General features: G+C 31.1%; 4 protein-coding genes and 1 long non-coding RNA gene across 6 annotated transcripts; 2 read left to right on the forward strand and 3 right to left on the reverse strand.

Annotated features, from left to right (window-relative positions):
* Window positions 1-6,884: 6,884 nt before the first annotated feature.
* LOC131658965 (uncharacterized) lies at window positions 6,885-9,582 on the reverse strand. The gene is made up of 5 exons (XM_058928212.1): window positions 9,435-9,582; window positions 9,079-9,162; window positions 8,277-8,423; window positions 7,785-8,149; window positions 6,885-7,499 (listed from the first exon to the last, which is right to left on the reverse strand). The coding sequence occupies exons 1-5, from the start codon at window positions 9,580-9,582 to the stop codon at window positions 6,885-6,887; spliced, it is 1,359 nt and encodes a 452-aa protein (XP_058784195.1).
* A 7,337-nt stretch (window positions 9,583-16,919) lies between these two features.
* On the reverse strand, window positions 16,920-17,904 carry LOC131658966 (uncharacterized). The gene is made up of 3 exons (XM_058928213.1): window positions 17,881-17,904; window positions 17,747-17,788; window positions 16,920-17,356 (listed from the first exon to the last, which is right to left on the reverse strand). Exons 2-3 carry the CDS (start codon window positions 17,760-17,762, stop codon window positions 16,920-16,922), a joined length of 453 nt encoding a protein of 150 aa, XP_058784196.1. The 5' UTR covers window positions 17,763-17,788; window positions 17,881-17,904.
* A 3,612-nt stretch (window positions 17,905-21,516) lies between these two features.
* On the forward strand, window positions 21,517-23,197 carry LOC131658967 (uncharacterized). The gene is made up of 2 exons (XM_058928214.1): window positions 21,517-21,780; window positions 21,929-23,197. The coding sequence occupies exons 1-2, from the start codon at window positions 21,517-21,519 to the stop codon at window positions 23,195-23,197; spliced, it is 1,533 nt and encodes a 510-aa protein (XP_058784197.1).
* A 16,397-nt stretch (window positions 23,198-39,594) lies between these two features.
* Window positions 39,595-40,349, forward strand: LOC131656656 (uncharacterized). The gene is made up of 2 exons (XR_009300230.1): window positions 39,595-40,045; window positions 40,207-40,349. It is a non-coding gene; the product is annotated as an uncharacterized LOC131656656 (long non-coding RNA).
* A 6,892-nt stretch (window positions 40,350-47,241) lies between these two features.
* LOC131656657 (uncharacterized) lies at window positions 47,242-52,681 on the reverse strand. Of its 2 annotated transcripts, XM_058926304.1 has the most exons (11): window positions 52,588-52,680; window positions 52,462-52,500; window positions 52,333-52,362; window positions 52,199-52,240; window positions 51,331-51,807; window positions 50,248-50,397; window positions 49,541-49,624; window positions 49,071-49,202; window positions 48,776-48,922; window positions 48,283-48,647; window positions 47,242-47,994 (listed from the first exon to the last, which is right to left on the reverse strand). In XM_058926304.1, the coding sequence occupies exons 1-11, from the start codon at window positions 52,613-52,615 to the stop codon at window positions 47,380-47,382; spliced, it is 2,109 nt and encodes a 702-aa protein (XP_058782287.1). In that variant the 5' UTR covers window positions 52,616-52,680; the 3' UTR covers window positions 47,242-47,379. The 2 variants fall into 2 exon arrangements, with proteins under 2 accessions (XP_058782287.1, XP_058782288.1); XM_058926305.1 differs by lacking the exon at window positions 52,199-52,240 and having other exon boundaries at window positions 52,588-52,681.
* Window positions 52,682-72,089: the final 19,408 nt, after the last annotated feature.

A 72,089-nucleotide genomic window follows, 5' to 3' on the forward strand; every position in this document is an offset into this window, starting at 1 on the left:
AAAATATTTTAAGAATATTATGCAATCCAATATGACACATAATTCAAGGATAAAAGATTCTATCTGGTTTAAATATGTATTCTTAGTTTCTAAGTATGGAAAATATTTAGGAAACTAAAGATTGAAGACCTAATTTTATGTAGAAGATTTAGCATATTTTTAGCAGTCTCCTTGTTGGGTTTTGAAGCCCAAATCCATACCAGACGTGTGCTTTAAATAGAAGACAAGAAACCTAATTGAAGAGTAGAACTTACCGAAGAATAGGTTAGGGTTTGTGTAAATTTTAAGCCTCTCTAATATCATTCTTGATAGAATAGTATGATTGTTTTTTGAGCTGTACGTTCTGTCATGCATTCATAAGCTATTAAGTATTAAATGTATGTATGTCACTTAGGTATAATTGAGACATGAATCTAATGGTGTGTTGCCTGTGTCTCAAGCTATTGTTCTTGATCAAAGTTTTTAAGAAAGATCCAGTATTCTTGTTAATTAAGAGGTTCTTAATATAGTGTCGCTTGTAATTGAAGATTAAGGTAAAGTCACAACCTAAAAGGTGCATTTACCTACAAGGCATTGATACAATGGTTAGATACATATTGCCTAAAAGGCACTGATATCATGTCTTGGCAGGCCACGCAAAGCTGCTCTTGGATAGTAAAGAAGATTATACAAATAAGAGACATTATGTGTGGAATAACATACTGGAGGAAAGCTGTTCAATAGGGTAGGTACAAAACTGAAGATATGTACAAGGAGCTGCGTGGTGTGGAAACTCAGGTGGCACGGAAAAAGATATTGTGGGATAACTATGCACGTCCCCATGCGGTGTTCACACTATGGATGACCTTGATGGAAAGATTGCCTACTAGAGATAGATTGATCAAATATGGTTTGACTATAGACAAACAATGCTTTTTTTTGTCCTAAAGAGGAGAGTATCAAGCATCTTTTTTTTAGTGCCAAAATACACAAAAAGTCTAGCAGAAGGTCTTAAAGTGGATTGGGCTTAATAGACAACCCACCGATTAGATGCGGGAAACCAGTTGGTTGATTATGGAAACGAAGAAGAAAGCTTTGAAGAGGCAAGTCCTACAGATAGCAATTGCGGAGACAACTTATGAGCTTTGGCATGGTAGGAATGACATGAGCTTTTCACATAAGCATATGAGTCCTAATGTAGCAGAGGTGATTATCCATAAAATCAAACTTAGATGTGGCATGTATAGAAAGCTAAGTACACACATTATGAATTATGCTTGGCTTAGTTTATTATTGAACTCCTAGATCCAAGCGATCGGTTGTAACTATACGTTTTTTGGATAATGAGAAATTATACTTTGACTCCAAAAAAAAGAAGATTGAGGTAAAGGGTCGTAAATATTAGTAATTGGGATTGTTATTGTGAGACATCATTGCAGTGATTGGAAGTGAGAGGGGTTTCTCATATCTAGGAGGTTTCTAGGTAGAAGTTGCATTGGGTGGGGATAAAGTGAGAAGTTGTAAACCGGAGGTTGTTTAGCTTCGAATTGATACCACTAATAGTGGATGTCCTTTCTTACTTGGTAGCCCCCAGAGTAGGTGTTGTTGTACACCGAACTGGGTTAACAATTTTTGTGTGTTGAGTTACTTTCCAACCATGTTTCTAAATCATGTTTACCTTGCCATTGTATGTTGTTTAGTGATCAATATCTCAACATCTCTTAGGACATATGAGATTTGCAGGCTAGAATTTCAAAATTAATATATTTTTTTTGTAGTTATTGGGTGTGGAACCCATGATCTCTGATAGAGAATAAAATTTTTCAAATATGAACACGGGCTTTAAGAGGTGCCGCATTGGAATGAAGATGGATTTTTAGAGGTGTCACATGGAAATATATTTAACTTGGTAAAATTTATTGAACGCGACATAACTTAGATAACATAGATAAAAGTTGTGGCTCTGATTTAACATATATAAATAGACTTTAATGAATTTCGATATTGTCTACTTTAATATAATATAATAATAAGTTGATTTTTTAATTCACTTTAGGAGAAATTATCAACATTATTCTTTAATTCTATAATGCTTTATACAACATATAATTTCATATTTGTATTATATAAACTAAATAGCATAGAATACACAAACATATAATAGCATGTATAGTGTATGGGAAGTGGGATGGGAAAAAGTCAAAACTTCATATCATCCATATCACACCTTATAATTATGTAAAAGAGTCAAATCACACTACATTCACACCAATACTCGAAATTAAAAAAAATAAAATTATTCAAATACAAACCAAAGTCATTAGTTTCAATTCACATAGAAATACAACAAAACATACACCTTGTTGCACCCCAATTTTTGACCTCTGAGATCCCATCATTTTCTAAGTGTTATGATCATTATTGTTATACCCCAAAATTCGTCCGCGTTCTTTTTTTCAAAAAAAGAAGTCAACAGACTTCTGTCTAAAAATTTGGATTTTTATACAATCTTGGATTTTTATTTCATAAATATCCTGATTTTATGAATACTCAATTTTTAGAATTTTTTATACAGTATTTTGGTTCGCTGTTAAATTTATCCTTTCATAAACGCCAAATACTGTTTATCACTTCATACACTATTTATTTGAGATTTATTTTCAGATAAATAATGCTGACGCAGTTCGTGCAGAATTAAAATTTGCAGGCGCGGAGTCCGGGTTTCAGATTATACTGGTAACAATTAAATTATTATTGGTTTTATTTCCCACTAATTTTTATTTTTATACTATATTATTTTTTTCAAAATCTCTTTCTTTCTTTTCAAATCTTTTTTTTTTTTTCAAAATCAAATCCTAGCTTTATTCTATACCCTTTTTCTTTTCAAAACCTACCATACTTTTTTTTCAAATCCTACTACTATTCAAACGGTACACTCCACTCCCAACGTCTCTATCTCTCTCTTTTCACTCTATAAATATTCCTCATTTTTTCCATAAATTCTCACATCAAATTTCACTCATCTCCCAAATTTCTCAAACTTCTATCTCATAATTATTTTCTCTTCTTCCTCGGCAAAAATGGCAAAGTGGATGGATACACTTTTTCTTATAGTCATCACTATTTTTACGGTGATCATGTCCTTCTTCTGTCTGCATAGTCCTGAAAAATGCGGACCTGCGATGGTTACACTTCCGATCATCTATTTTCTGTTGTTCATAGCATGGATTATTAATCGTCATTTTTAAAGTTTGTTGTATCTGTCGCTTTCAAATAGTGTACCGTCTATTTTATTTGTCGTACTGTTCATTATATTATGTAATATTTGTACTGTTAGTATTAAATGTTGTACTATCTGTCGTACGGTAGTTTAATTATCAAGATAATATTATGTGTGTTAAATATTTATTTTTCTGTGCATTAAATATTTATTTTCAAGGTTATTATCGGTATTTTCGTTCGCGTACAGTATATTTTATTTATTTATTATGTTTGTGTTTTTCTAATAGCTCAGGTAAATAAATTTTTCACCATTAACACAACAAAAACAAAAAAAGAAAAAAATTAACTTTAAACTGCTGAATTTTCACTTTAACTGTTACGTTAATACCCGGACAGCTAGTTACCAGTCAAACCCGCTATCAGCGCAATTCTCCGTGTTTGTACCATCAGTCAAATCAATTTTTCGCACTTCAAATTTCCAAGATTTTGTTCTAGAAGTCTTCTGATAATCACGTGGTCAACAGAGACTCAACACTGCACAAAAATCAGGTACGCCTAACTGTCTCCTACACAAACAGTCCCTAACTAGGGTTTTTGTTTTTTTTTTCAGGAGAACGAGTTTTTGAGACCTCAAATGGATTTCATGGATCTCCATATGTCTCAAAATACCACCAGACAAATTTTCAAACTTCGATTCGCTCAGACGCACAGTCAACAGCTCAAACAGTCAACAGACGACCAGTTTGACCAAAACAGACAGTCAAAAATGCAATTTTTTGTCAACATCCATATTTTGTCAAAAGATTCATCATGTGATCAATGGTTGATCATAATTCATCAAGAAAAGTTCAGAAATCGACAAAACTCAAAATTGCAAAATTAGAGTTTTTTAGCTAAAAGTCAACTGAACTTTGACCGACCATAACTCTCTCATAATTTATCAGAAAAATTCCAACCAAAGCTCATTCTCAAGGAAATTCAATTCTCTACAACTTTGATGTTGGGACCAAGGTCAAGAAATGCTTCCGCCTAAGAGATATAAGCCAAAACATTACGGGTCATTTTGAAAGTCAACAAAAAGCAGTTTTTTGTCAAAGCCCATATCATCAAAATAACTTCTCCAAATGCAAAAACGCTTCCAAAGTGGCTTGTAGAGGACATCTTGGGCTTTCCAAAAAGTTAAAGAACACTTTCATAGGATCAAAATTGAGGGAGATATGCCTTGATGAAGTTGACCTTTTTTGAAAAAATGCATGAAACAAGTAATGACCAAAATTTGATTTTTTTTCAAAAAGGCCAATTCTTTTGTGATTCAATCTTGATTCTCATATGTTTAAAGGGGATCCACGACCCATCCATGATTCATGACATTTTTATTTCATTTTAATTAAATTTTATTCATTTAAAGTTTAATTAAAGTGAGATAATTCAAAGATATTATCAAAGATGCTTATGGTTGCCAATCAAGACCAATTCAAGATGCTTAAATATATTATTGCAAGGTTGAAGAGAATAATACTTGAGTGTTTTAACCATGGTTAAGAAATACACTCATTGAAAATATTCCATTATCATATTTTTTCCACAAAATCAATCATGACAATTTCCACTTGCAAGGCTTCCAAGATCAAACTCTTTGCCTATAAATAGAACTTCATTTTCTTCATTCAAGGGGGGGGGGGGGGGGGGGGGGGGGGGGGGGGAAGGGAGAAACAAGAGGAGAGCACAACAACAAACACCAAAGCCATAGCATAGATTTTATATTTTCCAAAAATTTCAATAAACTTGTAAAAATCAAGGCTCATTCAAATAGCCACTTTCAATCAATTTCAATCACTCTTTTCCACTCTTGGAACATCATAGAGTAAGTACAATGTAATTTTTAATATGTAGTAGTGTTAGGAGTTCATGAATTAAAAACTCCATATTTATGCATATTTTCAATTTCTCAAAAAAAAAATGTTTTAATTTTAGTTTTAAGTTGATAAAATGTTTATTTAATTTTTAACATAAAAATATTTTATTTCTTTTCATAATTAATTTATATTGCTTAATTAATTAGTAATTATGTAAATATTGCTTTTTAATTATTTTTAACCAATCAAAAAACTCCAAAAATATTTTCCTTTTAGATTTAGGTTTATATTTTTTTATAATCTAATTTTTGACATATAAAATAATTTTTTTCTTGTTAAGTTTAATAATTTGTATAATTATTTGTTTAATTAGCTTGTTAATTAACTTAAAATCAAATTCCCAAAAAATCACAAAAAGAATGAATTAAGTTTAATTTGTTTTATATTTATTTTTGTATATTATTTGATATTGTTTCTTATCTTTTTCCTTTGTCCCGAATCAGAATAAAAGATCAAATATGGCAGAGATTGTATGCAGTTGTTTTAAGACTTTTGGAATTTTATCGTGTAGTCGCTATGATTCTATCAAGCTTCTGATAAATTTTCATTAATTTTAAATCCGAGATCATCATTCACTCACCATCGATCTTCATTAACATCGTGAATATACTTGACTAGCTTCAAGATGATTCACGTGCTAACATACTAACAATTGACTTTAAATTCCGCATTTTATTATATTGTTCTTTATATTTCTTGCTTTATGCTTTATTTTATTATTTATTATTTATATTTCTGTTATTTTTTCTTTGTCCACTTGGACATATTATTTATATTTTTGTTATTTTTTCTTTGTCTATTTGGACATAATATTTATGTTTCTTGGACATATTATTTATGTTTCCGCTATTTTCTCTTTGTCCATTTGGACCTATTATTTATGTTTCCGCTATTTTTTCTTTGTCCATTTGGACATATTATTTATGTTTCCGCTATTTTCTCTTTGTCCATTTGGACATATTATTTATGTTTCCGCTATTTTTTCTATGTCCATTTGGACATATTATTTATGTTTTCCGCTATTTTTTCTTTGTCCATTTGGACATATTATTTATGTTTCTGTTATTTTTTCTTTGTCCATTTGGACATATTATTTATGTTTATGCTATTTTTTCTTTGTCCATTTGGACATATTATTTATGCTTCTGTTATTTTCTCTTTGTCCATTTGGACGTATTATTTATGTTTATGCTATTTTTTCTTTGTCCAATTGGACGTATTATTTATGTTTCTGTTATTTTCTCTTTGTCCATTTGGACATATTATTTATGTTTCTGCTATTTTCTATTTGTCTATTTTGCTAACGTACAGGAAAGATCTTATAAATTAAGAGTAAGTAACTCCTAATTGCTTGCTCAAACACTTCCATTTTCAAGCAACGTATTTTCAAAACTTCTCATCTATTTTCAAAACTTTCATCTGGTATTTGAAGGGCATTATTCCCGGTGAAACTCTTCAGAGACCTATGTGACCTATTGTCCATCTTCACTTCTTCTATTTTCAAATCAACAAAGCATTTAAAAAAGTGAGCTAAGCAATTAAGAGCCCATGGATAACCATGGATACAAAGGGTGCTTAAAACCTTCCCTTTGTATAACCAACCCCCCGAACCCAAAATCTGTCAAAAGGTCTTTCCTGTTCTTTTATGCCTTTCCTTTTTTGGATAAAATAAAAGTCGGTGGCGACTCTTGCAATAATAAAAAAAATCAAAAAAAAAGAGAGAGAGCAAGGAGTCAGTTCGCCTCAAAAAAATCGAGTTACACACCTCTATAGAAGAACACCCCTAATACTTGGTGGTGGAACCTTCTTCCAAACAACTTTAACAAGATCAATGAATAACGGAAACTGCGCAGCGGCATAGAATGCGACAGGAAAACAAATGGAAATATATAAATAGAACAAGATACCTCCCATCGTATATTTATCTGCGAGCACAAAGAAATGTCCAGCACAAAAAGAAACCAACATAGCAACGATGGATACGAAGAGGGAGCTCAAACCAAAAAGAAGCTTCATTGGCATGTTTTGATGAAACTCTTCGACTTCTTTTCGAGAAGTGAGTATAGAAAGGAACATGACAAGTGAAGTGACAGAGAAGTAAAGTCCAATTAATGAAGATATAGCGAATACTTCAAATGCAGGTTGTCCTTTTAATGCCGGTACTCCTGTTTGTTGATTGCCACCAGGTACGCTACCTGATGTCGCAAAGGAGACACCAGCAATGAGAGCTGCTACGACTGAGCATGATTCTGACGTGTCTTTCAACCATTCAACACTATCTTGTAGAAGTTCTTTGTGTTGCTCCTTAAAAATATCACTAGGGGTTTTTTCTTCATTGTTGAATTTATTATTGAAATGCTCCGGCACTAATTCTTTTATGTACTATACAAAAATATATATGTTAGTGCTACTTAAAAAATTTGATGTATAATATTATTGTGATAAGTAATAATTAAACTATGATTCTCTTAAGCTTTTGCAATTTCCTAGTATGTTAGACACGGTCAACAATAAAAAATAAAGAGAGATCCTACTTAATCATGATTTCACTATGACAAATTATATGAGACCCTTTTTAGTCGTATTTAGCCTTGGCAAATTAGAAGGTCACTATTGTAGTATGTCTTATACACTCCAAAGACGATTCATATGTACTAATAAATGTACCTTATACCACTTGATGTCCCACGTCAATTGCATGGCAGCGCCGGATATCCTCCAAGTATTTTCTCTCTCATATGATGTATATGCTGCCAAGTGTAACATGGTATTCTTATCTTTATTAACTCGTAGATATAGGTTTTGAAAGACTCCTTCATCTAAATCCTTCTTCAACCGCTGAATTACATGTGGTTGTCTATTCTTTACTGCCAAAAGCAATACATTTTCATTATTAAAGTTAGTCTCACTAACCACACTTTTTGTCTTTGATTCAAGCTCTGACATAATCTCAACTATTCCATGACTTGCTGCAGTCAAATATGCTGTGGTTTTTGCTTTACTTTTCACTTTTGTTTCAGTAAGAATCTTCGCTGCAAGTAATAAACATTTCTTATCAGAAATAATTAGACTTTATAATTAAGCATCAATTTTTTTATTTTCTATTGTTCTTGGATTGAGGCATCGCCTAGAAATATAGAGATAATGATGATTTCATACTCTCCATTCCAGAATCAAATCCTAAGTCATCTTTTTGATTGATCACACCACCACCCAATAATGAATAAATAGGTATTTTCATCATTTCTTTCAAGAGCAGACCACCATATATGTGCTTCATCTTAATAGTAATTATTGCCTTTAAGCCTGTAAAATTAATTAAGCAAAAGAGAAATTATTGATCTAGTTGTGAAAACACACTTATATCTACAACATTTATCTCATTTGTGAATTATAAATATAAACTCAAATAAAAGCATATAAAATTAAAGTTAGAAGCATTCAATATACATACCTAGTAGTTACACGATTAGCCTCATGAATACCAACATTTTGCTCATAATTTTAGCAAGAGAATGTGGCTTCTTTTGTGCCATTTCTAAGAAGTCATATATAGGGATTTGTACTTCACTATATTCATCTTTTTCTGCAATGTTTACATGTCTTTAGTAAATAATAGTGAGCGCCATTGAATAAATGAAGAGCAAACTTTGTTATATCCATTGATTAAAATTCTCATAAAAAAGGAAGAGAAAATGAAATTGAAAAAAAGACTATACTTAATGAACTTAGCTTTGAACGAATAAACAAGTGATTACAACCAACTGTAATTGATCATATAGCTAACTAAAAGTTGTTATAACAGAAAACAACTAGAAAATAACTCTAACAAAAATTTCATAAATAATTCGTGTCAATATATTTGCTAAATAAAGATCCACACTATTACTAGTTCAGGATTTTCAAGAAACTAAATAACAATGAAAAAATTATAATAAGCGTTAGTTGAACAGAAACATACCGTTCTTTACTTTTGCTTTAAAAATAGTCCTCCGCTTTAAAGATTTCAATACTTCTTTTGCATCATGGTTGCGTAAAGGAAGACCTTTGACACCAAAATTTTGCAAACAACATTAAACAAATTTTAATGAAATTTGACATAATAGTTCAAATAAAACAGGAAAATGTCATTTGGATTTCCAAACTATTTGGTTTACCCATTGGAATACGGTATGGTGTTTTTTTTTTTTTTTGTGTAAGCAAGATATATTAAAACGGAGAACTAAGGGTTCTCCAATCTGATAACACAGAGAAACGGGATAACCCGACAACAATTTAAATAACATTTTATAATATTCATAAGTATATGTCACTTACAGTAGTACATAATTCGTTGCCGCCATGATAGTGTATTTCTACTTATGAAAGCTGATGTCTTAGTAGCAAGAATTTCAAGAGGAGTGATGTCATCCTTATTTTTCAGAATGGTAAGAACTTTGTAGTAATGCATTATTATAATTGCCATATCTGTTGCACAAAATACTTATGTTATTATGATTGACAAGATATAATGCTCAATATTATATTTTTACCAATGCGAGTTAACTGATTATTTTAATTAAAAACTTAAATGTTTAAAGAGGATTTTAGACTGTAAAGACACATTTTCAATGAATGATAAAGTTAAAAAATATTTACCCAAATTCATGTTTCTTTTAATAGGAAGAAGATGTATCTCCAATTTTCCCGGGAAAGAGAACACAAAAATTCTCTGCACTCTAAGTGAGCTAGCCCTACGTGCAGATAGTGTTGCAAACACATGCCAATCCTATTGTATTTATTTTAGCATATACATAATTCATTAATGCAACTTTATCATTCATACTTTTATTGATTTAATTATCTATCAATAACTTACTTAAACTATTTAAATAATTTATTTTCCACCTATTGTGTCACATCATAGTTTGTTTAACGGGAAAATGGATCCTCTGCCAATGTCTACATTTATCCTTGTCCTCCTTGATTTAATAGTCCAGAATTAATACACATCAAATAAATAAAATGAAATTGATTTTAAGAGAGAGAGAAAAAATAACAAATAACTTAAATAAAAGTAGGATGGGCAATAGCAATAGCAGGGAGCACAGGAGAGGATCCAAATCCGTTTAATGGTGAAAAAATTAAGAAACATTCTATCATTAAATAGAATCCTCTTAAATATTCTTACTACCATACTCATAGTTACTCATCACTTCCTTATTGATGTTTTGTTTTTCATAATGAAAAAACAATGGAAGAATTTCACTTTTTCTTTAAATATAATAGGTTCTTTTGATACTTTAAAACAGTGTTAATAGAAAATCGAATATTAAAAAAAAATAAATAAATGAATAAATAAGTAAATATATAGTGTAAGATAAAAAAAACTAACCATATCTTTCTATGTCAATGGCAACATGAAGGATGCTAGTAACATCTACTTTTAATATAATAAAGTAGAATACATACTAAATTCTTTTATTAACTCTCTAATCACCAATTTGAGAGTGATTAACGGGGACATAAAGGTAATTGCATCCCCCTAAATATTTTAATTATTAAATAGTCTTTCAATTCTACCCTATTTTTACTCCCATCATTACTAAGGTGCAAAATCTCCTTGAAACTGTGAAAAGTTCCTTGGAATTGTGCAAAACGATCTCCATTATTCTCTTCTTAGATTTTGGAGAAACCCTTCAAATTACTCTCATTAATCTATATACTATGGCTTCTGATTTTGTCCAAAATCCAGATTTGAGCGAACAAACCCTAAACTACGGTACTGTTGTTGTTCCTTTTCCTTGACATCCATCGATTTTACTTTCTTCTTTACCCATTTGAAATCCTAAATAATGAACAACAACCTTATCTATTTAACCTTCTTCAACCTTTTATCAAGCAGCCTTTTATCAAGCAGGGGCTTAATCAAAGGAGAACTTTCAGAGAGAGACATTGAAGGCAATGATGAGCTCCAAAAGCTCCTAAACATAGCTACAAAGGGAGTCTGAAAAATAGTGAGTTTTGATTTTCAATTTTAGATTTATTCTAACTTTTTATTTTAGGATTTGTCATTTTCTATTGAGTTGTAAAATTAGTCTATAAAATTGAGAACATTTGATTCATTCATTGTTTGTTAATATAATATTTGATATAGGTTTTTTTTTCCTGCAAGGAGTAAGAAGGATAATTACAAGACCTTCAAATCTCCATTATCATCTTCAAGGTTTGTACATTCCTTTTTTTAATTCATTTAATAATTTGTCAACATAGTTATGAGATTCTAAACCATCTAAATGCTACTTTAAAGGACTTTTTGACAATGTTTCCATTCTGTTTAAATCACAAAAAACAAACAAATCATTATTGATTTTGATTTTTTGGTGTGCTTGCAGTGTTAGTGTGGATATTCACGGTTGTTTAGTGTTTGTGTGGAATGTTGTTATGGCGGAAAGGAGATTTAAGACAATAAGAACATAGTGGTGTTGGTGTTCTTCCCGCCGTTTTTGTGAGGAAGGTGGTTGACGCTCAGATCTGGGGGTGGTTAGAAACATGATGGGAATTTATTTTTTTGATGCTTATGGTGGTAATGTCTTGGTTAAAGTAGTGACACCATCAAGAGGTAGAAGATGATACACACACCATTAGTTGTTCAGCCATCCTTCAATAACTCTAAAAAAGGTACAACATTTTGCATAACTTTAGTATTCATCTGTCTTTTTCTGTATTTTTCATATTCTATTTCAATGTTTGTTGTATGTAATTAGCAAATGTTAATTTCATAAGAAAACTTAGATCCATAGATTTCTACAATGCTTTGTTTGTGATGGGTTATTTTTCAATTTTCATACTTTGCATTTGAGTCTTTGTTTCTGTTGTCAAAATTGAAACTTTTTGTGCTTTCAAAATAGGTGTTTCGGTTTCAGATAGAATTTCTTTTACATATTCTTCTTCAATAGTAAGTGGTGGTGCTTTTGATTGTGGTTGTGTTTGTTGAACTCTGCATTTTGCTTCTTTGGTTGCATATTCTTTTGATGTTACACAGTTGTTGTTGGCATCAACCTTTTAAACTGTCATATACTTAAAAATGATACTTATACTTAACTGTGTTTTAATGTCAATATTTATTCTTTTTTCTCATATTACAGGTCAGTCTGCGAAGGAGAAAAAACAAGTCCAATATTCAAGTTTCAAAAATTCAAAATCAGATTCAAAATAATTTCCCTTTTTCTTTCACATACATTCCTTCTTATCTTCTCCAGTTTTTTAATTTTGAATTATTTTCTTTACTAGCAGGAACCAAAGATTCAAAGATATGACAGGGAAAGGATGTTGATACAGATTTGAGTTTGAAGCCTTCTCAAATATTTCAAGATCCTTTGTGCAAAATGGTTTAACCTTTAGATTTTTTTTTACTATTACACAATTTAATTTTAGATGAATTTTATTTTGAGGAGTTGGATACTTTAGTTATGATGTTTTTTTTTCTTTATGCTTTTTAGCAATTTATCAAATTGACAAACAATTTAGATGTCAACGTATATAAAATATAATTGTTCTTAATTTTTGTATAATTATGTTGTGTATTGTGTTACTGTTACTATAATATCATTAGCATGCCTGATGATAATTTTTATATTCTAAAATCTTGAAAATCCATCTATTAAAATGGTTTAAAAATATATTAAATGTGATACCAAAACTATATTTTTTTGCATTTTTCCAAAACCAACCTATTGATGAATTGACCTTAGGACCCACACGAATACAAAACGCCACTAACCCTAAACCCAATTGTATTTTTATCTTTTTTTGAAATTAGATGGCTCATCATTAATGATTTTTTGAAAATACAATTATCAATTAATGTTTTCCAACTATTATGATTAACGTCAATATTAAAAATAAATGCATATTTAATTATAATTATACTATTATCATGTTATACTATTTGAATGGTTAAGAATTAAATCGTCATTTGGAGGGTTATATTCAACATTTCAAATCATTATAAACTATTAAATTAATTTGGCATACAAAATTGTATAGCTATTACTTTACATTCGACATTAATGCAATCGTTGAAGTTGTAATTTACAGTTTTAATTATTTTGACATTATTAATAATTATTTGGTTTAAACCTTTGTTGTTTTTTAAATTTATAATTTGTGTAGTTATAAAAAAAATTATTTTTTTAAATGATTAAATTAAATAATTATATGATACATAAACACACATGTTCTCATATCAGAATAAATGTCCCCATAAAGGATATCACTTCTGATTTTAAAATTTAAATTTTAAGATTGTTTAATTGTAATCAATTAGAAAATACAAATTTAAAATTATAATTAATACAAATGTTAACCAGATTGATTGCAGATTTTATGCCAATTATAATTAATATTATAGTGATTCTTATATAATAAAATTAAGAATGGTAATTATGTAAAAAGAAAAAAGAAATAATAAAAAATCATCTTAAAAAATATCATAAGTATAGTTCAATTAAAAAAATGTACTTGACTCTTTTTTTTGGTTTAGATGACTCTCTTTGTAAAAATATTAAAAAATAATTTAAACTTTTAATTTTATTATCAATTTTTTAATATTAAATTATATTAACAATTTTGTTTAACTATTAGGACTTTTGAATTTTTTAGTAAAGTCAATATAAATCATCAACTATTTTTTCTTTAAAAAATAATTAAATATCTATACCATTTTTATTTCAAAAAGTTATAAATTCATTTTTATGCAATTAAATTGGCATGAGAATCTAAAGGGTTTTATCAATTTCAATAACTTTATTCTAATTATTATGACAGGTGCCGTTTTTAATTTCTCAAAGAATAAAAATTGCAACAATTATTGTAGCTTTTAAATCACCAATTACAGTTGGGGGTTGCTTTTAAGAACATCAATTTACAAAATATAATTGTCATTATTGTGAATAATCAATTTACAAGATATGTTTATGTAAATAACTAATATTAAAAAAAATAGAAAAAAAGGATCTACCCAAATATATATATATATATATATATATATATATATATATATATATATATATATATATATATATATATATATATATATATATAAAAGGGTAATTTTTTAATATGTACAAAAGAAGTGTATTTTTAAAAATTAAGTCTTTTTTTTTTGCATTATTATATTTTATTATCATAATATTTACAAATTTTTTTTGCATGTTTCTTAATCATAATCATATATTTTTGAATCAAATTTTTTATCATTTTCAACAAATAAATTTATCATTTTATACTTTGTAACATAAATATAAAATATATAAAGTGTACTTTCTCATCATTAATTCTTTTAAAAAATACCTTTATTATATTTTTTATTCGATATAACTTCCGTTTAATTTTAACTATCTCTATATCAAACACGTTTTTAATCAATTTGTCCTAAAATTGATATTCTTTTTTGCTATTATGTTTCAGTATTTTTTTTTTTAAATCAGGAACAAAAATAATATTTATTTTTATTATTCTTTGACATATAATTATGCTGTTAATTTAAATTTTGAAATTTACTTTAAAAATTAAATTTTATTCTTATCTTTTAATTTTTATGAAAAGACGCTAAAAAATAGTACTTAATAATTTCATAGTTATATAATTTACATATACTAAAAAAATAAAAAATAAATTTCCCAAAGTCATGGCTGTTGACTTCTCCAATGCAAATAATACTCATCATTTTTTCGGATTTTATTTAATTATAATTGAACCATTGGTTTTTTCCCTACAATGATTCAAACATGAATCAAAATATTTTGTCACTTCATTAGTTCCAATGCTTCCTTCTCATTATCATTTGCCTAGGAAAATGTAAGGTCTCTACAATTCAATTTATTATACTACTCATCACATTAAACTTATTCTATCATAAAAACTCTATTAAATTTATATAATTGACATTAAGAATCAAAATATTTTGTCACTTCATTACTTCCAATGCTTCCTTCTCATTATCATTTGCCTAAAAAGGTGTAAGGTCTCACAATGATTCAATTTATTACTGCTCATCACATTAAATATATTCTGGCATAAAAATTCCATTAAATTTATATGATCAATATTAGTAAAAACTTATATTAAAGGATGCAAAATAATTAATAAGTTTGAATCATTAAATTAGATTAGTCAATATAATGGAAATGTAATGCGTTATAATCCATATTTTTTTAAAATTAATACAAGTTATTTGATTATTGATATTATAAATAAATTTGATTTCGGGTGAATAATGAAAATTAATGTCAATTATGATTTAATTAATGATATAAATATTTGGTTTTTTACCAATTATTCATTCATACCAATTATAACACGTACCGATTACATGTGCTCATTAGGAATGAGTCAAATAGCATCCTTATATACAAGACGAATTAATGTGGATGGATAATAAAGATGAATACTATAGTTTAAAAAATGGTTATTAAATTAAAAAATCCATAATATTCTCGAGAAAACTGTGTTTTCCATGCATCATAATTTCATTAGTTGGAAAATTATGATGTATGAAAAATACAATTTTTTTATGAAAAACTCAAATTTGTTATTTTTTTATTTAATTTATATTATTATTATTATTTAATATTTATAAAAAAGAAAGATAAATTCATACTATATTTTTGCATATGTAAATTCATAATATATGAATTTTATATTCATATGATACTTTTTACAATTTTCTTATCACATTTCTTAAAGATCATATACTATAGCGTATAATTTCTAAATTACTACACAAATTAAACAAACATAATATTGTTCAATTCATTAAATCTAATCAAATTATTAAAGCAATATATATTTTTTTGGTGTATAATATATATATTTTTTATAATATTTGTTAATAGAAATTGTAAAATTAAAATTACAAACAATTATCAAAATTATAGACATTCCTGACGGGTCAAACGTATTTTTTCATCATATATTTGATTTAATAGCAATTATGAAATCTATGTATATCCTGACGACTACTACAATTTCATAAATTAAATTATATTTGTTTGATAATCGACATTGAATTTTTTTCCTGTTAATTCGTATAAATTAATATACGTGTTTAATTGTTTCTCAAATCAAATAATTATAATGTATACTAAGATTCGACATTACGAAGGCTATGAAGAAAATGACATATATAAAGTTATAAGTCATGAGTATATAAATCCAATCCCAGAATTACAACAGAGTCGATAATACAATACAGAAGAATTTAAAAATTATAGGCATGTCCGACAGGCATGCCCAACGATCCGAACCATTTAAAAATTATAGGCATGCCGACGATCGAACCTATTTTTCTGACGGGCCGACAAAATATTTACTTAAATTGAACAGATATTAGGGATCATATGTACTTCTGAATTACTATAGCATATAACTTCTAAATTACTACTTAAAGTTAACAAACATAATATTATTCAACTCATTAAATCTAAGCAAATTATTAAACCAATATATTTTTTTGGTGTATAATATGTTTATTTTATAATAATTTTTAATAGAAATTATAAAATTAAAATTATAAGCAATTATAAAAATTATAGGCATGTCTGACGAATCAATCATGTTTTTCCACCATATATTTGGTTTAATAACAATTACAATTTATAAAACATATGTATATAAACTAATCTTTGTATGACAATAACATTGAAATTTTTTTCTGTTAATTCGTATAAATTAGTAAACATTTTTTAACCATAACTATATAATATTTATTTAATATTTATATCGACTTTACGTGTCCCGTGCGAACGCACGGGTCCTTTGCTAGTTGTTATCAATAGCAATATTGAGATCAACACGATAAAATTGTTGGAGATAAAGAAACACTGACATTTGACGGACATTCACCGCCCAAAAAAGTGGTGTTTCCCCGTCAAAATTTTTCACTTGAATCAAATATTTCCTTTGACCTTCTTTTCCAATTATAAGTTTACACACATCTAGGAATCCTGCATATGCTGCAACATGAAGTGGAGTAGCACCTATTTCATTCATCATTTTCAAACTACTTTCATCACCAAGCTTTTCTATTGCTTTTACAAGACTTTTCACTACGTCGTCGCGTCGTCCCATGCTTACTGCCACGTGTAATGCTGTTCCTCTTCCCTTGATATCTATCTTGTGAAAATTACTGTCTTCATTGTATTTTTTAATTACTTCATCCCAATCGTCTCCCAATACTAGGTCCCAGAACTCCATAGCTACATATTTTCATATTGCAACATGTGTTAATTAATATTATCTCGATTTTATTATAAATTGTTTTGGACTTTTCACACATATTAAAAAAAATAATAGTTGTTGGATGAAAATAAGAATTTATAAAAAGTTTTCTAGAACTGTGTTTCATTAATGATATGTAAAAGATAAATTTAAATAATTGAGAAAGGTGAGAATAATAAATATTTAAAAGTATAATTAAAAAAACATTATTAATTTTTCATTTGGATTCTAAAACGATTTATATTAAAATACAATTATTTTTTTTGCAAAATGACTTATAATAAAAAACTGAGGGAGTAGCAAAATGTGGAGAAGTTATTGAAGAGAAGTTATTGAGTGTTAATATATAAGGAAAAATTTAGACTTACATTTGTCATCTTCCATTTCTAGCTGACAGCTGATTTCCGAAACTACATATATTTATTTTGCAACATGTCTTAATTAAAAACAAAATACGGAGAATCTATCAAGTGTTAAAATATAAGGAAAAGTTTAGACTTACGCTGGTCATCTTCCTTTTCTTGCTCCGAAACTACATATATTCATTTTTCAACATGTGTTCATTAAAAAGAAGATAATTTCTTTACCCACCTCCTAACCTTCTTACCCACCTCTGGCGAAATTACCAAAATACCCCTTATTTCGGAATTACATTTCCGAAAACGTACTTTTATTGAAGAAAAAAAAGTGTTTTCGGAAATGCACTTCCGAAAACACGAAAAAAGGTGTTTTCGGAGATGCATTTTCGAAAACACCCCTTTTTGGGAGAGAGGTGTTTTCGGAGATGCATATCCGAAATATTCCAAGACCAAATTGGTCTTGGAATGTTTCGGATATACACTTCCGAAATAATTCAATAATTATTAAAAAATTAAAATCAAGGTGAATCAATATAATTAATAGGTATAAAATGAAAGTGAATCAATAAAATGAAGGTAAATCAATAAAATTAAGGTGAATCAAAATTTCCTAAACAATTTTAAAGTTAAAAATTATTTTATTAACTTAAATAAATCAAGATTCTTACTTAAAATAATTTTCTCAAGATTCTTACTTAAAATAATTTTCTCAAGATTCTTAATAATAAATAATTTCCTCTCTAATAAATCATAATTCCCTATTCTCATACATAAAATAGATTTTTCACATTTTTGTATAACTATTTAATTATACTTCATATAAAAAAAAATCATAATGCTAAATATTTTTGATTTTTTTTTAATTTTATTTAAATTTAATCATATTGAATTCACTTAATATAAATAATAAAGTTGTTTTATTTTTAAATATAATATATATAAATTCACAAAGTGTCTATAAAAAATATACAAAAACTAAATAATAATTAGCATAATAATTTTATTGTGAAAAAAAATATAATTGTATTTTAAGTAATTGTGAAATTTGTTTCAAATAATGAATACACGTTTTTTAATTAAAAAATCACTTTTTTTTCTTAATAAATAATAAAAATAATGTATTATAATTAATAATAATAATAATCACGTAATTTATATTAATTTTTCTTAAAAATACGTGATTTTTAATATTTATTTGTAGGAAACGTTATTTTTAAATACGTGATTTTTAAATACGTGATTTTTAATTTTTAATTTTCAAATTATAAATTTTTTAATATTAATATATAATAAACGTTATATTGAAATAAAAAAAAATTCTGACCTTCAATCAAATTTTGTTATTTTTATTTAAATAAACTTATATTATATATACTTTATATACACTATAAAAATTGTTATATTTTTAAATAGTGCGTTAAAATATAAAAACTATATAAACAGTAAATATAAAAACAAACAAGGATTAATGATTAATCCAAAAATATTATATAAAGTGAACAATGAAATTGATAATATTTTGTAATCATTTTTAAATATTTTAAAAAATATTTTATATTTTTTTTATTTTTACATATTTGTGTGCTTATTATTCATTATTTATGCACATTTTGAGCATTATTTTTTATTCTATTTAAAATTGAAACAATTTTATTATTTACTTTAATTAATTGAATATGATTTTTTTAAAGAAAATAAAAACGTGAGTTTTGTTTTAAAATAAGAATATGTTATTTTTTTATAAAGATTAACAATTATTATAAATATATAAATAAAAAATTATAACTTATTTTGTAAGTGAAATTATTTTAATTTTTTTAATTAAAATTATTTTAAATTTTAAAATTTGAATTAGGATAGAAATATATAATAACAATTATTCATAACTCATAAATTATATCAAAATATATAATTATTAATATTTATTACTCATAAATTATATCAAATTTATGATATGTGAATTAATTAATATCCTAAAATTAATTTTTGGGATTTTTTAAGATTTTTTTTGTTGTTTCGGAGATGCATCTCCGAATCAGTTAAAATCCCAATTTTTGGGATTTTTTCGGAAATGCCCTTCCGAAGTCTGGAAAAATTTTGAAAAAAAAATTATTTCGGAAATGCATTTCCGAAGCGGGGTAAAATGGGTTTTTCGCTGGGGTGACCCCATAGGGAGGTGGGTAAAGAAAAAATCAAAAACAAAATGTGGAGAATCTATTCAGTGTTAATATATAAGGAAAATTTAGACTTACATTTGTCATCTTCCATTGTTATTCCACTGATTTCCATAACTACATATATTCATTTTGCAACGTGTGTTAATTATTAACAAAATTTGGAGAATCTATGGTTAATATACAAGGAAACTAGAGACATACTCTGATGATGTGGAGAATCTATTGCCATTCCTCAAGATTGAAATGCAGAATGAAATAGGTAGTGTTGGTCCAAGGTACTAAGCAGATAGTGGAAGCGTAATTGCCTTATATAAGAAATGAAATGAATCTGATACTTTGGAAAAACATTGAGCATACTCTCTTCCTGTAAAAACGAGTTTCACATTAGTAGTGCAATATGTAATCGTTGGACATGCACGTCGATAATTTTAATTAAAAACATCTTACCATTGTTAACAACGCTGATTGATAAGAAAGTTATTAACTACCAACCTGATATTTCCACTCCTAACCAATTAAAAAACAAATTCCATACTTTCAAACAACTTTTCATTAAATAAAATATTATTACATTCTAATTTCTCATTAAATAACAAGTGTGTGTTCAACTTTAATTTTCATTTTTCAAGTTAATTAGAAATATTTTATTCCTTTCTTCAATTTTGTTTTTCATCGTTGCAGCGTAACCTAACAGTATGTTTGGGTGTAATAGTTTAAATAAGGGAAAATAATTTTTTTTAGAGAATTTAAAATGACTTATCAAAATTTATTGATTGGATAACAAATATGGAGAATTGTTAAAATGATATAAATTTATAAAGTATTTTATTCAAGTTATAGTTGTTCTACCGAATTTGATTTGGAAACCAACGAGGATATCGAGATTCCAGAAGAGAAGGATCATCAAGTTGATTTTGACGTTCAGGGGGGCAGAGATGAATCGGGTGCGGTGAGGGAAAACAGGCACGGCGAGGAGGAAAAATCTCTTATCGGCGGTAGTGTTCTGGGAGATAATAGGGAAAATCATAATCTAGACATAGAGTCAGCTGGTATGGATATAGGCTCAACTTTTGATAAAGCCATCCAAGCCATTCTAGTTTTAAAAAGGAAGGAAATGGACAATCATAGCCTTTTACATGAAAGATCTTCTGCTAAGTCCTTTACGAGGACGAAACTTACGAGGGGTGGGGGATCTGAAAAGCTGTTAGGTGGGGACTTTGACTCTTCATGCCCGATAACTTTATTTTCTGCAGAAAGAGAAACGTGCAAGGCTACAAAGGAAGACGAGGTGGAAAGTGCTTTGGTTGTTAATAACTTTTTGAAGAAGGGTGGGGGATCTGTTCAGAAGAAAGGTGAGGCCATAGAAACTTCAAGTTTTTTATCAACCTCATCAATGAGAGACACGTGTAACGATATTAAACCGGATGACGGGGCAAGAACTTTGTTGGATAATAAATTAATGAAGAAAGGGACTATATATATAAATCTCTAAATGGGCTGGCTGGAAAAGGTAGTGGTTTGGGAGCAAACAAACCCAGTAAGAAATATAAAGAACTTAGCGAAAAGTCCAACCTCATGAAGAATCGGACTTCTCCAGCGAAGATGGCTCGCGCTTCTCCTGCGAAGACGGCTCCGAATCAGGTTCAGTCTCTTAATCCTAATCTCTATGGCAGAAGATCGTTGATTAGCTCTAGCGATTGTATCGAAACTCCGCTCTCCAAATCTCAGCCGGTGGAATCTGATATAGTTAGGTGCAATCATAGAACTCTCTCTAATTTCGGGAGAAGCGGTAATGACAGACTAAATATGGAAATTGATAAGCTGGGGGTCGGGCCGGTGTTAGGTGGGTTTATTCCTAAGAACAATGTTACTGAGAATGAAGGAAGGAAGGGGAGCTTAAACTGTTTTAAATGATAATTGGAAGTTATAATATTAGGGGGCGTGTAGCATTATAAAAAGGAAGAAGATCAGGGGCTTAATAGCAAAAGGGAGAGCTGACTTTTTTCTCTTGCAGGAAACAAAATTCAAAGAGGTTAATGTGGAGTTGGTTAGAAGTCTGTGGGGAACTGAAGAGATGGATTTTTCCTTTTCGGTTTCGGTAGGCTCCTCCGGTGGATTACTGTCAATTTGGAATTCTATCTCTGTTTCTGTTGAGGCTAGCTTTTCGGGGCCTGGCTTCTTAGGAAACAAGGTTTTGTGGAAAGGTGAGTATTTTTACGTGGTTAACATTTATTCTGGATGTGCTTTGCATCAAAAACGTGAGTTATGGAATAGTCTACTTGTGCTAAAAAACAAATTTCAAGATGGAGAATGGATCATTGCGGGAGATTTTAACACAGTCAAAAAAAGGAGCGAGAGATGGGGTTGTTCTTCTAGAAGTGTCAATTCCAAATGGAGTGATTTTTCGGATTTCATTGACGATATTGGGCTTGTTGATGTGCCTTGCAAGGACAAGAGATTCTCGTGGATTAGTGGGGATGGAAAATCAAAAAGCAGGATCGATAGGTTTCTTATTTCCAACAATGTAATCTCATCATGGGGGGTGGTTGGACAATGGATTGGGAAGAGAGACATTTCGGATCATTGCCCGGTGTGGTTGATGGTAGACAAGGAGGATTGGGGTCCAAAACCGTTTAAGTTCAATAACGAATGGTTTAATCACAATCATTTTTTTGACTTTGTTAAGAAGGAGTGGGATGATATTAAATTTCAAGGGAGGGGAGATTATGTGTTGAAAGAGAAATTACGTTTGATTAAAGAAAGATTGAGGTGGTGGGAGAAAAATATTTTTGGGAAAATAGATTTGGAGATAGAGGAGAATGTGAAGGAGCTAAACAAATGGGATGATAGGGAGAGGTGGGAGGAAGAAATCCATTTAAATAATGTGAAGGCCTCGAAGAATATATGGTTCAATCTTAAACTCAAGGAGAACATGTTGATTCAAAAGAGTAGAATGAGGTGGCTAAACAACGGGGATGAAAATACTAGATTCTTCCATAACACGGTGAAGGAAAGAAGACGGTTGAATCGCATTTGTATGGTAGACTCTAATGAAGGGGTTGCTTCTTCGGTCAATGAGGTGAAGGAGACGGTTAGGAATCATTTTGAAGACAAGTTTAAGGAGGATTGTTTCAATAGACCTCTATTGGAAGGCATTGCGTTTAAATCTTTGAGTGTTGATCAAGCTTGTTCTCTAGAGGCTCCTTTCACGTTGGAGGAAATAAGGGAGGCGGTTTGGAGTTGTGATGGATCTAAAAGAAGATGTTTTTGCTTGTTTCAATAGTTTTTCTTCGGGAGCGGCGTTGTCTAAGAGTATCACTTCATCTTTCCTTGCTCTTATTCCTAAGAGGAGCAACCCCTTGGTTTTAGATGACTACCGCCCCATATGCCTTGTCGGGTATATTCACAAAATCGTTTCCAAAGTTTTGGCTTGTAGAATAAAGAAGGTCCTTCCTTCCGTTATTTCCGAATGTCAAAGCGCTTTTGTACCGGGGAGACAAATGATGGACGGGGTGATAATTGCTAATGAGTTAGTGGACTTTTCTAGTAAGGAAAGAAAAGAATGTCTTCTTTTCAAGGTAGATTTTGAAAAAGCTTACGACAAAGTTAGTTGGAACTTCCTTAGATATATGTTGAGAAGGTTGGGGTTCGGGGATTTGTGGATGAAGTGGATGGAGTCGCTAGTTTTCACTAGCAAGATGTCGGTGTTAGTTAACGGTAGCCCAACGAAAGAATTCATGGTGGAAAGGGGCCTCCGACAAGGAGATCCAATATCTCCTTTTCTTTTTGTTATAGTGGCAGAAGCGTTAAAGGCTTTGGTTGGGAGAGCGATTGATAATGGGGATTTTGTTGGTTTTAATGTGAACGGGAAGTGCTTCATTGACATTCTCCAATTTGCCGATGATACGCTTTTAATTGGAGATGGAAGTTGGAATCATCTTTGGGATATAAAAGCGGTGCTGTGGAGCTTTGAAACGGTATCGGGCCTTAGGATCAATTACCACAAAAGTAAATTGATTGGAGTCAATATCAATCCGCACTTCATGGAGGTAGCAACTAATTTTCTTAATTGTATGGAGGAGGAAAAAGAGTTCAAATTTCTCGGGATTACTATCGGTGCTAATCCAAGAAGGATCTCTACTTGGAATTTTCTTTTGGACAATATTAGGAGGAAATTGAATTCTTGGAAAGGGCGGTGGCTAAGTTTTGGTGGGAGGATAACTCTTATAAAGTCAATTTTAAGTAGCTTGGCGATTTTCACTCTATCTTTCTACAAGGCCCCTAAGAAAGTTATAGCGGAGATTAATCGTATGCAAAGCAAATTTTTATGGGGAGGTGTGGGTGAAACAAGGAAAGTGCATTGGGTTAATTGGAATGTGTTGTGTCTTCCGGTGGAGAATGGAGGTCTCGGTTTTAGAAGGTTGGATCTATTCAACAAAGCTCTTCTCTTGAAATGGCATTGGAGGATTTATGGATCATCTAAAGAGTTATGGTATAGAATGCTTAAAGCGCGGTATGAGGATGTGAGTCTAAGTTTGAGTTGTGATAATTCAATTGATAAGAAGGGAAGAAAAACATCGGTGTGGTGGAAGGATTTATTTTCGATGGGGAGAGATCTACCGGAGAATTTTTTAACTAACCATTTTCATTTTCAGGTTGGAGATGGACATTCTATCTCTTTTTGGAAATCTCATTGGTTGGATGGCGGCTCTTTAAAGGATAGGTTCACGAATCTATTTTTCCGTTCTTTGTTGCAAGACGTTTCTATCGGGGCCATGGGTGGATGGAATAATGGGAATTGGCTTTGGGGAGACTTAGGAATTCACAACGGCCAAGCTCACAATCATCACATGGGAAGGAATCTAGCTGTTCCAAGGGAAGCTGTGCAGAACAATGCTGCCAGCCCTTTTATTGTCAATCTCGTAGGTGCCACAACAGCTGGGAACGGTTCTGCTCATCCTGTTTTTGCTGCCGGCGCTGCTGATGCTCACGAGGGCTTGATTGGGACTCACCAACAGCAGTTGTAGAATCTCTTTACTGTTCTATCCGCGGCCCAGCCTATGGAAAATAAAAGGGATGCTGTGGTTTGGAAGCTAGCAGTAGATGGTATGTACACGGTGGCTTCAGGCTACTCAACTCTTTGCAACAACTACATTCCTTTAGGCCCGGCTAATAGATACGATGCGACTTATAAGGATATTTGGAAGGTTAATGTGCCGTTGAAAGTGAGGTTTTTTGGTTGGAGATGCTTCCAAAATAGAGTACCAACAAAGGATTCCCTTAGGAACAAAGGTATTCTCCCTATTTCTTCGACTCTCGATTGTGTTTTCTGTGACAATGGCACCGAATCTATTCTTCACTCGTTTCTCTTTTGTCGAAATGGTGGGATTGTGTGGAAGGAAATTGCCGAATGGATTGGGATACCGTTTACGATAGGTGTTGATTTAAAGGATAGTTTTTTGAATTGGAGTTACTCTTGCCGTGTGAAGAAAGTTAAAAGTGGTAAAATTGGCACCGTTTGGTTAGCTACTTTGTGGAGTCTTTGGTTAAGTAGGAACGACATTGTTTTCAACAACGGTTCTTGGAACTCGAGGGATGTCGTTTGGAGCTGTAAATCGCTCGTTTGGAGGTGGTCGTTCATAGGGAAAATTACTCATTCCAATTACATCTTTTTTTAGTTTAGCAATAACCCATTGTTTTACTTATGTTAGGTTCCAATCGGTTTGTAATTTTCTTGTTCGAACCTGTTTTGGGGTGTAATCTCGCCTCTTAATGGCTCTAATATAATTCCTTGCTTTCAAAAAAAAAAAGGAATTTCAAATGATAAAAAAATAAAAAAAAATTTCAAATTTTACAAGATGGTCCTCTAATTTATAAAAATTACAAATTTATTGCAAAAATCTCAAAAAATTGCAAATTAGTCCCTAATAATTTTCAATTTTTACAAATTGGTCCTTTGAAATTTGCAAAAATTGCAAATTGGTCCCTATTTTTCATTTTTTAAATTTGGCTCAAATATTTTAAAATTTATGAAAATGACCCCAAAAATTTAATATTTTAATACTCTAAACAAAAGAATTTTAAATTGTATTATTTGTAATTGAATTATTTAAATTGTTTATTAGAATTTTGAATTCCTTAAAAATTCTTAATTACCTCATTCGAAAACTTTCTAATATAATTCTTCTAATAACTTCCACTACAAAATAGTTGAGTAACTGTTGTGGATATTTTCCAAATAATGACGGTTTTGACAACCATACTTTACAGCGATTTCTTTCTTCCTCAAACCTAAGGCTACCTACAGATTCATCTTCACCAAACTTATGCAGCGATTTTGAATAAGAATATAAAAATTTAATCACTATTGGATAAACCATTGTGGTGATATCCCATTAATTTCATTGAACAAGAAGTTTGAATTATTCCTTAAGATTGATCTTGTGCATGAATAAGTTAGAATTATTCCCTTCAAATCACTTAGACTCCAACCAAGTGCTTCTTTATTATCTTGCAATACTCTACAAAAGCTTTTCTTCCTCCAAAATAGACAGTCAAATAATGATAATAGTTGGTTTCAATGACTTCTAACTCAAGAAGACATATTTCAAATCAAGAGGGGGTGAATCATCTACTATCATGTGCTTATCTAATGGTTCAGAATATGGATAGTAAAAAGTCAAAAGGGGTGAATAGATCTCCCAATATAAAAATTCCTTTTAAAATATTTTGAGAAGCTTCTATTCTTTTATTGTTTGTTGAATTTAATTTTGTTTAACCATGTAGTTTGTTGAATTTAATTTTGTTTAGTTTGGAAAAATATATTGGCCATTCCAGAACATAAATCCTAGGTAAATATAATTGATTTTTCACTTCATGAATTGTATTTGGTAACTTATAGCATTCATGAACCAGGCAATCCCTAGGATGATAATATGAGTCTTCTTTATTGTTTATTTTGATTTTTTTGGTGACATTGTACCTGACATTCAGTTTTTTTATTATAATATTTATTAGATATCCATAATGGAATTTTTTTATACCAATATTAATTTTTATAATTTTCTATTTACTCTTGATTTTACTATGGTTTATCCTTTAATATTTTCTCCAAATTTAAATTATATTGAGATTATAAACTATTAACATGTTGTTAATTTTATATAAGAAATGCAATCAATAAAAAACAAATCATATTATTATTTTTATTTACTCTTAATTTTACTATGGATATAACTATTAAATTCTTGTTAATTTTTTATAAGAAACGCAATCAATATAAATCAAAATCATTTTTTTTTCTTTTTTGGTAATAATCTTATTATTTTATTTACTCTTAAATTTACTATGTTTTACCCTTTATTATTTTCTCTCATTTTAAAATTATATTTAAAATATAAACTAATAAATGATTGTTCCTATTGTATAAGAAATGTAATCAATATAAAAAAAAATCATATTATTTTCTTTAATCTCATTTTTTTATTCTTTAATATTTTCTCCCATTTTAAAATTATATTTAAAATATAAACTATTAAATTGTTGATCCTACAAGAAAATTGGTAGATTGCGACGGTTATTTTAGCAGATTACGACGGTAAAAACTCCCTCAACCTGTTTCGCCATGGTTGCATAAACCGTCACACCAACCATCGCACTAGTTCACATCTGGTTGGAACTTACATAAACTGAAAATGGCGACGGTTAAAAACCGTCGTGAATATGCCTTTCATTTTTGTTCGCGATGGTTGGAACTATCGTAAGTATGCCTTTGAGTTTTAATTTTCGTTTTTTGTGTCGTCGTGAACGAAATATCGTGATAACAGTTTAAAGCGCCATTATTTATTTAACGCTACACTTAGCAACAGCTTAAATTATTATTAATTTTTATATTATATTTTTTATTTACATTATTTCTACTATAATATTTGTTAATATAGTATTACTTTTTTTTAATATTATATTTTTCTTTAAATTATTTCTATTATAATATTTTTTTATAGTATTATTTTTTACTTTATTTAACATGATAAAATTAATTTCAATAAAAAACATTTAAAATCAAATAAGCATCATAATATAAAAAATATGAGTTTCATTATCATGTAAAATGTGAGTTCCATAATCATGTCATGTAGTACAAAAAACCGAAAACATATCAAATCCTAATCTTATAATAATAAGTATCAATATGCTAAAAATACATAATAAAGTTCATAATCTAATTAATTACTCCGAAAGCTCATCTCTAACCATCATCCGATACTCTTCATGATCTTCATAAGTTAGCACATTAAAAAAATAGAGAGCTAGGATCTACAGAAAAATGTATAAATTTGACCATTAATTACTATACATATATTGTTGTAAGGTCCAATAGAATGAAATAAATTTAATTAAAGCTATTTGAAATGCTTACAAAGAATGATGCTCCAAAACATATGACAAAGAGCTTTTACAAGTTTATCATAGATATGATGTTCTAACATTTATAATTTTCTACCAATTGAGTTTGCTTTCTCAAATATATTTCAACAAATAAAGATATTTGCATCTATCATACCCCTCTCTATTATTGTATTTCCCCATTTATACAAATACTTTTCTAACTAAACAAATAGTGTTAACTAAAGAAATGTTATCCTAACACCAACACAACAAAGGTGTAATTTAGTCCGTTAATTTGGGACATAGTTGATTGAACTCGGAAAAATAAACTATTGAGTAGATCAGGGGCCCCAAGTTTAGATGCAAAATATACAATGTGAAGACTTATTGTCTAAGCAAATAAAAATTACCTGTGTAAATTACCTCTAACTCTCAAGTCAAATGTGATTCCTCCATGACCAAAAGTGAGTTTCCAATAAATAAAGCTCGTTCATATTTTATTGCCAACATCGGTGGAAGAGTTAACTGAACAGCTTCAATTAAGTAGCAAAAAATCTAATAAGTCTTCATTTTGGTCCTTGTTATATGGCATACACTATTGTTGACACAATTGTTATACTCTAGACTCTAAAAGAGTAATCCTCCCATGTAAGAAATAAACACTTTAGAACAAATTAATTTTCAAAATAATAAACTTATCGTGTTTTCCACTACCTTTGAATCTACAAGCCATATCTTCCTACGACTCTCTTCAGTAGGTGCTTTAGTCTGCTGCATAAATAAATAGAAAAAACATCACCAATTAAAATGAACTTGATCTTTCATAAAATAGGAATTACTAATGTAAAAAACAATGAATAGTTAATTTGTTCACTTGCTTTGACATCTCAAGAACAATTAGCTTTGCTATACTAGTTCCCGCCTGAAAACATAACCAAAAATGAATTAGACAACTTATAGGACCATCTTAAGTATTTTGAGGCCCTGTATAAGTTAGTTATGATCATACTTCTCCAGCACCAAGGAAGAGGAATGTATGCTCAAGTAGGGTACCCTCGATGAGCTTCAAGGCTGCTACAACTCCAGCTAGAACAACAGATGGAGTCCCCTATGAAAAATGCATTAATTAATAGTTTAAGACACTTAAAAAAAGAAAAGAATTCAATAGGTTCAAAAACAACATAAACTAAGCTTGAAATATCTAACAAAATGAACGACAAAAATCCATTCCCTCTAACTAACAACACTGAAAGTTTATCAATATTGTCATCAACAATAATTTTATTAAACCAAAGAGATAGTGATTGACTTACCATCTCAAAATCAATTGCTAACATCTCATGAAAAGGAGATCCAAGAGGAGCATCTTTCAGTCAAGAACATGGATCCATAGCAATACTAATATCACTTATTTCGGAATAAAATAAAATAAAATAAAAACTACTTCAAATATAGTATGAACTGTTTGATAAACAGGAATTTGACATTATAAGAAAATAGAGATTAGCAACCCGCCTAAAATTATTTGAAGTATATATACCTTGACACTAAACACTGTATTTTGATACATTAGAAAACTTTGATGTTCTATTATTTACTCACACATTTAGTCTATTTGTAATTTTTCGGGGGATCAATGGATCAAACAATACCAACACAATAAAATTATTTTTTTAATTGAAAATTTACTGAAACACTTACACCCAAACTCAATAATGTGTCCAGACAGAACTAAAAGATTACAAATCACTGCACTAGCTGGAAGTAGCTATAAACATAAAGCAAATTATAAATGGTACTCTTAACTTGTCCATACATAAGAGAAAAACACAACTTGACCCTACATAAGGAAAAAAATATCTTGGCCACACATGTTACAAAAGCAACTTAAAAAATAAAACATTGGTACTAGAATGCTTTAGAAATGGATGTTATGTTCTTCTGTAGGATGTTTACCATAATATGGCTTTGTCACGTGCAAATGTGACTTCTTGTGGGGATAAGAGCAGCAAGAAACAACACTAGCGAGGACATGAAAAAGGAAGCCATTTTTAGTGATTTTAGTTGGTGTGCATAAGATATAGGGAAAAACAAGGTTTTATACTAGTAAGGATCCTCAACGGAAGTGGAATGTCTCAATTGAAATAATATATTACTGCATCTCAATATTAAGCCATCCAATATATCATGCAATTAAATAATATAAAGGCAGTAAATAAATAACCTAAATAAAATAAATCTGAAATAAATCTGGATCTTGGAGTACTCGAACTTCCGCCACAGGTCGGTTGGATCGTTCTTCAGAAATTATTAAGCGTAAAATTTAAAGGCAAGGAAAATAAAAACTAAATCTAACGTGAGGTTAGATCTATAAAAGGTTCACAACAATTTCCGGTGTAGAAATTGTTATGAGAAAAGAAAGCAATGAATAAAAAAATGCAGAGAAAAATAAATGCTTGAAAAAAAATGAATTCGGCAGCATTTCGTTAGCAAAAATTCGGGCCTGGAGAACTGAAGTCTCGGCCTCCTTTTATAGGTGAGGTTCTGCATATACGCTACTTGAAAATAGGCACTTTTGACTTGGGACTCGGAGACTCACGTCTCCACTTTTTTGAGGAGACCAAGGAAGCAGACTTGAGACGTGCGTCTCATGTGGAGGAATTTTAGGAACGGTTGGAGACGGGCGTCTCCTATAGGTGACGTGGCAGAGAGACGTTGGAGACGGGCGTCTCCACGTCCTGAAGTGGTCTTTTCCAACTCCTTCGTGGGCTGGGCTTGATCTATAGGCCTTTGGGTCTTCTTTGCACCCCTTTATTTACTTCAACACCTCTCTTTCATCTTTTAAGAATAAATAATAATAATTTTTGCTCCAATTCTTCTTTTCACTAATAGTCTCAATATGAACTCAAAACCTAAAACATCGCAAATACCCGCATCATATCATAATAAAAAAATATAATTAAAAGAAAATGCTAATAATACCTATGGATTTTAAGCTAAATATATGATATAAAATTGTGTTATCATGTGTTTTCATCAGTATCATTTCATTAGAAAACCCTAATTCATAGAAACATAACTAGAAGAGGATATGAAAACTCAAAAAAAGAGAACTTGATGTGAGTTCCGAAGTGGACTTGATGCCCTAATTTTCGCAACCATACACAAACTCACCAAACCTATTGAAACTCAGAATCTTATTGATGCCGCTCAACCCCACTCAAACCTACTGAAGTCTATGTGAAAGTGAAATAGCGCTCTTTTATAAAATCTCATCAAAAGAGCGCGGGTGGATAATTTTAAGGGAGGTGACGGTAAGTTCATTGTCGTAACCTTTGATAATTTTTCGGCAATCAGGGGTGGCGGCAAATTCACCGTCGTGACTATGATAAGATTAGAGTTGCCAAAATGAGAATTAATTTACAGAAAGGATTTGCGGAAATAAGGTTGCACAAAAATTTTAGCTATCTTTTAAAAGAGTTTATTTTTAAATTTTGAAAATGTTTTTGTGCCACTGTTGCACCCCAAAATTTGCCCATCTAATTTAATTTATATTTGGCTTATTGCTTAACAATCATTCGCATATTAGGTCATCTAACACATAATGCATCATTAATCAATAATCTGACATGGGATCAAGGATCATAGGAATTAGGGCTTCTAATTCAATCAAGCTTAATTCCTCTGGCTATTCTTTGAGTATCGGATGGGAAATTATGGTTTTAGCTGATAGTCGGTATGGGTTTCCTTCTCATCAGGCTACAAGAGCTTTTCTTCACCTAAAGTCGTCTAGGCCCAAAGAAATAAGGTTTATTTCCTTATGAATGAGTATGGTTGTATCATCACCAATGGATTCATCCTTATGTTTGAGCTAATATTGTATTGAGCAAGACAATTATGAGTGGTTCTCTTTTACTATTCATGGTGCCACGTGTTTGAATCTGGATCTCACCACCGGATTAAGGATTTGTTGTAATTATTAGTGATATAGATTACACGGGTATAGTCAATGTTTGCTTAAATAAAGGACATTGGAAGAATCATCATAAAATATTCAAAGTCGATCAAGTCACTGGGCTTTCTTGCTTAAATTAAATTATATTTGGATGCAATTCATAAGAGAAGGAATCAGAGATCATATGCAGAAGATTTAAACTATGGTCAATAAAGTCAACCATAATAGACTGATTCTTGTTGATTAAGTCATATGGATTCCACTATTTACACTTGACTATCACTATTTTCTTTTAAATACAAGAAAAGATACAAGTTGAAGTTACATGGAAAACGTCTACATTCCACAAGAGCAATTAAAATGTTATACACATTTCATTCAGAATACAAAATTCATCAAGACAAATTCAAGTGTCTATACAAAAATTCCAATCCATTACAAATTTCTAGTGCCAATGCAAAGGAGGAGAGATATATAAAAAAAATGTTGGATTCCTACTTCCTAAAGCTTATCATCAACATCATAACATTTCAATATTACCGCAACAGCACCCTCATCCACAAGCACTCGTACAACCAAGTTATCTTACTGCGCAGACATCATGTAGTTCATCATCTCGTTCATCATCTCATATGCAGTCACAGTCTCATCCTCATAAGCAAGAGGCTGAGGTGAATGGAAAGAGTGTACAGTCTGTTGCTAATTATGCACCGCCCAATAACGAATTTGCAAGGGCAGAACTTCACGATCCCAGCCCAGCCATAAAACCATATCATACATGAAGAAACTGCCAAGCATCTACATACAGTCCCATACCAAACCAGCCCTGCATTTAACATCACATGGTCAACAGAAATTCAGCAAGTGACAGTTACAACCAAACCCTTTAAACCAATCTTATAACCATATAACATTCACTAACAGTTATACATAACCTCTAAACCATTCAACAGTTTCCTAGCAGCTTCTAACAGTTTTAACCAACTGTCAAACTCAAAACAGAATTATAACAAATTCTAACAGAAATCCATAACTGACCCTAACTTCTAACAGCTCTATAACAGATTCATAACCTCCTAACCAAACTTGTAACTACCAATAACCACTAACTGATTCCCTAACAGTTTGTAACAAACTAACTAACCATTCATAACAGTTGTAACAGAAAACCCTAACTATCTCCTAACATCCAGCCAACAGAATCCAACTAACCTATAGTTAAATAACAGATTATAACAGAACCATTTTCCATAACCATTTTCTAACTAACTGTAACCGATTCAGTTTCATCATAACTACCTAGTTCTTAACCTTTCTAACTAATTCATAACCATAACAGAATTATCTAACAAACTTTCAACAGAATCAGAAACTAACCTCAACTGAATCTCCTCTTTACCTTCACCTATATATATATAACCTGTGCTCCTTCTTCAGAATCAGGTCCACCACTTTATCACCATTCATTTCACACCATCTTCATCTTCATCTCTCCACTTCTTCACACAATCTTCTTCACTTCACTCATCTCTATTTTCTTCTCATCTTCAATCATTCATCTCTCTCCACTTCCACCACCATCTTCATCATTCATCATCATCTTCATCTCTACACATTCTTCTTCCATCTTCAAACCTCTTCCTCAATCACTTTCTCACCTTCTTCACAATCATCATCTTCGCTTCTCAGCCTGCATGCTGCTTCACAACCTTCAAACTCATCATCTTCCTCTCGATCTCTCTCAATCATCAACCTTCTTCCATCTTCTTCAGACCTTCAACCAAAAGAAACACTGCAACCTCACAGCATCTCATACCTTCTTCATCTTCGAGGCCTTCTTCCATTCAAGCACAACATCAACAAGTATCAATAATCTTCAATCTTCAGTCACGCTTCGACGTCATCATCGTCTTCAACTGAACAACAACATCACGCAATCAACAAGATTCAGAATCGCAAATCAAAAAGCGGAAAAAAGAAGAAAGCGGAGAAGAAGAACAAAGAGGCTACCTGAATCGAATTGTCGCGTTTATTTCGCCTAAAATCTTCGGTATTCTCTTCATCTCGCACGATTTTTCAATCCAGCTTCCTCCACCATTTTCTCCAGAAACCATCACCTTCATCAATCGTGAGCTTCACTCGAGACGTTAAATCATCATCATCACGAAATCGAAAAAAGCACTGGATCAGTGAGGGAGCGAAGCAGAGATGACCGGAGAGATGATAGCGGTTGGACGGTGTCGTGAAGTTGATCGGAGAAGGACGCCGCCGCACCACCGTCGCGAGTCGTTGAGAGGGAAGAGAGTCTGAGGGTGATAATGTGAACGGTCATAACTTTACCCTAATTCCCAATCTCCATTTTCCTTTTTTATTTAATTAATTGTTTTGTTATTAATCAGTTTAATTGCAATTAATTAGAGCTAATTGGACATTAACCAGAATTTTATTTGAATAAGATAATAATCTGAAATAATGTTGATTTGGATCAAATGTCCTTGGGCTACACGAATTCCTTAATACACCTCCTTCTGGCCCATGCATCCTGCGTTTTTTGGCTAAATGCCTTCCCAACAAAAATACCTTTTGGGCCAGACCTGGGCCCTGCGCCCTTTGCTACGCAGACCTTAATATTCAATATCACATCCCCTGATTCACATTTGCTTTATAATTAGGATTAAGACTTTTTTCACTTAGGTTTTCCTATCTTTTTAGATGACTTAATGATAAAATTACTAACTTCCTTTTTAAACTTTGATACAATTTTTGACATAAAAAATAGAATAAAAAATATTAGTTTTAGGCTATTTGTTTTTAGTCTTTTACTTGACTTGCAATCCAATTTCTCCCATTAAAATCAATATAAAAATAGTAGTATTTTATATCATTTTTGTACTATATTTTTGATTTGTTACTATATGCTTGTATGCCAATTTTTGTACCATTGTGTTACTCACTATTGACTTCTAATTGTGACTTTATTTTCATGTTTCCTTAATTCCTAACCTTTAGGTAGAAACCATGATAACATTAGGATATAGAAGTTCCCATTTCAATATTAGGCTAGTTTTCACTTAGGCTAGTTTCTTTTCCTTTTCAACTTTAAAACATTTAACAAATGCTTGATTTTAATCCCCTTAAAAAATACCAAGAAAACACTTAAAAAACATTAATAAAAAAGTGAAAATCATTAAAAAGGGAATGAAAGCTTGAATCTCCCTTGCTTTAGGGAATCATTCGAGTGCTTGGATCTCCCTTGCTTTAGGGAACCATTCGAGCGTAAGTTCCCAATTTCTAAAAAACACAAACCAAAGAGCAACTCGAGTCTCCCTTGCTTTAGGGTTCCACTCGAAACGCTCAGAATCTCTTCTTCATCTCGCCTCCGAGGCATTCTTTCCCTTAATCGGACATGTTGCTTCCTTTCGATCGCAGACTGGTAACGCATAAGACTCCACTCAACGAGCTGCTATCCTGACGCTAGATTGCGAATGTAACTCCGTCCACTAAAAAACACAAAAACAAACAAAAACTAAAGAGCCGAACTACGGCGCTCTGATTCCTGAAAAGGATACGTAGGCATTAGGTCGCGGGGCCTAAGCGAGCACAATTATTTATAAACCTTATTTTCCCCGTGTTTCTTCTTCTTTCATTTGCATGCATTCCCTTAGCATTAAGCTTTAGATTTATAGTACACACCCTTTAGATAGCAACAGACATAGGTGGATACCATCGAGTACGATGGGCGTGAGGGGTGCTAGTACCTTCCCCTCGCGTAACCGACTTCCGTACCCTATCTTTGGTCGAAAGACTTCGTTCTTATTCATTTTAGGTTTGCTGACGTTCCTTTCCTTTTAGGATAGATATGTTAGTGGCGACTCTGTTGTTCACATTTTCGCGAGCGTGCGACAGCCACTAACTTTAGTTTTAGAAAGAGGTTGTTATAGTTATCTCGATGATTTTTTTATTCAACTAATTTATTAGTATTTTTAATTTATTAGTATTGAAGTTAAAATTGTTACGAACTATTTATTAAAAAATAAATAATTTTTAATTATAAATAGTATTAAAGGATTCTTTAAATTAAAAAATAATTGCAATCATATTTTAAAACTAAAAGATGAATTCTTACCACATTAAACAATATTTTTAACATGTAGTGGTTAGAAAACACAAGTGGGAGAAAGACAACACATGCGCGACAAGTGTTTTACCATCGCAAAATGAGTTTTAAGGCTGCTAATGTTACCGTCGTGATATAGCTTTTGCTAATGATGAAAGATTAAAGAGGGCGACGGGTTTTTTACTGTCCTGAATTAAGTTTTAGGGCGGTTAATTTTACCGTCGTGACATAGTTTTTGGTGAGAAATCCATGTGATGAAAGGTTAGAGGGGGGGCGACGGTTGTTTTACCGTCATAACAACAATATTAGGGCGGCTAATTTTACTATCCTGATATGAATTTTAAGGACGGTTGGTGTCAACCGTCGTAACCATTGTCTCTATATTACAGCAATTATCAAGTAATTATCGCAATTTTTGTGTCGTAAAACTCTAATTTCTTGTAGTGATATAATTTTGTATAAAATAGTCAAATAATATAAAACAAAAAATTATATAATACTAAAATTTTAAAATTTTAATATTTAACAATAAAAAAACTAATAAACTTATTTGTGTATAACACGAGTAGAAGTCTAGTTAAAGTTATTAGTAATTAGTTGTTAAATTTGATAATTCTCTAATTACATGATTGACATTAATTTTAGTAAAATAAATTAGGCGGTAACATGTTAAACAGGATGTTCTAACTTACAGAAAATTTATGTTGAACAAAATGTTCAATCAACTGCAACTATAGAAACATGTCGAATAAGATGTCCTATGCATGAATCATATGACATTGCGTTTGAGGACACCTGGGCTGGGCTTTTTTGATCTTTGTGTTACTGATGCAAAATATTTTAAGAATATTATGCAATTCAATATGGCGCATAATTCAAGGATAAAAGATTCTATCTGGTTTAAATATGTATTTTTAGTTTCTAAGTATGGAAAATATTTAGGAAACTATAGATTGAAGACCTAATTTTATGGATAAGATTTAGCATATTTTTAGCAGTCTCCTTGCTGGGTTTCGAAGCCCAAATCCATACCAGATGTGTGCTTTAAATAGAAGACAAGAAATCTAATTGAAGAGTAGAACTTAACGAAGAATAGGTTAGGGTTTGTGTAAATTTTAAGCCTCTCTAATATCATTCTTGATAGAATAGTATGATTGTTTTCTCAGTTGTACGTTTTGTCATGCATTCATAAGCTATTAAGTATTAAATGTATGTATGTCACTTAGGTATAATTGAGACATGAATCTAATGGTGTGTTGCCTGTGTCTCAAGATATTGTTCTTGATCGAAGCTTTTAAGAAAGATCCAGTATTCTTGTTAATTAAGAGGTTCTTAATATAGTGTCGCTTGTAATTGAAGATTAAGGTAAAGTCACTACCTAAAAGGTGCATTTACCTACAAGGCATTGATACAATGGTTAGATACGTATTGCCTAAAAGGCACTGATTCATGTCTTGGCAAGCCACGCAAAGCTGCTCTTGGATAGTAAAGAAGATTATACAAATAAGAGACATTGTGTGTGGAATAACAGACTGGAGGAAAGATGTTCAATAGGGTAGGTACAAAACTGAAGATATGTACAAGGAGTTGCATGGTGTGGAAACTCAGGTGGCATGGAAAAAGATGTTGTGGGATAACTATGCACGTCCCCGTGCGGTGTTCACGCTATGGATGACCTTGATGGAAATATTGCCTACTAGAGATAGATTGATCAAATATGGTGTGACTATAGATAAATAATGCTTTTTTTGTCCTAAAGAGGAGAGTATCAAGCATCTTTTTTTTAGTGCCAAAATACACGAAAAGTCTAGCAGAAGGTCTTAAAGTGGATTGGGCTTAATAGACAACCCACCGATTAGATGCGGGAAACCAGTTGGTTGATTATGGAAACGAAGAAGAAAGCTTTTAAGAGGCAAGTCCTACAGATAGCAATTGCGGAGACAATTTATGAGCTTTGGCATAGTAGGAATGACATGAGCTTTTCACATAAGCATATGAGTCCTAATGTAGCAGAGGTGATTATCCGTAAAATCAAACTTAGATGTGGCATGTATAGAAATCTAAGTACACACATTATGAATTATGCTTAGCTTAGTTTATTATTGAACTCCTAGATCCAAGCGATCGGTTGTAACTATACGTTTTTTGGATAATGATAAGTTATACTTTGACTCCAAAAAAAAGAAGATTGAGGTAAAGGGTCGTAAATATTAGTAATTGGGATTATTATTATGAGACACCATTGCAGTGATTGGAAATGAGAGGGGTTTCTCATATCTAGGAGATTTCTAGGTAGAAGTTGCATTGGTTAGGGATAAAGTGAGAAGTTGTAAACCGGAGGTTGTTTAGCTTCGAATTGATACTACTAATAGTGGATGTCCTTTCTCACTTGGTAGCCCCCAGAGTAGGTGTTGTTGTACACCGAACTGGGTTAACAATTTTGGTGTGTTGAGTTACTTTCCAACCTTGTTTCTAAATCATGTTTACCTTGCCATTGTATGTTGTTTAGTGATCAATGTCTCAACATCTCTTAGGACATATGGGATTTGAAGGCTAGAATTTCAAAATTAATATATTTTTTATAGTTATTGGGTGTTGAACCCATGATCTCTGATAGAGAATAAATTTTTTCAAATATGAACACCGGCTTTAAGAGGTGCCGCATGGGAATGAAGATGGAGTTTTAGAGGTGTCACATGGGAATATATTTAACTTGGTAAAATATATTGAACGCGGCATAACTTATATAACATAGATAAAAGTTCGTGGCTCTGATTTAACATATATAAATAGACTTTAACGAATTTGTATATTGTCTACTTTAATATAATATAATAATAAGTTGATTTTTTAATTCACTTTAGGAGAAATTATCAACATTAATTTTTAATTCTATAATGCTTTATACAACATATAATTTCATATCTATTAACAATATATAAAAGTTAAAGTACCTGGAAATTCCACGATTACCCTAACTGAGTTTAACTTCATCTAATGTAGTAATTAAGGGCAACTTAGTCCTTTTGTTAAATACTGCAATATGGTTGATTGTAATTTGAAATTTGCTGACATGGAATCACTACAAAAAAAATTGTACTATTAATCTTTCCCACATTTAAATTTTGTTTTTTTTATTTTTCCACATTGCATGCATTGAGAATTACAAAACATAATGATGCAAGATACTAACGTGATTTGTTTTATATTTGTTGGCTCAATAAACCTTTCACTCTTCTCAATGCATTGAGTAGTGAAAGGTCACATTGGAAACCATCTATGCTACACTCTATTTCTCACCTTTACTTCTTTTGATTATATTCTGCTTCTTTTCAATAAAAATCTAATCTTCTTTCAACCTCACTCTCTTAGTATGTCTTAACTTCTAAACAAGTTCACCTTCATCTCAGTAAAAAACTTTCTCTCTGAAATCTTGACCTTCTATGCTAACTATCTCCATTTGTCGTTGTCGATGGTCCTAAAAGCTCTGCCACGAACCATTTCTCCGGTGAGACTTCCTCAACCACGACGCCGAACTGCTCTATGACGCCGTGAAGCACCTTTTAATTCGTCAGAAACATACGTTGTGTGCACCTAAAATGCTTCAACAAACCTCGCCGGAAAATAGTTCAGATCTTAAAGAAAGCAACAAAGGAAGACATCAATTGAAGGTACCAATATTTCTCAAATATGTAAGTGTGAAGCCTTAGATCTAACTGAGTTTCTATAATCAAAATCATATTCTATATGCTAAATTTATGTTCTGCATATCTATGAATTTGATTTTCAATTTTAACTTCTGATTTTCTAATATAGTTTTTGTTTGTTTTAGGATTTTAAAGAGACATGGAGTTGATTTGACGAGAGAACAGTTAATGGTTTTTCTTTAAAAATTCTGCAACATTGTAGCATTGTAATATATAACAAATGATTTAATGAGAGAACAGTAAATGTCATTTGAACTGCTTCCTTCTATTCATCATCAAAGTTTCTTCTTTTTCTATTACTATTTCATCATCAAGGCTTCTCTCCTTTTTAAAGTGTATCAATTTAACAATTTTCTCTATTTTCCAGGCTGAGTTTTAGAGGAAGTTTGAATGAGAATTAGGTTAGAATTTTAGATCTGCAGCAAGTTTGTTCAAGGGGTTCTTATGGTTTTTCCTGAAAATTCTGCAACATTGTAGAACCATATTGTTTTGCACGGGTGCAGTTACCGTGCATAGATAAAAATCTATGCACCATGCATAGATCATTATGGACCCTTGGATCAAATTCTAGACATCAATTGTTATTACTCAATACTCAATACTCACTACTTATTACTCAATACTCAATACTCAATACTAGATTTCCAATGACTTATGTAGGCTTATGCATGGTGCAAAAGGAAATCCTTATGCATATTAGCCAAAGCCGTTTTGCACTATTCACGCTATTGTTGTTTGTGTAAAGCAATATTTCAAGTTTGGCTCTTATATATCTATTTTGTTTTGACATGTGAATAATAATACTGATTTAACAATCCCAAATTATTTATCATAGAAATAATAATATTCCTAAATTAATATATAATAATAATAATAATATCTGTCATTAAAACCTATAAAATCTTATAATCCGTACACTACCTTTCAAAATCTCTTCATTCCAAGATTTGAAGAATTTTTAATTAGTTCAATTAACTAGACACTTTTTTAGTAGATAACTTATGTAATTTATGATAAAAATGATTTTTTTAATAAATAAATTATTAATAATTTTAATTATAAATTAAATTAGTTATATATTCAACTTAATCTATCATATATTTTTATATATGATGTAATGTCGATGCAAAATATTATATCATTTTTCTTTTTTTTTTTAGTGAATACCTTTTCTTATTATAATTTTGTGATTTTGAATAATCAAATATTCTTTGCTAGATTAAAATATTCTTTGGGAGTATCTTTTAATAATAATATACGGTTATCAACTATAAAATTATTATATTTTAATAGTTATAATAAATTTTAATAGAAAATAAATTTCAAATTTAAATTTTAAGAGATAATAATTATTCAATAAAAAATATTATAAACTTGGCACAATAATGATAGGTGAATACACAAAAAAATATTCACTAATCATTCATACAAAAAAAATATTACAAATATTTATTTTTGATAAAAAAACACGGGACATTTTTTTTAGATTATTTAATAATCATTCATACATAAAAAATATTGCAAATACTTTTTTTTTGATAAAAAAAGACGGGACAATATTTTTTTTTAGATTATTTTTTAATTAATGAGATTCAGCTAAAGGCACACTCTATAAAGAAACAATTGATTAATAATATTTATTGTACCGTTGAAAGAAATTTAAAGGTTAAAAGAAATGTTTATAATCAACCTATAATAAATTACATTAACATGACTATTATTATTTATATCCATGAACATTAATGTGATATATGTTTATTAAAAAGTAAGGTGATATATATCATTTATCCTATTTATCTTATTTAATTATACCAATTTGAATTAATTTTTTTTAACTCTTTAATAATTAACTTTTTATATCTTAACATATCAATAATAAACTTTGGCCATTTGCATTCTTCAATAATGAATGTAATTATTTGTTATATTTTTAATGTTAAAAATTCTCTTTTTCCAATTACTTAAGCCACCACAAATTAACACTACTTGAAAAATTCAAAAGCCAATAAGCCAATTTTTTTCAATGTGTTAAGAAAATAAAGTCTAATAATCTATTAAGAAAATAATTTTAAAATCTGTTATAAAGATTCTAGATTTTGTTTAAGACCAATTAACAAAAACAGTATATTACATTTTAATATTTATGACATATTTTAATTTGGTGTTAGAAATAATAAGGGATTGAGTCCATTTTTTAAAACAGTATTCTTTATTCTAAAATAACAGCCTTTATTCTAAAATAACAGCATGAACTGTAAAAGAGTACTTATAATAAGGGATTGAGTCCATTTTTTAAAACAGTATTCTTTATTCTAAAATAACAGCCTGAATTGTAAAAAACACTAAGATATTTGTTTAATATAATCTGATATAATTTTTATTTTTAATTATAGTATTCATTTAAATTGCATAAATTTTATTCAATATATTTTATAATGTATTTAGTATTTACGAAAAATATTGATAAATTCATCTATCGACTTTTAATATAATAAAGTAGATTATAGTAAATTTCTTAATTAACCCCATAATTACCAATTTAAGAATGATAATCGGGAGCTTAAAGATAATTATATTCCCTAATTATTACTTATCATTATTTTCCATGCGTAATGATTTTAATTTGCAACATTTGTCATGCATAATGAATTCAATTTTTTTACATCTTCCCAATACATCTTTTACCTCAATAATCTAGATTTTTTATCTTCCAAGACATTGAAAAGTCATCCAACAACATTTTATTTACATTAACTATAAACCTATGACCCCTATCTCTCTATTATATACTCACCCACTATGGTCTATTAACTCTCTACTTGATTGAATGATTAAATATCCTTAAGGATGCAACCATTTTGATTTGTGTGACAACATGTGCATGTGCACGTTGATATGTAACATGCTTTAAGTAAATTTTATTTTTTTGGTGTAATTAAGATAATATTTTAAGTATATTTTATGATTTTCATTTTGTGTTCAATGGAGTGTGTATTTTCAAACATTAAGATATGTATTAGTCAAGATAGCTCATTTAATTAAAATTATTAATATTTTTATTTTAATACTATATTAAAAAAATTAAATTCATATGGGGAATAAACTAAATTTAAGATCTCAATAAATGAAATTGATTACATTTTAAATGAAATTGATCTCAATAAATTTGAATAGTGAATAGGTTGGCTAGGTTGGAGACTGTGAGTAATTTGCATTATTAATCGAAGCTAATTGATGATTATTGTAATTTATTGAAGTTTATTTTATTTAACCATTTGATTAAATTTGTTTGTTTGTTTTGTTGAAAGATCAATTAGCTGCTACTGCTCGGGCAACAGAGAAGTACAAGGATCAATTAGTTGTTTGTTTTATTTTGTTAGTTTTCGAAAATTTTAAACGTATGTTTGTGAAGGGATCTATATGTTAATCTGTTTTGTTGGAATTTGAATGATACCTGAGAAAAGAATGAATAAACATTAAATATTTTATAAAGGAGGTGTCATTTTGGCATTGTTAATAATGACACTGTTGATAAGAAAAAATAAATCACACATTCTTAAATTTTAAAAAACAATAATAAATTACTAAAAAAAAGAGTAATGTGAAGTAGGGATGGCAACGGGTGCCCGCGGGTGCGGGTTTTATACTACCCAAACCCGCACCCGAAATTACCACCCGAACCCAAACCCAAACCCAAAAGCTATTCGGGTGACAAAATAACACCCACGCCCACATCCGTTGGGTTCGAGTTTTTTCACCCAAACCCAAACCCGTAACAAAATACATAAAATATATTTTTCCTACAATTTTCTTACAACTTTTCATAAAATATATATATATATATATATATATATATATATATATATATTAATATATATTATATAATATATAAATATATATATATATATATATATATATATTATATAATATATATTAATATATATATATATATACATATATATATATATATATATATATATATATATATATATATATATATATATATATATATATATATATATATATATATATATTCGGGTGTGATTTCGGGTTTCGGGCGCGGGTTTCACACTACTCAAACTCGCACCCGAAATATCGGGTGGCACCCGAACCCAAACCCAAACCCAGTCAACTCGGGTTTTCACCCGTTGACTCGGGTTTGGGTGCGGGTGGGCCCCGCGGGTTTGGGTCTGTTTGTCATCCCTAATGTGAAGTATTTACTGATTTTCTATTTTTTTATAAGATATAAAATATTTTTATATTTGACAGTTATAATTAGCCTATGTTTGGAAAATGTTAAAATCACGGTAGAAAACAAAAGCTACTCCCACCTGCTTCCAATTTTTATTTCTATTCATATTTTTATTTTTATATATGTTCAAGGCAATTAAATAATAATTACAATAATTATGGTTAAATTACATTTATGGTATACTTTATAAAATTTATTATTAAATTGAAAACCATTTATGACTATGCAAATTCTTTGGTACCCTTGAGTTTTAGTTGGGTACCGGTACCCTTAGTGTTAATTAAAATAAAATTTTAAATTTTTTTAAATAAAATAAAATTAAGAAATGATGTGGCATTGAATATCTTCATTTGATTGGAGGAAGATACCAGTACCCAACCAAATTCAAGGGTACCGAAGTGTTAACCGACTATGCAAATTCCCATGTTATACTTTTTCTATGCATAAATCAATCACTTTATGATATTTGTACATATCCCTTATTACTACAATAAATATTTTATTCATTTATTGAGGAAATTTAAATTTTTCCATATAACCAATTTTTTGTACATCTCTACTAAAAAAATTTTAAAATTTTATAATTTTAAATATAAATTTTTACTTCTATTTTTTAAATACGTATAAAAATATTAAAAATTAATATTACATACTCTATTTAAAATACGTATAAAAATATGAAAAATATTTTTTTTAAAATGGAAGAAATGTATATCATTAAAACTTTATTAATGATATTAATATTATAGCATTTTAAAAAATAATAATAAATGTAAATTACCATATTTATGAATAATTCACTTAATTTTCAATATAAACTCAAATAATTAATAATATAATAATGGTCAAATTATCATTTAATGAATGCAAATTTTCAATAGAATTTTTTAAGTTTCAATTTCAATTTTTAATAGTTTAGATCTTAAATGCAATTAAATTATAACAACTATAATACAGGTTAAATTATCAGTTAATATTGTAATTATAATTTATTACTTATGTATTTTAATGTGATATGTTTATAACATATATTGGTCCTTAGGTTTTTAATACTACAAATCAGTTTTGTTTTAATCATTTATACAAAATTAAAATTAGAGATTCTTTTTTCGAAATAAAATATTTTTTTAATGTTTTATATTTTTATGAGAAAATTAATAAGAATCTTAAACACGTTTAAATTAAAAACATTAGCATCTATTTTAAAAAGTTTGGCCTCAATTAATGAATCAATTTATAAATTATAGTTGGTGCCCGCATTTAAATATTAAATTATAAAATTTAACATTTTTTAATCTTCTAAGTTATAAAAATACTAAAACAAAATAAAAATTTTAAACTAAATTTTTTATAATATAGAAGTTAAAAAATTATTTTATCATAATTTAAAAGTAAGTGTTACTTTATTTTTTAATGTATATTGTTGATCCAATTTTTTTAAAACGACATTCTTTTTAAATACGGGAAAAGATGTATCTTGGATATAAACATTTTTATAAACGAAAAAAAAATCTATTTTCGATGCAAATATTTTATAAGGGGAAAAAATGACTGTTGATACAAATATTTTTAAATTAATGATTAGGTTACAAATATTTTCAAATAAGTTACAAATATTTTATAAATTTGAATAAGTTACAAATATTTTATATTTTTTAAACGGAGGAAAGTTAATGTTAACTTATTTTATAAACGGAAATAAATTATAAATATTTTATAAAAGGGAAAATACTATTGTTGATACACTTATATTAATAAAGGGAAATAAGTTACAAATATTTTAATAAATTAGAAAAAAAATATTATTGATACAATTATATTTATAAGCTGGAATAAGTTTTAAGTATTTTTATAACTGGGAAAAAAAGCTATTGTTGATACAATTGATTTTATAAAAGGGAATAAATTACAAATATTTTTATAAACGGAAAAAAGTAAAAGTCTAATGTCGATACAATTGATTTTATAAACCGGAATAAATTACAAATATTTGTATAAATGGGAATAATCAACTATTGATACAATTGATTTAATAAGCGAGAATAAGTTACATATATTTTTATAAACGAAGATAAGTCTATTGTTGATACAAATATTTTTATAAACGGGAATAAGCTACAAATATATTTATAAACAACAATAGTCTATTGATGATACAATTTTTTATAAACGAAAAAAGACTATTGTTGATACAATTATTTTTATAAACGAAAATAAATTGCAAATAACTTTATAAACGGGAAAAGTCTACTATTAATACAATTATATTTATAAACGTGAATAAGTTAAAAAAAATTTATAAATGCGAAAAAGTATATTGGTGATACCATTATTTTTATAAACGGAAACAAGTTACAAATATTATAATAAACAAGAAAAATCTACTAATTATTTTACCCAGCGTTGGATCAAATAAGTGTTTTTATAAACGGTTTCTAAGTATTTTTATAAATATAAAAAATAAGTATAAGTATAATGTTGTTATATTACTTTAATCAATGCATAAAGGTTGCTACATATTTTTTTTTATATTTGTGATTATGTCAATGTTTATGATCCGTAAAACAACTTTAAAAACTGACAAATGACATATTGCGACGTGTAATTATTGTTTTAGTTAAAGAGCTAAAATTTGGATGTATTATTAGCCCTTACATCGTTAACTATTATTTAACATACTACATGTTTAATTTTTATTCCGATAGTCATCCAATTAATATGCGTATTGTTTAAATATATACGGAATAACATCATAAGATAGATCTTATCCACGTAATATTAAATCCAATATCCCTAGTTTGTATTATATAAACTAAATAGCATAAAATACACAAACATATAATAGCATGTATAGTGTATGGGAAGTGGGATGGGAAAAAGTTAAAACTTCATATCATCCATATATATCACACCTTATAATTATGTAAAAGAGTCAAATTACACTACATTCACACCAATACTCGAAATTAAAAAAAATGAAACTATTCAAATACAAACCAAAGTCATTAGTTTCAATTCACATAGAAATACAACAAAACATACACCTCTACAGAAGAACACCCCTAATACTTGGTGGTGGAACCTTCTTCCAAACAACTTTAACAAGATCAATGAATAACGGAAACTGCGCAGCTGCATAGAATGCGACAGGAAAACAAATGGAAATATATAAATAGAACAAGATACCTCCCATCGTATATTTATCTGCGAGCACAAAGAAATGTCCAGCACAAAAAGAAACCAACATCGCAACGATGGATACGAAGAGGGAGCTCAAACCAAAAAGAAGCTTCATTGGCATGTTTTGATGAAACTCTTCGACTTCTTTTCGAGAAGTGAGTATAGAAAGGAACATGACAAGTGAAGTGACAGAGAAGTAAAGTCCAATTAATGAAGATATAGCGAATACTTCAAATGCAGGTTGTCCTTTTAATGCCGGTACTCCTGTTTGTTGATTGCCACCAGGTACGCTACCTGATGTCGCAAAGGAGACACCAGCAATGAGAGCAGCTACGACTGAGCATGATTCTGACGTGTCTTTCAACCATTCAACACTATCTTGTAGAAGTTCTTTGTGTTGCTCCTTAAAGATATCACTAGGGGTTTTTTCTTCATTGTTGAATTTATTATTGAAATGCTCTGGCACTAGTTCTTTTATGTACTATACAAAAATATATATATGTTAGTGCTACTTAAAAAATTTGATGTATAATACTATGATGATAAGTAATAATTAAACTATGATTCTCTTAAGCTTTTGCAATTTCCAAGTATGTTAGACACGGTTAACAATAAAAAAATAAAGAGAGATCCTACTTAATCATGATTTCACTATGACAAATTATATGAGACCTTATTTAGTCATATTTAGCCTTGGCAAATTAGAAGGTCACTATTGTAGTATGTCTTATACACTCCAAAGACGATTCATATGTATTAATAAATGTACCTTATACCACTTGATGTCCCACGTCAATTGCATGGTAGCGCCGGATATCCTCCAAGTATTTTCTCTCTCATAAGATGTGTATGCTGCCAAGTGTAACATGGTATTCTTATCTTTATTAACTCGTAGATATAGGTTTTGGAAGACTCCGTCATCTAAGTCCTTCTTCAACCGCTGAATTACATGTGGTTGTCTATTCTTTACTGCCAAAAGCAATACATTTTCATTATTAAAGTTAGTCTCACTAACCACACTTTTTGTCTTTGATTCAAGCTCTGACATAATCTCAACTATTCCATGACTTGCTGCAGTCAAATATGCTGTGGTTTTTGCTTTACTTTTCACTTTTGTTTCAGTAAGCATCTTTGCTGCAAGTAATAAACATTTCTTATCAGAAATAATTAGTACTTTATAATTAAGCATCAATTTTTTTATTTTCTTTTGTTCTTGCATTGAGGCATCGCCTAGAAATATAGAGATAATGATGATTTCATACTCTCCATTCCAGAATCAAATCCTAAGTCATCTTTTTGATTGATCACACCACCACCCAATAATGAATAAATAGGTATTTTCATCATTTCTTTCAAGAGCAGACCACCATATATGTGCTTCATCTTAATAGTAATTATTGCCTTTAAGCCTGTAAAATTAATTAAGCAAAAGAGAAATTATTGATCTAGTTGTGAAAACACACTTATATCTACAACATTTATCTCATTTGTGAATTATAAATATAAACTCAAATAAAAGCATATAAAATTAAAGTTAGAAGCATTCAATATACATACCTAGTAGTGACACGATTAGCCTCATGAATACCAACATTTTGCTCATAATTTTAGCAAGAGAATGTGGCTTCTTTTGTGCCATTTCTAAGAAGTCATATATAGGGATTTGTACTTCACTATATTCATCTTTTTCTGCAATGTTTACATGTCTTTAGTAAATAATAGTGAGCGCCATTGAATAAATGAAGCGCAAACTTTGTTATATCCATTGATTAAAATTCTCATAAAAAAGGAAGAGAAAATGAACTTAGCTTTGAACGAATAAAACAAGTGATTACAACCAACTATAATTGATCATATAGCTAACAAAAAGTTGTTATAACAGAAAATAACTGTAACAAAAATATCATAAATAATTCGTGTCAATATATTTGCCAAATAAAGATCCACAGTATTACTAGTTCAGGATTTTCAAAAAACTAAATAATAATGAAAAAATTATAATAAGCGTTAGTTGAACAGAAACATACCGTTCTTTACTTTTGCTTTAAAAATAGTCCTCCGCTTTAAAGATTTCAATACTTCTTTTGCATCATGGTTGCGTAAAGGAAGACCTTTGACACCAAAATTTTGCAAACATCATTAAACAAATTTTAATGAAATTTGACATCATAGTTCAAATAAAATAGGAAAATGTCATTTGGATTTCCAAACTATTTCGTTTACCCATTGGAATATGGTATGGTGTTTCTAAGCTCCAATCTCGATGGGTTTCAACAGTTTTTTAGTCTATATGAACCGCTGGTTATCAAGGTATATTCATGTAGTGTCATGTTAATAAAACTCAATGTTCTCCGGATATAGACCTATTAATATTGTTATAGAGTATTTTTAATATTTTTTTTTATAATCTAGATGTATTCAAAATAAAACTAAGAGTTCTCGAACCTGTTTATAAGAAAGAACGAGACTACGCACAATCTAATTGAAACTCAAGATAAATAAAAATATGAATTTTTGTTAAATTCATAAAAGTTAAAATATATCATGGGGTTTTTATACAACGTCATTGGCAAGTTAAATGGTATCACACGCCTTGCGTATGAGGAGCCTCTGTGGAATTTTTAATCATTCGTTTCCAAACCTTTAAATAGGATAGAATTTGGACAATTGAAGTACTTATAAAGAAAAAAATTTAAATAACATTTGATAATATTCATAAGTATATGTCACTTACAGTAGTACAAAATTCGTTGCCGCCATGACAGTGTATTTCTACTTATGAAAGCTGATGTCTTTGTAGCAAGAATTTCGAGAGGAGTGATGTCATCCTTATTTTTCAGAATGGTAAGAACTTTGTAGTGATGCATTATTATAATTGCCATATCTGTTGCACAAAATACTTATATTATTATGATTGACAAGATATAATGCTCAATATTATATTTTTACCAATGCGATTTAACTGATTATTTTAATTAAAAACTTAAATGTTTAAAGAGGATTTTAGACTGTAAAGACACATTTTCAATGAATGATATAGTTAAAAAATATTTACCCAAATTCATGTTTCTTTTAATAGGAAGAAGATGTATCTCCAATTTTCCCGGGAAAGAGAACACAAAAATTCTCAGCACTCTAAGTGAGCTAGCCCTACGTGCAGTTCACTACCCTAAACACCTTAGATAGTGTTGCAAACACATGCCAATCCTATTGTAATTATTTTAGCACATACATAATTCATTAATGCAACTTTATCATTCATACAATTTATTGATATAATTAACTATCAATAACTTTTTTAAACTATTTAAATAATTTATTTTCCACCTATTGTGTCACATCATAGTTTGTTTAACGGGAAAATGGATCCTCTGCCAATGTCTACATTTATCCTTGTCCTCCTTGATTTAATAGTCCAGAATTAATACACATCAAATAAATAAAGTGACATTGATTTGAAGAGAGAGAAAAAAAATGAACAATAGTAACTTAAATAAAAGTAGGATGGGCAGCAGCAGGGAGCACAGGAGAGGATTCAAATCCATTTAATGGTGAAAAAATTAAAAAACATTCTATCATTAAATAGAATCCTCTTAAATACTCTTACTACCTACCATACTCATAGTTCCTCGTCACTTCCTTATTGAAGTTTTGTTTTTCATAATGAAAAAACAATGGAAGAATTTCACTTTTTCTTTAAATATAATAGGTTCTTTTGATACTTTAAAAGAGTATTAATAGAAAATCGAATATTAAAAAATAAAAAGAATAAATGAATAAATAAGTAGATAAATAATGTAAGATAAAAAAAACTAACCATATCTTTCTGTGTCAATGGCAACATGAAGGATGCTAGTTAAATTGTTATCGATAGCAATATTGAGATCAACACGATAAAATTGTTGGAGATAAAGAAACACGGACATTTGACGGGCATTCACCGCCCAAAAAAGTGGTGTTTCCCCGTCAAAATTTTTCACTTGAATCAAATATTTCCTTTGACCTTCTTTTCCAATTATAAGTTTACACACATCTAGGAATCCTGCATATGCTGCAACATGAAGTGGAGTAGCACCTATTTCATTCATCATTTTCAAACTACTTTCATCACCAAGCTTTTCTATTGCTTCTACAAGACTTTTCACTACGTCGTCGCGTCGTCCCATGCTTACTGCCACGTGTAATGCTGTTCCTCTTCCCTTGATATCTATCTTGTGAAAATTACTGTCTTCATTGTATTTTTTAATTACTTCATCCCAATCGTCTCCCAATACTAGGTCCCAGAACTCCATAGCTACATATTTTCATATTGCAACATGTGTTAATTAATATTATCTCGATTTTATTATAAATTGTTTTGGACTTTTCACACATATTAAAAAAAATAATAGTTGTTGGATGAAAATAAGAATTTATAAAAGGTTTTTTAGAACTGTGTTTCATTAATGATATGTAAAAGATAAATTTAAATAATTGAGAAAGGTGAGAATAATAAATATTTAAAAGTATAATTAAAAAAACATTATTAATTTTTCATTTGGATTCTAAAACGATTTATATTAAAATACAATTATTTTTTTTTGCAAAATGACTTATAATAAAAAACTGAGGGAGTAGCAAAATGTGGAGAAGTTATTGAAGAGAAGTTATTGAGTGTTAATATATAAGGAAAAATTTAGACTTACATTTGTCATCTTCCATTTCTAGCTGACAGCTGATTTCCGAAACTACATATATTTATTTTGCAACATGTCTTAATTAAAAACAAAATACGGAGAATCTATCAAGTGTTAAAATATAAGGAAAAGTTTAGACTTACGCTGGTCATCTTCCTTTTCTTGCTCCGAAACTACATATATTCATTTTTCAACATGTGTTAATTAAAAACAAAATGTGGAGAATCTATTTAGTGTTAAACTGTTAATATATAAGGAAAATTTAGACTTACATTTGTCATCTTCCATTGTTATTCCACTGATTTCCATAACTACATATATTCATTTTGCAACATGTGTTAATTATTAACAAAATTTGGAGAATCTATTGTTAATATATAAGGAAACTAGAGACATACTCTGATGATGTGGAGAATTTATTGCCATTCCTCAAGATTGAAATGCAGAATGAAAGTAGGTAGTGTTGGTCCAAGGTACTAAGCAGATAGTGCAAGCTTAATTGTCTTATATTATATAAGAAAAGAAATGAATCTGATACTTTGGAAAAACCTTGAGCATACTCTCTTCCAAACACGAGTGTCACTTACTAATATTTTTATTCCTTTCTTCAACTTTGCAGCTTTTCAAGTGTGTAACAAACATATCATATGATGAGAAAAGCAAAGTGCAATATGTTTGTTGCTGAGTGAAACTCAAGCTTAAGTAAAACTTTCTTTTGTATTTGACGCAGAGAAAAGCAAACTGCAATATGTAATCGTTGGACATGCACGTCAATAATTTTAATTAAAAACATCTTACCATTGTTAACAACGGTAAGTGATAAGAAAGTCATTAACTACCAACCTGATATTTCCACTCCTAACCAATTAAAAATCATATTCCATACTTTCAAACAGCTTTTCATTAGATATAATATTTCATTAGATATAATATTAATACATTCTAAATAAATGTGTGTGTGTTCAACTTTAATTTTTATTTGTTCAATTTAATTAAAAATATTTTATTCCTTTCTTCAATTTTGCTTTTTATCGTTGCAGCTTTTGAAGTGAGTGAGACATATCACATCATGAGAAAAGCAAAGTGCAATATATTCACAAAATGTTCACTGCCGAGGAAGCAAAAGCTACTAACTTTTTCAATGGGTGTCTTTGAGTAGTTAAATATCTTAGTGGTCCTTATAAATATGACACTTTTTACTTATAGTCCTTACAAAAAATTTCATCGAATTTTGATCTTCACAAAATTTTCAGTCACGAATTTTGGTCCCTCCCGTTAGATTACTCTAACGGAGGCTTACGTGGCACACCACGTGTCACGCCACGTCAGTAACAGTCAACACTAAAGAAAAAGAGACAAATTGCGGGGGTTTTAAACCCCCTTTAAATAACTTAAAAAACAATAATTTTTTACAATTTCTATCAAAATTAAAATAAATTAGTATTCATAATTCTTTTTTATAATTATTATAAACATGGCCAATAAATCAATAAAAAATATCATTAAAAGATATAAATTATGAGTGGGCAATTATTTATCTTTTTTCAAATAGTGGGACAATTATTTAGCCAACATCAATATTAAAATAATAATAATACATTAACCATAGTTTTTTACACATTAGATTTTTAACCGTTATATAAAAATAATTGTTTTCCACAATTCAGATCCCAGAACAATATTCTTCCTGATTGGCCACTCAAGTGGCGGATTAGATTCACTACGTTCTACAACAACATAATCAATGTACATAGATACATTTTTAATTTGAAACTATAAAATTTGAAAATTCAACTGTAAGAGCACTCATTGCATTTAAAAATTTAAACTATTTAAGAACTTCTGTTTTTTGTGTTTTCGTTGCTGCCAATATTTGGATAAATTTCCATAATGAGATTGTTAAACAGATCAAAAGAGATTTGAAATTATCTGCTAAAAGAGTTACTAAGGCACTTGAAACTTGAAACTCATAGAATATCTCTGCTAAAAGACATGATGTGTGCGTGTTAAAATGTGGGGGCACTTCTCTACACACATAGTACTGAAAAGTCCCTGACTTAAGCATGGTTACTTATGTATGTCTTCTCCATCATAGGCATCCATAGATTAAAAACATATTTAACCCTTGATTTTAGCAGAATTAAGTTTAATAAAATTGATTTTAACAGAATTGAGTTTAGTAGAATTGAATTATGTTTGGATAGATTTATGTAAAAGTGAGTTGAACAATAAATTTCAGTGTAAAAATTACCCAGAATTAATTCTGGAGGTAGAAGTTACAAATTCTAACTTCAAGTAAAATCAATCTTGGAGACATAAACAATTATTCTTTTGATAAAATAAACACCTCAAAATCACACAGAATCAATTCTACACCTTTAAGTTTTTCAAAAATCAATCCAACCATACTAATATAGTATAGTACAAAACAAAAATATTATACAGTATAGACACACACAAACAATCGATATTTCTCGTATATTTTAGTAGGGAAAATCTATTGAAGCGAGCCAAGAGATACTATAAATTCATTACAAAACATCGAATGCCCTACTCATTAAATACAACCTAGAGGGTTCATTAAAAAATTAGCTCTTCTTGTTAGATTTTTTTTTTTCAAACAAACTAAAACTAGGTTAGGAGCATCAGAAGTAATAATATTTCCTAACTTAAAAAGTGATGTTAGAGGTTTCTCTCGTAGACCTAGTCTTTGTATAATGATATCATTTTTCCGCACCGTTTGTTTCACTACTAAAACAAATTATCTATTGTTACGGTTGGAAGGGTGTGATAAATGTTGAAGTGTAATTCAAATTCAACCTATAATTTTAATATTGTAGCATTGAAAAAATGTGACTAGAGCCATTGATTGACTTAGCTTAGAAATTTTAGTAGAGTCGCCACTGTGCTTTATTGTTTCCAAATGAAATGAGAAAAAGAGCGAAATAAAACCCCCAGAAGTTTTTAAAATTAAAACTAGTAAATTTATCAGAGATCTATGGTTCGGGGGTTGGTTATGCAAGGGGAAGGTATTAGCACCTCTCACATCTACGGTACTCCGTAGGAACCTCTTTAAAATATATATTTGTTATTATTGTTATTGTAAAATGCTTATGTGTTTTTGTTTAAATAGAGTGGGAGGATGAGAAAAGAAGATTTTAGAAGTGAGCTCAGTAATACATCGCATCTTATGCCTACATACTCCTTAAGTACAATAGGGAAGTTAGAGCTTTTGTAGTTCCCCTTAAAAGAAAAATAAAAAGTCAAGTGGAAAAATATTTTTGGGTGTTCAACTTTAATAATGCTCAACAGGTTCTTAAAATATAAAGTTTTAACTATACTTAACAAGTTTTAAAAGGTGTCGAGATTTAACAATAAAACGCAAGGATGATTAAAAAATTAGTGGTAAAGCTTTAACAATACAAAACAAAGGGTTGATTTAAAAAGGTTGAGCTTTAACAATACAAAACCATTTTTAAAACAAGGAGGGGTGCAAAGCTTTAACAATACTAAACACAAAGTAAAAGAGTTGGAAAAAAGACTGAGTACCTTGACAAATTTAGTCAATAACATTCTGATTCCTTTAGATTTTTAGCATCAATGAGGAATAATACATCTCAAGCAAGCATTAGCTTTAGTTATCTCAAGTGGTGTGTGAGACATGAGGTATATATCATGGATACAAACAAGGTGAGTATAAACAAAGATATCGATGCATAAACTCAAGTATAAAAAGCTATGAATATAAGAGATGACATACCTCAAGATCATACCATGTATATATAAGTATGTTGTATGATGGATGGATAAATATGTCATGCATGTGGGATTAGTAAACAATGTATATATAAGATGTCAATGAAAAACCGTATTTAAAAGTGTATAAACAAGGAGAGATATAGCAATAAGTTATATTAACATGGTATTTCTTTTTAAGATCAGAGGATCATAAGATCAAGGATCATAGATTAGGGTTAAGAGTTTTAGTTATGTGCACCTAAACCTAATCATTTAAAAGTTGATTAAAGCAAAACCCTAGGTGAATCATCTAAGGAATCATGTTAATATCTTCAAGGTAAGCTTTAACCTAGCCCAAATTTGTTGACAAATAAAACAGGTCATTGGACAAAAGTTTATTTGAAAATATCTTGAAGAAAAGGATTTTTTAAAGGTATTAAAATACCATCTTTTGAGTTAATTAAAAGTTGAGCAAAATAAAATATTTTTGGACTTTTAAAAAAATATTCACAAAGTATGCTCATAAATAGGGAGTGTGCAAAAAATCAATTAAAAATAAGTTGATTTGGTATTTTAAATAAATTCTCAAAGTTGTGAAGTAAAACAAATAAAACTAGTGGTAAAAATTATGTTTTCTCCTTGGAGAGTGTTGAACCCACGCCATCTACCTCATAGTTTAAAATAATAACCACTGGGCCAACGGGCTTAGTACGTTAGAAACATGGGTTTGGTTCAATAAATATGTCATTCATTCAAAAATGTGTAAAAACCAAAATAAATCACAAAATGGCAAATGGTGGGGATCAAACCCACAACCTAGACATGGGAGAGTCTTAAAGGCAAGCGCGTTACCACTTGGGTGGTCATACATCCAATAAATACACTAAAAGGTTTCCAATGGTTTAGCACCATCCATGAAGATAACTTTCACATCTATTTGACGTTCCGACTTCTAGAGTTTGTGTTTTCATTTCCTCTTACTTAATACTTGGTGTACAAATAAGTAAACACAAAATCAAATACCTTGGAACTTAAAGCAATTGAATAAAGATATTTAAATTTAAAACCACGTACAAAATCTTTCAAATCTTTGGTGTACAAATTGATTTATTTAATAGCTCATCATTTGGGGGGGGGGGGGTCACATTTCAAAATCATTAGCTTTGAGAAAATTTTCAAATATTGCTTTCATTAAATCAAACCTATCAATCACAAATGGTGGAGATGTATTCACGAAATGTCCTCTTGTAAAAAGCTTGTACGTTTGTGGTCATCATCTTACTCTTGAGACAATGAGTCTTTGAACAAAATTTAGGGTCTAATGCCACTTGTTGGACATGTTACTACTCACGCTAGAGGGGGAAGTGTGAATTTTATGTGGGATTAAAAATTTATTTTCAAAACAAAATCTTTTACAAAAGAACATCTTTAAAATCTTTTGTAAAACAAACAAAGTAAAAGCATTGGAAATAAGAAAATAAAATTTTTATGGAAATTAATGAATCAAAACTAAAGAGTTAAGGGATGAGAGAAAAGCACTAGAATTATAGAGGTTTGATTTAGTGAAGCGACTTACCCCTCTCCCCAATAATTCCTTCTTGAGAGTTTCTACTATGATGTAATATTTTGACAGGCTATGCCCACAAACCTCTTTATATAAGGATTGAAGTTTTTCAATGGCTAACTTCCCAACCAAACAAAGTTTTAAATACAGAGAGCTCCCCAACCATTTGAGATCTTTTTAACCGTAGACTGTGCTCAAAAACTGACTTAGAGTTTTGACTACAAAGACCACCCAAACCAAACAACAGTTTTACTTGGTTTACCTTAACAACCAAAGAACGAATTTTATTTAGTTTATCTCCAAGCCAAAACAAACTCTGGCCTAATGATTAATTATAATTATGCCCTTACACCATACTAGAATACCTCCAAGATATAATTATTTCACTCTCAAAATCACCAAAAAAAATGAGAGAGAGAGAGATGTATTTCAAATAAGTTTTCAGTGTGTGGGAAAACTGAGAAACACGCCTTTTATATACTGTTGTATCCCAACTTTTGATCACTGAGATCCCACCATATTCCAAATATTAGGATCATCATCATCATCATTATCATCATGCATACATCATTTGCTAACCAAAAATACCAAAAAAATTATTGTTTGTTGCTTGTGTTCTAAGACAGGAGACTGGTCAAGAGGAGACTGAGCAAATTAGGGTTTTAAGACCCACAAAGAAGTTCAAACATTATCCTATGTTCAAATGGTCCTTCCATCAAAATTAAATCCCAAGGATGGCCCAATTCAAGATCAACAACTTTCAAATGCATCTGGTGCCCAAATTAGGGTTTTGACCTAATTCACCTGGAGAGTTGACTTTTAATAAGGACATGGTTCCATGGCTCAAACTATGATTCAAGGGCCTACAAATCAACATTACAATCCATTGATATCAATCATTTGAAGAGGAGAGCATGATTCATGAGGAATCCACAAAATTGCAATTCATTTGGAAAAAGTCAACAATTTGGGTCAATCTTGGAATTTTGAGAAAATTGGTCAACCCTGGACTTTGGAATATCAAAATCATCAACAAAAGTCAGGAAAATTAGGAAAATTCATTTTATCAAGAAAAATCAGGAAAATTCATCAAGAATAAAAAAGTCAACAAAAGTCAAAATTAGGGTTTTTAAGTGATTTTGACTTCATTTTGGGAACTTAAAATTTCACCTACAAACTCAAAAATCTCCCAACATGAAAGTTGTAGATTTTGATCAAACAAACAACTTTGTCACTTATAGCATTTCATAAAAAAGTGATTAATTTGAGAGATATTGGATTAAAAAGTTTATGTTCAAAAGACTTAGAGAAATTTTAAGTGTTTTAACATGAATTTCTTCCAACTTTGTGACCATTTTTCACCATGATCCAAAAAGAGTTTGAGAAAACTTTTAACAAGTGGATTAAAGTATGTAGCAAGGGCTTTCCAAAGATACCATTAGCATGGAATTTTGTTACTTGAGCTATGAGATTTGATTTTGCAAAGAGAGCACCATGACACTTGAATTCAAGCCATGGAAGTGAAGAACAAGGTTTGAATTTTGATTTAAATCTGACAAATCTTTAAAGTACAGGTCCTCTAACTTGTTTAACACCCCATAATTAGATGATTTCACAAACGTTTGAGCTATGATCCAATTGTTTCAAGCATTGTCCATTGATGTTATCCATTTCAAGACTAAAGTTAACACCTCCATTTTGGAAAAGCATTGCTTTTTGCTTTGCCAATGCATTGAGCTCCCAAACTTGTTCCAATCTGATCACAAGCAACTCTAAAGCTCTGACGCAACATGTTTAAAGTGTCTAAACACTCCAAGCATGCTTTTACCTTCCATTGGAACCATGGATTTACCATTTCTTCACAAACAACCAATATGGTACAACTCTCACATGTGATCTCTGAATTCTGAGATTCCTTCACCCACAAATCCTAAATTTGGCCTAGAAATAGAGGGCATTGCTCATTGCATCACTTACACCAGAATTCTCCAAGTGACCCTTCAACTTGAAATTCTCCTTCTTTCTAACTTTGCATTTTTCAAGTCATTTTGAGTTCCATAAGTTCTGGAAGTCAACTAAGCTTTTCAACAGCTTCTAATCATCATTTAGAATTTGTACATCACCTCCACCACCTTCCAAAACACTTCCCACCAAAAATCACCTTCAAACCTCCATTAAAGAGCCATTTGAAGCCTTAACCTTCCAAATCTCAAACCATACACACGTTGGCCAATCTATTACTTCAGATAGCTTCTATACATCAAATAGAAGCTGTCCAAACACTCACTCAAGACATGTAACCTCTTGAGAACCAATTTCCCTTTTTACATACCTCACTTGCACTTGAAGTTATGTTAAGCTACATATCCCATTTCAATCCAAACCAATCATCCAAATACCGCACATATAACTCATAGAAGCCATTCAAATCATAAAATAGCATCTGTAACTACATAATCATCATTCACCATTGTTGTTTTCTTGAGTTTTAGGTATTATCGGGTTCGAGGTTCCAGGCCCTTTCAATCCATCCTAAGCATTCAATTAGCATCATTGGAAGTTAGTGAAGCTATCCAGGTCACCAACATACTTCTGTAACATCTCCAAGGCCCAATTCGATCACTTGCTCCAAGGTATATTTCTGGAACATGCATTCATTCATTTAGGTATTCATTTAAATAAATCTTGATACCAATTGACTCAGGATCATGTAGGGATTAATAACCTTGAGGTTTTAGGGCTTGATTGATTGTGTTGAGAATTTATTTTTGAAAACAAATTTCAGGGTTCTTGACTGATTTCCAGGAATTCGTGTGTTTTAATTTGAATTAGTTTTTGAAAGTTACATGGTTAGATTCGTGGTGATCAGCTGAGCATGTTACAATTTTGTTTTGATAATATTTGGTTGAGATTTGAAGAAGTTTGATTTTGAAACCATGGTTGTTGTTGTTGCTGAATCCAAGAAGATGAAGTTGCATCTTCATTTTTCAAATTTCAATTTATTATATATTTAATGGTGGTTGTTTTAGTAATGACTACTCCGTTACCGCTGAATTGGTTAAGTGTGTGTGCAATGCGTGACCCTTAGGTCTGGGGTTCGAATCCTCCTCGCCCCAGACCTTTTGTTTCTTTTAATTTTTTTTAGGTTTTTCCAACTTGTTTTACCACTTAATGATCTAGTTGGGCCCAATGACAAACACACGCGCCTGGCCCAGTGGCTAATGTTTTGTGTTGCAAGTGTGACGTCATGGGTTCTACACCCACCAAGACCAAAACCTAATTTTTAACCCTTGTTTATTTCATTTTTATTTAAACTTCGAAAAATCATTAAAAATAGGAAAATTAATATACTAAACTTGATTTTTTTTGTGTTGTTTATTTATGTTGTCTATTTTTATATTATGATTAAAAAATCCAAAAAATATTATTTATTTTTCCATTTAAAAAATTAATCAAAAACAAGTCTTTTTATGTGTTTAAAGATACAAAAAAAATCATTTTACTTTTGTTATCTTCTCTAAATAAATTGTTACTCCCTCCGTTCCTTTTTAAGTGTCGTTTTAGAAGAATTTTTTTGTTCCTATTTAAGTGTCGTTTTATAATTTAATGTTATAATTTGTCAATTCTACCCTTATTTTCTCAATAACTCCACCTCACATTTTTCAATTAGTTATTAGGAAAAGAGAGTGTATGAATGAATTTATTTGGAAAGAGCAAAATAAATAAGGGTATGATAGGAAAAATAACTCTAACAATCCACTATCTTGGTTGACGAGCTTTTTGCTAAAATGACACTTTAAAAGGAACAGAGGGAGTAATATTTTTATGAGAATATTTCTAGGGTTAGATTAATGTTCCCTTGATTATATCATGTACCCTTAGACCTATTCTCTTTTAGAATTTAGTATTTTAATCATTAAATATCAATTAGGTGTAGGTGTGATTTCAAAACCTTAAGTTTCAAAACCCTAATTCAAAAAAATTCTTGATTTATGCTTATCCATGTTAAATGTGATTTGTTTATCTTGATCATTATCTTTTGTCCATGTATATATACTTGTTGACTTTTCATCCTTGTACTTTTGTACTTGTTATCCATTGTATATACTTTGTTTACTAACCCACACGCATGAGATTCATAACCATCATCTATCATATTCATTCATACATGAATTAATCCAAAGGTATTAAACATCCTTGTCCATTATCATTTGAGTTTATGTTTATGATTGTCATACTCACTTTTTTGTCTTTTGTGACACATGTTATCACACACACACTTGAGGTATCCATTGATTGATTACTTAAAGTTGTTGTTGAAAAATCCAAAGGAATGGGAATGGTATTGACTAAAATTGTCAAGGTACTCAAACTCTTTTCCAAATCTCTTTTACTTTGTGCTTAGTTTTGTTAAAGCTTTGCGCTAGTTTTTTAAAATGGTTTTGTATTGTTAAAGCTCAACCTTTTTAAACACAACCCTTGGTTTTGTATTGTTAAAGCTCAACCAATCCCTTCTTTAAAACCTTGGCACTAAGAGGGGAATTATTCCCGGTGAAACTACTCTTAGTCCATTGACCTTGTATTGTTAAAGCTTGGTCCGTTTTTATTAAACTTGTTAAGTGTTGTTAAAACCTAACATTTTAAAAACTCGTTGAGTACTTGTTAGCTGGAGATTTCGATTGAAGAAAAAGTTCTTTGAAGAATTAGAGTTCGAGGAAGAATGGCTTTTTATGGCCATTGCCGAGAATAAATGGCTCCTGATGGCCATGTTCGAGGATGTTGTTTAAGTTGAAGTAAAGATGAGGAAAATCGAAACTGATTCGAAATGAATTGTCTTTGGGACTTAAGCGTTTTTCTCGAAATATAAAGAGTACTGAAGCTTGGCGTATTTCGTGGCATTCTCGTTTTAGATCACGTTGCCACATATCGAATGAGAATGCAGGCGGGAGGATTTGAATTTCGAAACATTTTGTGTAACCGAACAAGGACAGATGGCGCCCCAGGGATTCGAAGCGTATGCATGTGAGCAACGTGGCATTTCGTTAGTGTAGGACCGTTAGGGTCGAAATTAGTATAAATAAGGGTCTTAACATCAGGATCCAAGGTGTTCATTTTGTACATATCACTTACAAATCACTTACAAATCACTCAAGTATCAAGTGTTAAGAGAACGAGTTCACTGAGAAATGTACGCATGACACCAACACCATTTTAAATACAGTTGTATTCATCTTTATGCAAGTATCTTTTCAGTATTTATGTCTTTCGTTATATTTTATCCATTTACATTCTTGCACTTTTATCTTTCGTTCAAGTTTACTTCGAAGCACTTTACATTCTGCAATTTACGTTCCTGCACTTTAAGTTTCTTGCAATTTATATTTACTTTGCCTTTCGCAAAAGTTTTATTTACGTGTATAACAAGGTGTTTCTCAGTCTTTACATTTCATTTGTTTATTTCTTAAACATTTTTCGAAGCCAAACAACCAACAAATATGAACCAAATTATCATTAAAGACAACTTTTTGACTATGTCCTAGGATCAATCTAGTCGATCCTGCGAGTAACCAAAGTATATTTTATAGTTCTGAGGACTAGAGGTTGTTTACCGAAAATCACCGTAAACAAATTGGAAGACCCGGTGGGACCGTGTCAAACAGATTGTCATTAATTTGTTGTTTTATTTTGTCTAGAATATATCAAGACCTTGTATGAACCTTAGGAACGGTAAATTAACCAACAGTGCGCCACCGATTCCTAAACGAATGTACAACAAGAAAATGGTCAATTCGACCAGTGGAAGGGGAGATCAAGATCCCCCACAAGGGTCAGGAACAGTAGCAGCAAGTACTACAAATGTTTCGACTTCTATGTCACAAGAGCAGGAAATACCCGTTTCGGGAGGATCTGCGGCTATAGTTAGTTCCCAAGCCATGTCCGAAAGCACATCCGGGCCAACAGGAACGGTCCCAATTTCCAGCTTGACCACCATGCCTCATGTGACAGGCACAAACGAGATACCCCATTTCTCGATAAGTGAGGTACATACCCCAAGTCCATCCTCGTCTGCATTCGATGGTTGGAGGCCTGGAAATCCTTATGGAATGCCGCATTCATATATGACAGGATTACAAGGGGCAGGACCTATGTATACTGCGCCTAATGCCACGACATTTTCACCTAATATGGGTTCGATAGGCCGAAGCGCACAAAATACAGGCCCATCGAGCCAAATGCCTCTCTTAACTACCAATAGTCAAGCAGCATTTAGGCAGGAAATGGACGCAAGTAACCACGATATGCTAGGTGTTCTTGCTAAAGAAATAGGGTCACTCTTTACCACATTAGTAGCAAACATGACCAGGACTAACCAGGACAATGTAGAAACCTTCCAAAAAATATCATCACAAATAAGTCGAATGGCAGATTTTATGGGAGTCCCACAAACTAGGCGAAGAAATAACCAACTTCCTTATCGAGAGGGCGACCCGGTCTTGGAGCGTGTTCAAGAGGTGGTTCCTCTGTTAGACGATAGGATTGGTCTAGAGGGGGGTGAATAGACCACCTTTTTCGACCTAATAAAATTTTAGCTATTTGAAACGTGACTTCCCTGAATCACTTAATCGTCTAAGATGATTATGTTATCGGGGACCGGATATGTGCGATAAACCTAACGGATGAGAATGACAAGTGATGAATTACGTTTTAACGAATATCTCGATTGTCTCAATTACACACTATATGGTATATTACTCACAATGAATGTTTTCACTAAAATATGAACAAAAATTTGATTGAGTAATTTTATCGAACACTTGGTGATCGATATTTTACCTAACCTTAGTTTTTGTTCAATAATGGAAATAAACGAAAACAAGTGAAAATGCGATAAAGTAAAAGCGATAAGGAACACGATATTTGTTTAGGCAGTTCCTCTATCATCCTCGCAGGAGTACGTCTGCCCCTAATTTCGAATGAAATTAGGAAAGTTTTATTTAATTTCAAAATGTTTAACAAGGAAAAAAGTACCAATCACCAACTACAACAATGCAGTAAAACTGAAATACACTTCGATCCTTCCCTTGATTCGAGTCGAATCAAGTCGATGTCTAAGAGCTTCACGATCAAGACCCCGATCGTTCCTTTCTCAATCCTCTGGTTGTAGCATGTTTGTTGAGTAGATCTTCAATCTCTCAAACCCTTATGCACGGCTGAATTGATTACCAAAGCAAATCGATCGTCAAAAACCTTCGAACCAAAATCTTTGATGAGGAAGGAAAAACCCTATGGTTTTATACAAGAAACACCCTCAACACTCTTCACTCGAACAAGATGAATGTCTACCGTCGAATCTCGAACAAGACAAACTCCACCGTCGAACCTTATCAACACACGTTCCTTACTTTGACCGAGAAAGATGATTATGTGTGATTCTCGATCAATAAGCGAAAGGTTGAAGATGAGAAGAAGCTGAGTCCATATTTCACGTTTCTTGTTATTTTTGCTATAGAATGATCACTTGAGTATTTATACCACACTTAATGCATAACCAATTTGAACACAGCAGAAAAACCAATTTAATAAGCGACAGGTCGACCTGCTCTTTGCATAGGTCGACTTATTGAGTTTGTTGCACCTGAAAGGAGGAATGTAAGACACTTGCGTCGACCTGAAGGGTCGGCGTGCGCATTCCCGTGATTTCCCAAAGTCCTGTGCGTCGACCTACTCTATCCATGTGTCGATGCATTTTCCTTTTTCACCTGAGGTTTCAAAAGCTGAATGAGTCGACCTGAAGAGTCAGCATGCGCATACCCGAGATAAGTTCAAAGTTCCATGCGTCGACCTATGCATGTAATGCGTCGACGCATTCACTCCTTACTTGGAATCTTTCAGAATCAGCTTGCAATAGGTCGACCTATTAATGTCTTGTGGTCAAAGATACTTGTCTTAGTTGCATTTGCTCGGTTTCTCAGATTCCATTTGGGTTGTAGTTGATTCACAGTGTTTTGACATCATGAAAACTACACCTTGCCCTCACATACTCCCCCTTTTTGATGATGGCAAAAATTGTGAATCTTTGTATCGATGCATTACTTAACCGAGGTTCTTGCTCCCCCTTTCTGTATGCTCCCCCTATCTTGGTGCATGTGTTTTCCATTGCTTGCTGATTCACTCAGTTTTCTCCCCCTTTGACAACATCAAAAAGAGACAATAGGAGACAGATAGTATTATACATATATGGTGGAATAACATAGTTCAATTTTGATCATTTCTAAGCCCTTTTGCAATCATAATCATAAAGCATTCATTCACATAAACTAATGCTTAATGATAAAATAAACGGCAAAAAAAACATAAATAGCTAAACGAGAATAGGCACATAGCTCAATTCAAATCCTTACACAAACACAAAGTACGGTAGAATTATGTCTAGAAAAAAAATAAGTCACAAAATACACATATTTCAACTTTACCATAGTGATACATTACCATGAAGTAAGTTTTAGGGTTGAAACGATATTACCTTTACACAAGGGAGATGAGAAATAAGCCCTCACATATCTTTTGATGAACACTTCAAACATTGTGAGAGCATAAATAATGATAATAAATAAAGCATATGCAACTACTCACAGTTGCAACCTATCCAATATATCAAGGACACCGAGTTCCCTACGGATGTGAAAGAAGGGCTCGGTAGCTAGTGGTTTTGTAAAGATGTCGGCAAGTTGATTTTTGCTATCAACATGCTCAAACACTACATCACCCTTCTCAAGATGATCCCTAAGGAAATGATGGCGTATTTCTATGTGTTTAGTGCGAGAGTGCAAGACCGGATTTTTGGTTAGATTGATAGCACTTGTGTTATCACAAAAAGATAGGAATATGATCAAGCTTGACATTGAAGTCAAGTAATTGTTGCTTGAGCCAAAGTATTTGAGCACAACAATTACCAGCCGCCACATATTCCGCCTCAGCGGTTGACAAAGCAACAGACACTTGTTTCTTGCTATGCCAACCAACCAAGGAATTTGAAAAGAAATGACATGTTCCACTAGTGCTTTTCCTATCCAATTTGCACCCGGCAAAGTCGGAATCGGAATATCCAACCAAAGAACAATCACTACCTTTGGAGAACCTTAAGCCATGCTTAGTTGTACCTACAAGATTCCTAAGTATGCACTTAACGGCTTTTAAGTGAGACTCCTTGGGACATGATTGATATCTTGCACACATGCATACACTAAACATAATATCGGGACGGGAAGCGGTAAGGTAAAGTAGGGAACCGATCATACCTCTATACCTTTTTACATTAACCGGCTTACCATGTTCATCCCGATCAAGATTTACTGCGGTAGGCATAGGAGTGTCAATGGCCTTGGACTTTTCCATATCAAACCGTTTGATGAGTTCTTGACAATACTTGGTTTGACTCACAAATGTTCCTTCTTTTAGTTGTTTTATTTGAAGTCCAAGGAAGTAGTTTAGTTCACCCATCATGCTCATTTCAATTTCTCCCTGCATAAGCTTAGAAAACTCCTTTACAAGAGTCATGTTAGTAGAACCAAAGATAATATCATCCACGTACACTTGAACTAATATTGAATGCTTATCATGTCTCTTAATGAATAGGGTAGTATCAACTTTCCCTCTTGTTTTAAACCATACAAGGCACGCTTAAGTTTATAAACATAATCAGGATAATCAACGTTTTCAAATCCGGGAGGTTGAGATACATAAACCTCTTCATTAATAAACCCATTTAGAAAAGCACTCTTAACATCCATTTGATAAAGCTTAAAGTTTTGTGAACATGCAAATGCAATTAACAAGCGAATTGCCTCAAGTCAGGCGACTGGAGCATAGGTCTCCTCATAGTCGATCCCTTCCTCTTGACTATACCCTTGAGCAACAAGACGGGCCTTGTTGCGAGTGATGATACCGTTTTCGTCTAATTTGTTCCTAAACACCCATTTAGTGCTCATTACTCGATGGTCTCGCGGAGGAGGGACAAGGTCCCAAACCTCATTTCTCTTAAATTGGTTTAGCTCTTCTTGCATAGCTAAATACCAATGCTCATCGACTAATGCATCTTTTGAGTTTTTAGGTTCAATTTGAGAGACGAAAGAATAATAAAAACAAAAGTTACTTATCCTTGACCGTGTTGTCACCCCTTTTGATATGTCTCCTAGAATGTTCTCCATAGGATGGTCCTTAGAAGATTTCCATGCAAGAGGAAGATCACTCTTCTCGCTTGGTTGATCTTCTTCTTTCTCTTTAGGTGTTTGATCCACTTCCTCTTCTTTATTCTCGGGTAAGAGGGATTCTTTATCTTTCTCAAGCTTGGCATCCGGATCATTAAGTAAACTCTCAGTTGAGACACCTGCACCATTAAGAACACTACCACTTCCGACAACTTTCGGACAAGACTCATCAAAAGAGACATGTACGGACTCTTCAACAATATGTAACCTTTTGTTGTATACTCTATAGGCTTTACTAGATTGAGCATATCCTAGAAAGATACCCTCATCCGCTTTTGCATCAAACTTGCCAAGACTTTCTTTTCCATTGTTTAGAACAAAGCATTTACATCCAAATACATGAAGGTGAGAAACGTTCGGTTTTCTCCCTTTTAAGAGTTCATACGGTGTTTTGTTTAGAATAGGACTTATTAGGATCCTATTCAGAACATAACAAGCCGTATTGATGGCATCGGCCCAAAAATATTTTGGAAGCCCATGCTCATTAATCATAGTTCTCCCAATTTCTTCCAACACACGATTTTTACGTTCCACAACTCCATTTTGTTGGGGAGTTCGTGGTGCGGAGAAATTATGATTAATGCCATGATTGCCACAAAACTCTTCAAAGATATGGTTTTCAAACTCACCTCCATGATCACTTCGGATGGATACTATGTTAGTGTTTAATTTATTTTGAATTAACTTGGCAAATTTCTCAAATGCGGAGAAGGTGTCACTTTTATTTGCTAAGAAAATCGTCCAACAATATCTAGAAAAGTCATCAACTATGACATATCCATAAAGGTTTCCGCCTAGACTTTTTATTCTAGATGGTCCAAAGAGGTCTATATGGAGAAGTTCAAGAGGTCTTGTAGTTGAAACAATGTTTTTAGATTTAAAAGAGATCCTCGTTTGCTTCCCCATTTGGCACGCATCACATAAGTGATCTTTGGAAAACTTTATTTTAGGTAGGCCGGACACTAAGTCTTTTGAGACGATTTTATTAAGCAAATCAAAGTTAACGTGCGCCAAACGTCTATGCCAAAGCCATGAGTCTTCACTCATAGTTGCTAGACATTTTGCATCAATCGAGGATACATCATTTAAATCAAGCATGTATACATTATTTACCCTCAGGCCTTTGAACACATCATCTTTCTTGTCATCATTACGAATTATGCAACTTTCTTTAGAAAATGATACTGAGTATCCTTTGTCGCATAATTGACTGATGCTAATAAGATTGTGTTTAAGGCCCTCAACTAAAAGGACGTCAGAGATAGTAGTAGAAGAGGGATTACCTACACTACCTTTACCGAGTATTGCTCCCTTGTTGTTATCACCATAGGTCACAAATCCTTTCTTCTTAGCCACAAAGTCATAGAATAAAGATAAGTCACCCGTCATATGTCTTGAGCATCCGCTATCTAGAAACCATCTTCTTTCGGATGGCTCAAGACATTCCACCTACAAATTTAAACAAGGGAAATAGGTACCCAATTTTCATTGGGTCCTTGTGTGTGAGTGAAACAAAGGTTGCTCTTGGGAGTCCATTTGAAAATGCCTTTGGGAACTAAGAACCTCCTAAAGCGACATTTTTTAATGGTATGTCCCCTTTTGCAACAATATAGACATCTTGAGTTTGAGTAGTCATCACATTTACTAGATTGATCTTTTATCACATAGGTGTATCGTTGATACGGATTTATCATACTGTTTTTGAAGTGTGATCGATCAATAGCATATGTGATTTTCGGTTGTGAGGCCTTGTCTAATTTGGCTTTAATAGTTCTAACTTCTTTTTGCCAAATGTGACAAGTTTCACATCCTCCCCACTTAAACCAAGGACCTTTGTCAACAACGCTTGTGTCTTTGATACTTTTGATCATAGATTCCTTGAGAGTTTCTAATTCCTTTTCAGAATCGGAAACTTTCTTCTCAAGGTATTTAAAAATTCTTTTATTTGAAGCTAAGCGTTGAAATGCTTCTTTAGCTTCATGATGCAAAGTATCAAAGGCATGCTTTAATTCAAAATAAGACATAGCATCAACATTATTATATTTATCATGACTTACAATCTTTTTCTTCTTTTGATGTGCCATGAGACATAGGTTGACGGTTTCCTCTTCATCGCTTGAGCTTTCTTTGCTAGATGAGTCACTATCACTTTCCCAAGCGATGTAGGCTCTTCTTCCTTTTGATTGCTTCTTTTGAGGTTTACTTTTGGTGTTATCTTTCTTTAGTGAAGGGCAATCCGGTTTGTAATGACCGGGTTTTCCACAGTTGTAACAAGATCCTCTAGGTTTAGTCTTCTTGTACTCATCTTGCTTGTTAGACTTTGATTGACGTCTATAATCAACTAGATTGTTGTCCGAGTGGTTAATTTCATTCTTTCGAAGATACTTGTTGTACCTTCCTACGAATAATCCCATATCTTCATCCGGACTTTCATCTTCATCACTAGACTCACTATCACATGTATCTTTGGTGGATGACTTAGAACTTGAAGCCTTTAAAGCGATCGACTTCTTTTCCGTGTCCTTTGACTTTTCTTTCTTTTCTTTCTTTTCGTGCTTGTTTAGGTTCATGAGGTCTTGCTCATGTTCTTCAAGCTTTTCGAATAAGGCTGTGAGATCCAATGTAGTGAGATCATTGGCTTCTTTGATTGCCGTGACCTTCGGTCGCCATTCCCTACTAAGACATCTCAAAACTTTGTTAGTAGCTACGGCATTGGGAGTAGTATGTCCCAATGTGTGTAATCGATTTATAATGTGAGAAAATCTCTTCTGCATATCCGCAATGGTTTCACCATGCTTCATATGAAAGAGATCAAACTCTTGCGTTAAGGTATTGATTCTAGCTAGCTTAACATCATTAGTTCCTTCATGGGCGACTTGTAATGCATCCCACATTGCCTTAGCCGATTGGCAATGCGACACACGAATGTACTCATCGACCCCTAATGAAGCTATAATAATGTTTCTATCTTTCCAATCATACCCGTAATTCTTTTCACCTTTTTCATCCCATTGTGCTTGAGGTTTAGGTCTTGTGATGCCAGCATCGTTAGTTATGGTGATAGCCATAGGACCATTGACGATGACATCCCAAATTTTTCTATCAACGGAGTTGATATGAATGCACATACAGTCTTTCCAATAACTATAGTTTTCTCCAGTGAAAACAGGCACTTTAGTATACGCCCCTTTTTGACCGTTCTCCATTTTCTAAAAAGTTATATCAAGCACTAGAATGAACCGGAGCTCGTGATACCACTTGTTAGACGATAGGATTGGTCTAGAGAGGAGTGAATAGACCACCTTTTTCGACCTAAGAAAATTTTAGCTATTTGAAACGTGACTTCCCTGAATCACTTAATCGTCTAAGATGATTATGTTATCGGGGACCGGATATGTGCGATAAACCTAACGGATGAGAATGACAAGTGATGAATTACGTTTTAACGAATATCTCAATTGTCTCAATTACACACTATATGGTATATTACTCACAATGAACGTTTTCACTAAAATATGAACAAAAATTTGATTCAGTAATTTTATCGAACACTTGGTGATCGATATTTTACCTAACCTTAGTTTTTGTTCAATAATGGAAATAAACAAAAACAAGTGAAAATGCGATAAAGTAAAAGCGATAAGGAACACGATATTTGTTTAGGCAGTTCCTCTATCGTCCTCGCAGGAGTACGTCTGCCCCTAATTTCAAATGAAATTTGGAAAGTTTTATTTAATTGTAAAATGTTTAACAAGGAAAGAAAGTACCAATCACCAACTACAACAATGCAGTAAAATTGAAATACACTTCGATCCTTCCCTTGATTCGAGTTGAATCAAGTCGATGTCTAAGATCTTCACGATCAAGACCCCGATCGTTCCTTTCTCAATCCTCCGGTTGTAGCATGTTTGTTGAGTAGATCTTCAATCTCTCAAACCCTTATGCACGGCTGAATTGATTACCAAAGCAAATTGATCGTCAAAAACCTTCGAACCAAAATCTTTGATGAGGAAGGAAAAACCCTAATGTTTTATACAAGAAACACCCTCAACACTCTTCACTCGAACAAGATGAATGTCTACCGTCGAACCTCGAACAAGACAAACTCTACGGTCGAACCTTATCAACACACGTTCCTTACTTCAATCGAGAAAGATGATTATGTGTGATTCTCGATCAATAAGCGAAAGGTTGAAGATGAGAAGAAGCTGAGTCTATATTTCACGTTTCTTGTTATTTTTGCTATAGAATGATCACTTGAGTATTTATACCACACTTAATGCATAACCAATTTGAACACAGCAGAAAAACCAATTTAATAAGCGACAGG

The sequence above is a fragment of the Vicia villosa genome, linkage group LG3 (genome assembly GCF_029867415.1).
Source record: "Vicia villosa cultivar HV-30 ecotype Madison, WI linkage group LG3, Vvil1.0, whole genome shotgun sequence".
NCBI classification, from domain to species: domain Eukaryota; kingdom Viridiplantae; phylum Streptophyta; class Magnoliopsida; order Fabales; family Fabaceae; genus Vicia; species Vicia villosa.

Bases quoted from the DNA above. Each gene is read 5' to 3' on its own strand.
- LOC131658967 (XM_058928214.1), top strand. From the start codon at position 21,517: ATGGCTCGCGCTTCTCCTGCGAAGACGGCTCCGAATCAGGTTCAGTCT. The intron at 21,781-21,928 runs GTTACTGAGAAT...TTTCTCTTGCAG, and splicing joins GGTTTATTCCTAAGAACAAT to GAAACAAAATTCAAAGAGGT.
- LOC131656657 (XM_058926304.1), bottom strand. From the start codon at position 52,615: ATGGCAATAAATTCTCCACATCATCAGA. The intron at 52,501-52,587 runs GTATGTCTCTAG...GAATATATGTAG, and splicing joins AAATTCTCCACATCATCAGA to TTATGGAAATCAGTGGAATA. The intron at 49,625-50,247 runs GTAAGTGACATA...TTGGTGTCAAAG, and splicing joins GCAACGAATTTTGTACTACT to GTCTTCCTTTACGCAACCAT.
- LOC131658965 (XM_058928212.1), bottom strand. From the start codon at position 9,582: ATGGCAATTATAATAATGCATTACTACAAAGTTCTTACCATTCTGAAA. The intron at 9,163-9,434 runs GTAAGTGACATA...TTGGTGTCAAAG, and splicing joins GCAACGAATTATGTACTACT to GTCTTCCTTTACGCAACCAT. The intron at 7,500-7,784 runs GTACATTTATTA...ATTTTTGTATAG, and splicing joins GGGACATCAAGTGGTATAAG to TACATAAAAGAATTAGTGCC.